The sequence below is a fragment of the Petaurus breviceps genome, unplaced genomic scaffold, assembly GCF_028583685.1.
Source record: "Petaurus breviceps papuanus isolate PSGF00001 unplaced genomic scaffold, PetGlider_PUasm1.0 90849, whole genome shotgun sequence".
Taxonomy (NCBI): domain Eukaryota; kingdom Metazoa; phylum Chordata; class Mammalia; order Diprotodontia; family Petauridae; genus Petaurus; species Petaurus breviceps.
Window position 1 is genome coordinate 25,980,535 of NW_027187361.1, and position 72,089 is coordinate 26,052,623.

Consider the following 72,089-nt stretch of genomic DNA (forward strand, 5'->3'; position numbering starts at 1 on the left):
TCTCCAAATCTACATCACCAGCTCCTCCCAGTTCAGGACTCTCTTTTCACATCAACAAGTCCATCCCACAGGTGGGATTAACAAGCTCTGGGTTTTAACACAATCAATTTGAAAAACCAAGCCAATACAGGGGAATCTTTAAATGCCTTACTATCACAAATATACATATTATTTGTTATATATCATTATGTTTATGTACCCTACTCAAAGATGCTGCACTTTAGGAGATAAGATATACACACATTAATCACATAATGACTACAGTCATTGCAATAGCCAAATTTGTGGTGCATAGCATACAGAGGAGCTCAGAATCTAGTGTAGGTTGAAACAGAATCTTATGTGAATCCTAAAAGAAATGAGAGGATTTCACAATTTTGAGAGCAGGTGGGAACCTCAGCAAGCCTAATCAATCCATACATGAAAAGAATCCCCACTCTAATATACCCAGTAGATGATCATCTAGCTTTTTCCCAGATGACTTACAAGGAGGGAAAGGCAATTTCACTTTTACACAGTTTTAATAGGCATGTTTTCATGACTTCAAGCTTAAATTTACCCCATTGTGACTTGCACCCCTGTTCCTGGTTCTATCCCCTGCAACCAAAAAGAGTAACTGTCATTTTTCTTCCATTTGACAGACAGCCTTTCAAATACTTGGAAACATCTCTCATTTCCTCCTCCACCCCTCCTTTCTCCCTTTCCTCCAGATTAAACATTTCCCTTTCTTCCAATCACTACTCACATGATAGGGGTCTTGGATCTTCATATCCTGATTGTCCACCTTTGGGAATTTTGCCCCTTATCTGTGTGCTTCTTGAACTCTGACACCTATTACAAATGAGGTATGATGAGGGCAGAGTTTAATAGCACTATCACTTCCTCATTTCCAGAAGTTGTAACTCTTTCAGGGCAACCCAACATTGTTTCATGGTTTGTAAGGGGCTAGTAAATCATACCACTTACACAAATAGACTGAGCTTATAATCCACCTAAACCCCAAGATGGTATTTCAGAAGAACTTCTGGCTACCCATGCTTCCCCTAACTTATGTTGATGTTTTTAGCCCAAGTGAAAGACTCAGGCTAACACCGATCCCTGTTGAATTTCACCTGATTAGATTCTGCCCCCTGAGTTAAGCTGTAGGGATCTTGTTGGATACTATCCTCTGGTATGTTAGAGCTCTCTCTCTCTCTCTCTCTCTCTCTCTCTCTCTCTGTCTCTGTCTCTCTCGTTTCTCTCTGTCTGTCTGTCTGTCTGTCTCTCTCTCTCTCTCTCTGTCTCATCTTTGTGACATCTGCCAATGTGATGGCTAGGGAGAAATGACATTCTCAGCAGTGAAGACAGCAAGAACAAAGGCAGGCAAGTGAGAAGTTTGGAGGACAACATAACACTGGCTTGCCGTAGAGGATTCGCGAGGGGAGAGAAGGGTTAATGGCAGAAAAATTTGGAAAGGGAGTACAGGAAATGTTCTAATTCATTAACCACCCTTTTTGACCAAGAGAGAAGGCCAAACTTTGAGTTGCCTAGAAATGTTAATGACCAAATGTGGATTGTAAAAACAGCAGGACATAAGATTACAGGGAGACTTGTATCATCGAGATAGCACAGCCCACCTTCTTCTGCAAGTGGAAAAAACCGAACGAACACGAAAAACAACAAAACTCGTCTCTAAATTCTACCTCCTGTTCTTCTAACCTTCATCAACAGATCCTCTCTTTTCCTAAAAGCACCTTCTCCATGGACCCCTCTAAAAACCCCCAAAAATAAAAATACATGACTAGACACACTTTTGGCAGACTAATGAAATTAGAATTAGGGATTGGTGATGAAGCTGGAGCCAAAATAAGTTGCACTAATTGCCTGAATCTGGATTAAAGCCAAAGAGTTAAACTATAAATGAACTGAAAACAGCAACATTTTCCATTAATGAATACTGAGCAAACATGTTTTCCTGAAAATATTGGATAAGAATTGGCCAGGCCATTTCAAGATCATAATATTCATTTTCATGAACATTATCTTTCACCATAAGGTTAATTTCAAAGATGGAAGTGCCCAGAACATAACCATGGATTGGACATCCTTCTATAAGCCATACTAATGTATGTTATGTGGGCATGGTGAAAAAGCGAGACAGTGTAGTTTAGTGGATAGAAAACCAAAAAGATCTGGGTTCAAACCCTTCCACTGATCCATACTGGTTGTGTGACATTAAGCAAATCACTTGACCTCTGAGTGTCCCCACCCAATTCTCTAAAATGAAAAGTCATAGAGCTGCCAACTTGCCTAGGGAGATCAAATATTCACTTTGAAGGTCAAAGGTTTTCACCACTGATCACTTTGACTTGATGAAGTCACAGGTCTGGACCCAAAACTAAACTAACACTAAGCCTAACCCTAAACACCCAAAGATCTGTGTTTATCTATCTACCCCTCTGTTGTGGGATACACTTGAACTCCTAGGCCCAATACAATTCCAACATCTAGAACTATTGTATAACTGCAGAAATTTAGACCCTCAGTAATCTCTCACAAGGTTTGTTTGGTCATTTTCTCAATACAACCGGACTGTAATAGGATTATGTTTCCTCTTCTGACTAGCAGGAGTATTTAGGTTATTAAAAAGAACTCACTTGCCTAAATCAGGCCTGTTTCTCCACATGAGTGAATTCCCCTTTAAGTCTCTCTAGGGAAAACAGAGCTTGTACCAACAGAAGAAATAAAATTTCCTTCCTGTTCTAAAATGGATGACTGAGAAGAAAAGGAAACTGTTTTCTTCCTTTTAAACATGCCCAGAGCAGCCAGAATCCCTGGTTGATATTTATTCAAAAGCTAAAGGAACGTTTTAGCTTTCATGGAAATTCTTTTTTTTTGGAGGGCAATTGGGGTTAAATAACTTGCCCAAGGTTACACGGCTAGTTTTTATGTGTGTGTGTTAAGTGTCTGAGGCAGGAATCGAACTCAGGTCCTCTCAACTCCAGGGTGGCACTTTACTCACTGCGCCACCTAGCTGCCCCTTTCATGGCAATTCTACAAAACAATTTAAAGCAGCAAATATTTTTATTATAGTGCATTCCTATACATATGACTCATTAAATAATTAAAAACCAAAATTATCACCTAATCACTTATCAATCATTCCAAGCAAACTGAATCTACTTTAGAGCAAGCAATATATGTCTGAAGACAAAAGTTCTAGGGTCCCTTCTTCTTTCCTCTGGAAGACAGCTAGGCCTTTTGGATGGAAAAGGGTTTCCCATCTGGTGGATCTTAAGGAGTCTTCCGGGAAAGCAGTTGGAAATGAATGTAGGGCCTCACCCCACCTTGAGGAATTGTCGCAGCAGCCAAGAGCTTGTGAAGTTCCTCATCATCTTGAAGGGCTAGCTGAATATGCCGAGGGGTGATCCGGACTCTTTTGTTTGCCTGAGCAACATTACCGGACAGCTCCAGTATCTCTGCTGTCAAATATTCCATCACGGCAGCCAGAAAGATGGGGGCTTCAGGACTGATCCTTTCAGCATAGTTTCCAGTCTTTAAATGCTTATGTATTCGACCTACTGGGAACTGCAAGCCAGCCCTGTAAGACTGAGATATCTTGGAAGATGAATTTTTCTTGATTTTTATTCTGCCCGATGTAGACATGTTCATTCAGCTGAGGAAAAATAAAAACCTCACTTATTCTTGTGACATTATAAATGATACTCCAGTATTTCTCTACACAAAGAATCACAGAGTTTCACAGTACATCATCAGATCATAGGACCACAACATCACAGAACTAGAAGGTACCTTGAGGGCCACTGAGTCCAGTGCTCTCATTTTGCAGATCAGGAAAACTGAGGCACAGAGAGGGTAAGTAACTCGACCAGGGTCATTTATCTAGTGTCTGAAATAAGATTTGAACTCAGATCTTCCTGATTTCAACTACAGTGCCTTATCCATTATACTATATTCCCTTCCTAGGTCGTCTAATCCAACCCATTTCTAAATGAGAACTTTATCATAGTGTCCCTGAAAAATGGCCATACATGTACCCCTAGAATAAAGGTCCTTAACCTTCAGTCCATGAAATTTTTTTAAAGTACAATTTGATAACTATATTTCAATATAGTTGTATTTCTTGGTAATCCTGTGTGATTTATTTTATGCATTTAAAAACATTATTCTGAGGTGTCCATAAGTTTCACCAGACTTCCAACGGGGTCCGTGATACAACAAAAGATTTAGAACTCCTATATTTGAAGATTTTCAAGGAAGGAGAACTTATTGCCCTCCTAGGGCAGAATATTCTCCTAAAAGGCAACTCTAGTCAGTAGGAGGCTAGTTGGTGCTGCCAGAAGACCGAGGATGAGCCCTGGAGTAAAGAAGTCTCATCTTCAGGAATTCAAATCTGCCCTTGGACACTTCCTAGCTGTGTGACCCTGTTTGCCTCAATTTCTTCATTTGTAAAATGAGCTGAAAAAGGAAATGGCAAACCACTCCAGTATCTTTGCCAAGAAAACTTTAAATGGGTCGTGAAGACATGACTGAAAACGACTGAACAAGTAGTCATTAGGAAGCATTTGGAAATCTCTCTACAACTTCCACTCCTTGTTCCTTGTACTGCTTACAAGTGGAGGAAACCTAATCCCTTTTCTTCAAAACAACCCTTTGTACAATTGAAAGCATTCTGGAAAACCCCTCCTCTCTTCACTTTTAAGTCATCAAAGGCATCCAACATTTCATTAGATACTTAGAGGTATCCAGTACCTCCAGAAAGAGGAATCAGAGGGGAATGGAGGCATAAGGAGTACAAAAATAACTTCTGCCTTCAAAATTCTTGCTGCATATTGGGAAGAGATGAAAAAGTCCATTCTAGAAAGCAATTTGGAGCTACACCCCTAGTCACCAAAGTCTACATACCCTTTGATCAAGGTTTACATGCCAAATAGATCAAAGAAAGAGAAATAGGGCCCAATGCACAAAAAATATTTATAGCTGTCCCTTTAATAGTAGCAAAAAACCCCTAGAAATTAAAGGAGAGTCTATCAATTAGAGGATGGCTACACAGATTATAAGAAAATAATGGAATACTTGTGTATGGCGAGATGAAAAGAACAGTTTTGGAGAAAGTTGGGAAGACGTCTAACAACTGATGCAAACTGAAGTTAGTAGAACCAGAACATTTTGTGCATCATAAAGACAAACAACTTTGAAAGATATAGGAGCTATAATCCATATAATGACCAACCATGATACCAGAGGGGCCCGTGATGAAGCATGTTACCCACCTCCTAACAGAGAGGTGTTAGACTCAAAACGCAGAATGAAATACAAATTTTGGGTCACGATCAATTTGTGAATTTGTTTTGCTTGACTGTACACATTTATTACAAGGGTTTTGTTTTTCTTCTTCAGTTGTAGGGTAAGGTAGGGAGGAGAGATGATAAGTTGCTAGTAAATAATTAAATTTTAAAAAGAAAAAGGAACAAATTGAGTTTGGGGAGAATGCTGACAAAATGAATGGAGGAAAAGTCTTCCTAAAAGATGTGAGCTGCAATTATTTAGATGCTTCCTAACCACCCTTCTTTTGAAGGCTAAAGATAGTTTCTCTCCTTAAGTATAAACTCTATCTTACCCTGGAATACAAATTCTTCCAAGTTTCTCCAGAAGGTTTTTCTGTCTTCTCCAAATACTATATTGTCTATCAGTTAGCCTGCCATCACCTTTCCTTAAAGAAACATAACACAGTCACTTAATAAAGGTTTAATAATTGACCGAGACATAAGTACCTCCTTCCCACTGACATATTGTAGCTATAACTCCCGTATTCTGAGAAGCCATGCAGAATCACCCAAAAGGCTTCATTGCTTCTTGACCCTAAAGTCTTAGTTAGGAAGCTTAACAATCACATTAATTAATAGCACCAGTCATTATAGCTCAGGCTTTTGAACCCAAGGGGAGAAAGTATGGCTCTCACCATGAGTTTGCCCATGGTTGACTAAGACTGCTTTTACTCCTGATATTCCCCTTCCCTATGAAGATAACAAAGGACTTTTCTTTCACAGGATTCTCAAAAGCATTACTTTGGGGGCTTGGAAAGTTCTGGTTATCACTGGAACAGAAACACTGTCCATTTAGAAGCTGTGTATACACTTCAGCCTAAATATTTTCAGTGACCCACACACAGGGAAAATTGGTTCTCATACCAACAAAGAAACAGTCCTTACCTGTAATAATCTACTTCGACAACAAAAACAAATAAATTAAGAAATAAATATCACCTCCAATGTAAGAAATCCTGAATCTGTCTCTGATGTTTCCCCATTTTAATGGCTTTGCTCTAGTGCGGACATGAGGGGCACTCTTCTCCTAGGATGAGTATTGATGACACCTGGCTTATTCAGTTCCACAAAGATTGATCTCAGGTATAAGTAATTGTTTCTGAGCCATAAAAAGCTAAACAAAGTAAGTGGGATGCTTATTCCAAGATCAAGTTTGTTGGCTATCCCAATAAAAAGTATATTTCCAGGTCAAGATTTTGCAGAGTTCTGTCTACAAAAATATAGGGGATGGATATAAATGGAATAGGTTAACCCAAATTTAGTTTCTTGGGTTGCTTCTCTTCCCCTCACATTTTCTACCTCTGGACCCCAGACCCTCAGATGTTTATGATTTTCCTTCCCCCTACATTTTCTATATTTGGATTCCACCCCCTCAAATACTTATAGTCCTAACCTTAATAAAGCAATCTCAGTATTTCATTTTAAAGTGTTCTCATATTGATCTTTTTTCAAAGAAACTCAAAATATTTCACTCTGCTCTTTTGGAATGTGATATTCTTTCATGCTTCCCTAGGACTAAAAAAAGGTTGCTATTTTTCATTCTTCTATTCCATCAGTAGCTGCACCTTCTATCTTTTAGAAAGCAATGGTCAGGAAACCTGCATGCCTTCTCTTAGTTGAGAAAGTTCTTAAAAGGCAGATTTAGAAAGAGTTTACTCTGACTTTAATTTATATTCAGAGGCTGATTAAGTCCTGCTTAATGGTGTATTGGTGTATTCTTCCCTATCCCCTTTCTTCTCTCATGGAGAAAACCAAATATATTTTGTAGTTATCGAGTCACCCTAGACTCCTGGCTCCATTCAGCACTCAGAAAGTGTTAGTGTGTGCCCTCTGTGCTCACTTAGCCTTCTAATACATTTAATGTGATAAACTATTGATTCACATAAATCCAGCGTATCAATTACATTTTACATGAGGTTCATGTACATAGATTTTCAAAAAGAGAAAGGAATTTTTTTTCTGTTTCAGAAACAATACACATAGTTGAGTAAGAGAAGAGAGCTAAGCCTGAGAGTTCAGAACCGCACATTTAATAGAAAGGAGAGTTTATTGGGCTATTGTAATGAATACCCTGAAAGAGGTATAGCCACTTTAGGAAGATTCTGCTGGTAAATGAAAGCTAGTGTAACCCCAGAAGTAAGTGAACAGAAATAAGGTGCCAGTTTTATTCTGCTCTCAGAAGGCAAAGTGTACAATTTTTGAAAGAAAGTCATCACCCATGAAAGGAGTGAGTTTCTTGGGAACACTGCCCATGTGAAAGGGGCTGGGGACGGAGTTCCTCAGACATGGATAGCAATGTCTCCAGACTAAGGGGTCACTGACAGTATAGCCTGCCTTGCCAGGACCTGATGATTATACATAGAAAACCGAGATTGAACATCGTTGAGGAAAAAAGCTCATATACCAACGTGTCTGTAATAGAATTTTTGTGATGTTAAAAAAAAAGAACAAAAACAAATGCCTAGAAACAAAGTGGGAGCAATTTGTTGGGGAATGGCTGAAAAAAACTGTAGCATACAAAAATGATGGAATATTATACTACTATAAGAAATGATGAACATGAAGAATACTGAAAAACTTGGGAAGAAATGAATGAAATAATACAGTAAAACAAACAGAACCAAGAGAATAACATACAAAATGACCACAATAATGTAAAGGGAGAGAATATCAAAAGATGTGAGAACTTAGGACAATGTATTGGTCAGTCTCGATTCCAGAAGACTGATTATGAAATACATTTCTCTATATTCAGGAGAGAAGTGGCAGACAATAAGGGGAAGTATTATACACTCGACATTATTAGTTTATTGGTCTTTTTTGCTTAAATGTACTTCTTTGCTACAAGGGAGAGTTCTACACTGGAAGGCAGCAGTATGATATTGGGAGGGGAAAGCATCAACGAAAGGTGTTCAGTTTTATTTTCAATATTGACTGTGGTTCTCAGTTCTGGAGTTTTAGAAATCCAGAATATTTCTACTATTACCTCAGCAAATATTCCAAACAGAATTAAATGCATTAATTTCACTTTATTTTATTCGTTTACTCAGCATTTATTAGATACATATGGTGTGTTATGATGTTTCTTGCACATAATCTCATAACAGCTTGATTTCCTTTAATCATTCATTCAGAATTTGTTAGACGCCCCTGGCGTGCCTTAGCACTTTTTTGTTGTTGTTCAGTGGTTTCAGTCGTCGCTGACTCTTCATGACCCCACTTGGCGTTTTCCTGGCAAAGATGCTGGACTGGTTTGTCCTTTCATTCTCCAGTTCATTTTACAGATGAGGAAATTGAGGCAAACAAGGTTTAAGTAATTTGCCCAGGTCACATGGCTAGTAAGTGTTTGAGGCTGGATTTGAACTCAGATCTTCCTGACCCCAAGTCTAGTGCTCTACCCTCTGTAGTACTTAGCTGCCCTAGTCCTGTAGGGAATAGAAAACAAATGACATGGCTTGGTTCTTCAGTTGGGGGCAACAATAAGCTTGGATACTAAATCACAGCAAGCAACAATCTAGACATAAAGGCAGATACTGTAAGCTGTCTGGGACAGCAAGGGATAATTCACTTGTCAGGTTTATGGAATAGGGAAGAATTTGTGTACAAAAAAGCGATAGAGAACATCACAAAATGCAAAATGGATAACTTTGATTACATTAAACTGAAAAGTTTTTGTATGAATAAAGCCAATGTAACCAAGATTAGGAGAAGTGAAAAATTGGGAAAGAATTTTTACAGTCAGTGTCTCTGACAAAGGCCTCATTTCTAAAATATACAGAGAACTAAGTCAAATGTATAAGGATACAAGTCATTCCCCAGTTGATAAATCGTCAAAGAATATGAACAGGCAGTTTTCAGAGGAAGAAATTAAAGATATCCATAAGCATATGAAAAGATGCTCTAAAATACTATTGATTAGAAAAATGCAAATCAAAACAACTCTGAGGTACCACATCTCACCGGCCAGATTGGCTGAGATGACAAAATACCAGTAGGAAAATGACAAATGCTGGAGAGGATGTGGAAAAATTGGAAAACTAATGCATTGTTGATGGAATTGTGAACTGATCCAGCCTTTCTGGAGAGCAATTTGGAACTATTCCCAAAGGGCTTTTGACCCAGCAATACCATTTCTAGAGCTGTATCCCAAAGAGATCATACAAATGGGAAAAGGACTCCTATGTACAAAAATATTTATAGCATCTCTTTTTGTGGTGGAAAAGAATTGGTAATCAAAGGGATGCCCATCAATTGGGGAATGGTGAAACAAGTTGTGGGATATGAATGTAATGGAATACTATTGTTCTATAAGAAATGAGGATCAGACTGACTTCATAATAACCTGGAGAGACTTATACCAACTGATGCTGAGTGAGGAGAGCAGAACCAGAACTTTGTACACAGTTACAGACACATCGCATCTGTGATGACTGACTTGGATAGACTGGGCTCTTATGCAAGGACAACTCCAAAAGATCCATGATCTGAAGGGATGTCACCCACATCCAGAGAAAAGAGCTACAGAGTCTGCATGCAGATGGAGGCAAACTCCTTGCTCTCCCTTTTTTGTGTTTTGTTCCTTCTTCCTCGTTGTTTAGTCCATTGGTTATAACTCTTCCTTACAACTTAACTAATGTTTAATGTGAAGGTATAAGTAGAGCCTATAGTGGATCACATGCTGCCATGGAGGAGGGAGTGGGGCACAGCAGGAGGGGGAGAAAATTTGAAACTCAAGGGATTGTGGCATTGAATGTTATAAACTAAAAGTAAATAAATTTTTAAAAAACACACAGAAAATCACAGCAAGCAAAGCTATTTCTAATCCAGTGATTTTAGCTTTGCAAATCACTTTTATCCTAGTTGGCCTTCCCCATAACCCTGTAAGGTGGATGCTATTATCATGTCCATTTTATGGATGGGGAAACAGGATCATAGAGGCAAGGGCACAGAGACAGCAAACATGAGAGGCCAGATTCAAAATTAGGTCTTCCTATACCCTAAGTCTAACACTTTATTTCTACTACAACAGGCTGCTTCTCCTAAATAACTACACTACAGTACAGTAATACCTTGACTTATTATATTCTCAGGAAACAAAGTTGGGATTTTTACTAAGTTGGACCCAGCACTGACAAAGCCGGAGGTTTTGGTCTCCTTAGCAATGAGCCGACATCTAGGGTTACAGTCTCAGGATTCATATGACCCATTTTCCCGGGAGTGAGAGTGATGTCCGTGGATATGTGCATGACCATATGAAGCTTCTCTGTCACTGGGCAGCAGGTTTCAAAGAATGCTTTACAGAAATAATACAGGGTCATAGGATCATGGATCATATGTAGCCAGAAAAGACCTCCATGGTCATTTAGCTTAATTCTTAATTCTTATAGATGGGGAAACTGAGGCCTAGAAGTCACACAGCTAGTAAATGACAGAATGTGGATTCTCTGATTGCAAATCTCTTTCCTTTGCACATCACTTCCTGTTGCTTGCCATTAGAATCAATGACTTTTACAATGTTAACTGGCATAAGTCCCCTGCCAACGTAGGCTGTGATGGCTGAGGAGTGTAAGACTGCCTCAGCTAGGGTGACCCTACAGTTATATGACAGAGGGAGAATTCACATCTTTGGACCTCCTGCATCACTTCTGCTTTTGGCAGTCACATTTCTAATGACAAGGGTATATCAATGGAACGCATCCTCTGTTAATAGACACACTGTGAGAGTAAAGATACTGACAGTTCTATAATAGTACTTTAAGATTAACAAATAACTCTCTATATAGTCATTCTATTGGATCCTCCCAACAGCCCCACGAGGTGATAGAATATATGTGGGTATCATTTCCCCCATTTCATAGACAGAAGCATTGAGGCATAGAGAAGTCAATGACTTACCAAAGATTCCCAAACTAATAACAAGTAGAACTGGGATACAAAGCCAACTCTCCTAAATCTAGTTGCAGTATCCTTTCTCATATATCACAGATTTCTCTTAGCACATCAGGAAGTATGAGTGGTCTTTGAAATTTAAAAATTTTGTAGCTAGTTTTAAACATATTAATTTTCATCTGTTTCAATTAACTTACAGAAATAAAAATAACATGATGAAAACCAAATTATGAATTCTTCTCAACTAAAATATACCTAAACATACAAGTATCAGTGCCAACTTACTGATGAGTATGTGTGTATGTGTGTGTAATGCATATTTTCATAAGTATAGTATATGTGCATACTGAACTCAGTTCTGTTTTTTAATATTGCATTACTTCATATAAAGCTTTTCATTCTAAAAATATATCTCATTGTTTATAATATGGTATATTATATATTAATATAATATAATAAATGCAATGTAATATAATATAGCTAATATAATATAAAATAAATATAATATAATTAATATAATATAGCATAGTATAACATAACATAACATAATATAATAAATACATTGATATAACATGGTTTTTCAGTTTTTCTCCAGTCAATGGACTTTTAGGTTGTTTCTAGTTTGCTGTTACACAGTGTATTGCTGTAAACACATTGCATGTGCAGTTTTTTTTTATTTTGAATTATCTTATTGGGAGTCTCTCCTATAAAGAGACCACGTGGTAAGGAGATTAACATTGATAATAATAATATCTAACATTTATATAGCCCCTACTATGTGACTAAGTGCTTTACAATTTTTATCTCACTGGATTCTTACAACAACCCTGGAAGGTAAGTAGTATTATTATCCCATTTTACAGTTGAAGAAGCTGAGGCAGACAGAGACCAAGTGACATGCCCAGGGTCACACTGCTAGGAAATGTTATGGGTTAAATTTGACCACAGGTCCTGACACTAGGCCAAGCCCTTTCTATCCCCTTCTCCACCTAACTTCCTGGCCTCTGGGCAAGGAAGAACTGCATTTGAGTATCATCTCTCAAACATACAGTGTGAATTGGGAGAAATCATTTAACCTCTCAGAAAGCTGTCTAAGACAATAAATAACTGTGCCAAAGATGTTGACCTTTATCAGTGGAGGTAATTTATCCTCCTGGGAGTTTCTCATACCAAAAAATCATGGGTCCAGTTCCTATTCCTACATAGCAAGATTGCTGGATCAAAAGACAGGGACATTTTTGCCACTTTTATTGTTCTTGCTAGATTGCTTTCTAGGAATATTGCCTAAATTTTCAGTGCTATCTGCAACGTATAAATGTTCCTATTTCTCCACAATTTCACTTACATCATTTTTATTTTTTGTTAATTTCACAGATAAAGTGGTATTTCATTGTTGTTGTTAATAGGCATTTATTACTGAGGTTGGACGTCTTTCCCTGTGTTCTGCCCATGTTATCCATGGACCATCTTTCAGCCTGAGCTCTGTACTGCCTTGTAGATTTATACCTGCTCTCTGCAAATTCTTAGATCATAAGATTTAGATGTGAGATGACTATATACAGCATCCAGTTCAAACTCTTTGTTTTACAAAGGGGTTTGCAAAGATGTTTGACATCTCTGAAGCCCAGAGAGAGGGATGTCAGACTTTAATAGGAGATGTTTAGCATGCAGGATGAGTCTTTCCCAATCTCTTTTTCTTTTTCTATTGTCTTGCCTCCAGAGCCCACTTGGCTGAGCCTGTAAGGGCTGGGTCACTTGGCTCCCTGTTTAATGTGTAGCCATGAGGTTTGGTCTAGATTCAGGTCTAGGGAGTCTGGACTCTGGTGATAGGGTGCTTCCTTTTCTCATTCAATTTTAATTAAAGTAAATTAGATTATGGCTTACAAATCTTAGGGGTTCCCCCCAAAGGGAAAAGTGATAGAAAGACCCTCAGTGTACAATATTAAATGAACATAGGGTAGGTGATTTGTTCCTATACCCACAAGAAAAACTAAATATGAAATGAAAACAAAAACCCTCACAAGAGCACATTAAAAGCATAGGATTCATTTGTTAGCAGGATTCAGGAATCACTTAGAACTATAGTTACAAACTGCCGTCTCATGCCTCCCCCAGTACACAAAACAGTTTTGTTCATCAGACGTTGACCTTTTGTATCAGCTCTACACTATTACTGCCCTCCACATCCAAAACTCCAACTATTTCCACTGTCAGCATCTTTATCAGCCACTTTCACAGCCAACTGTTCCTTTGGCTATTTGGCTACCATTCCCACGAATGCAGCCTGCTGAATATGAAGGCTTCCTCCTAGACATGTCTAGCTCAAGGTGGTTACCTTGCTTGGTTACCTGCTCAGGAAAGGAGACATCAAAGAAACAGCCCGAACCCAAGTTCAGGCTTCCTTAGGTGGGACATGTGTTCAAGGTGATATATAGGGCTTTGGGACACAAGCGTTCCTTTCACTAACCTGATTCTCAAGATTCAGCCCTAGACTTGATCTGTTTCATAACTGGAATGGAAGAGAGAGGAAGAATGGTGATTTAATTCTTTTTGTAAATCCAATGAATCATCAGTCTCCAGTTCAGCAACCACTTGGGGAGTTCTTAGTCATGGTAGATGGCGAGCCCTTTAGTACTGATTGAAGCCAGTCCCAAAGCTCCCAAGAAATTGGCCAGAATCAGAAAAGACAGTTCTCTAATCAATAATGATTTAGAGTATATTTTTCATATGTCTATAAACTGTGTGGACTTCTTTATTTAAAAGATGACTGTTTATATCCTTTGAACATTTAACAACTGCAGAATGATTGTCAATCTTGTATTTTACAAAGTTCTTGACATAGTTGATATATAAGACCTTTATCTGAGAAACTGTCTAATGTTTTTCAAATTTTCTGTTTGCTTTCTCATCTTAGCTATATCCATACAAAATCTTTTTAATTTAATTGTAATCAAAATGACCATTTCACACATCACTTGTTCTCTATCTCATTTTTTCACAAATTGTTTGCCTGTCCATAAGTCTGATAAGTACTATGTTCTGTTTTTTTTCAATTTTCTTATAATATCTCTCTTTATATCTAAATCATATACTCATTTTGACCTTATCTTGGCAAATGGTATAAGATATTGCCTAATTTCTGCCACACTGCTTTCCAGTATTCCCAACAATTTTTACCAAATAATAAAATTATTACTCCCAAATCTTAAGACTTTACCACTGGTCAATTCTAATTCCTTCTAACTTTTATGTCTATACATGCAGATGCACAGAAATACATACATGCATATACACATATCACTAATCCAAATGGCGTTTGGTTTAATATGTGATCTAAGTATGTCTCTAAATCAATTTTTCCCATGTGATTATCCAGCTAACACAACAGCATCTAGTATAATTAAATGAGTCCTTTTTCTTGTGTTAATAGCAAGAGGTTTATTTGTTGTTTTTTTTTTCCATTTTGGGTATATTTGGCTCTATTATATTTGTTTCTCTAATTGTATGTTTGTTTCTATGTTTTTTTTGGGGGGTGGGGTCCACTAAGTACAGCCTTGATTGAATTTTATGATTAAATCATCGTGATATAATTGGGAAACCTTCCTTGGTTCATATCATTAACGTTGAGGACTTTTCTTTTAAATGGTTTATATGTAGCTTGGTGGTTATATTTTATTGTCATTATCAACCAGATTTTTAGTTTGTTTTTTTCTACCTATTTATTACTGGCATATGAGCATATAAATGATATTTGAAAGTTTACCAACAAATATTAATATATAGATATGGATATGGTTATAGATATATATCCAGTAGCACTTTTCTACTGGGAGAAGAAGACTAGGAAGGGGATCTACCCTTGTTTTAAGTAATCACCTAGTCTAAGATCATTCTTTGTGAAATAAAAGAAAAAGAAGAAAACCAAACTATTTCTCTCCTCCAAACATGACCTTTTAATTCCAGAGGACATATACATCAGATACAAACTAGAAAATCCAGATAAAATAAATTATGATTGGAAATGACTCCTTTCTCTCCCCCCACGAAACCTCCTGTGTTGCCTTCCAACCTTCCAGTCCTCCTGCATGGGGGCCATCTGTAAGCATCAGGAAGAAGCAGCAGTTAAGGCTCTTGCTTGTCTTGGATACCAGCTCAGGGAGGAGGTTAGGTTTGACCCCTCCCTCTGTAATGGTGACAGCTGTACTTGGTGTCTTCGGCTCTCCATCATTGCCCACTGCCATCTGGGTTGTGGCTGGGCTTGATCTTAGACAGCTTCACATTTTTCCATTTAATTTCAATAGAAACCTTGCCAGTCAGTTCCAAGAGCTCCAAAGTGAAGAACTCCAGCGCGTCTCCCAGTTAAATACAAGCCCTTACCCCCATTCTGTCAGCATACAGGCCTCTCTTCAGATATTGATGGATGAAGTTTATGGGAAACTGCAAGTGTGTCCTTTGGAACTTGAACATCTTAAGGGTTACAGTCCATCTGTTGATTATCTTCCTTGTTAGAATTACCTTTTATTTTAATCCATTTGAAGTAAATGAGAGAAAGAAGAAAGAATTAGTCTAAGTCATATAAAAAGAAACTCAAAAAGTGATTTTAAACAGAAAAAGGGATCTAGATTTCAGGCTTACCAAGCCATCTTACTCTACTATTAAAGAAAATGATATATTACTTATTTGAAATCCCTGATAACCTTTAAAACCTCAAATACTTCCTAGTGTATGTTTAAATTTTGCTTTGCATAGCTTAAATAGAAAGTAGCACAAGTGAGAATTCAGTATCTTTTGTTTGTACTGAAGGGCCCAAGGATCTGACCTACAGCCTCATAGGACAATCTGTCCTTTTTCACCAGGGAAGAAAAAGTTGACTGTTGCAAGTCAACTCCCTGGAATCTCTTTGGAAGTAGGAATGCAGCTTTATACTTATTTTTAGGTTACCTATAATGTAAGACAACAGAAAACAACTAAAGTAGGCACTCAATAAAAAAACTGGTTGGCAGATTGAAACTATGCCTACAGGGATGGTATTATGAAAATTAGGCCACAATTAGCTTTGTGGATATTGTTTGATTCCAGTCTTAGGAGCACCACATGTTCAAATTCAATATTTCATGGGGCGGCTAGGTGGCACAGTGAGTAAAGCACTGGCCCAGGAGTCAGGAGGACCAAGTTCAGTTCCGGCCTCAGACACTTAACACCCACACAAAAATACTAGCCGTGTAACCTTGGGTAAGTTATTTAAACCCAATTGCCCTCCAAAAAGAAAAAAAAATTCAATATTTCTTCAGAGAGACAGATGCAAGAATGATAAAGACTAAGGGAATTTAGAAATGGGGAATTTGTTTAAACTGAAAATAGACAGCCAAATCTGACAGTTACTTTAAACTTTTCAGTAAACAGCTGCTTCATTTCTACTGCTCAAGAGAGTCCAGGTGACCTGGCCTCGAAAGTTTTCTTCTTAGTAATTGCTTAGATATGACTTAATAATTAATGCCAGAGTTCAGGACTGCAGAATTCTCCAATGTACTTTGCTTCAGACACCATCACAGTATCATCATACCTACCACTTCTGTTGTTTGATCATTTTAGTAATTTTCTAAGCCTGAAATTAGACTTTGTGCTGGAAAAGTACTCACCAGGTAATTTATTTAGAAGACTTCTTAGTCTAATCTGAACCTGCAGAGGATGGGATACAGTTGGAGGATAGGAAATGAACACTGGTGTGCGAAAAGTCCATTGGTTTTGGACTCAGAAAACCTGGTTTCAAATCCTGGCTTTATCATTTAATCCCTGTATGAATTTTACTAAAGTTCCTCATCTATAAAATAAGGGGTTTGGATTAAATTATGTCTGAGGTCCCTTCTAGTTCTAAATTTATGCTTTTAAACAACTCAGGCATCATCTGAGAATTATAGAGTAATTGGGGATCTTTCACGTATTCGCTCAGAATTCAGGCAAACACATAAATCACTTCTACCTTATATGATTCCAACTTAATTGGGCAGTGATGGCAGAATCCTGGCTTGCAACTCCCTTTACAATTCTAAATTAAACATTAATTCTTCTCTTAAGACAATGTCTTAAAACCTTTTGCCTTCAAAACTGTCATTCTTGGGCTAGCTGGTTAGGGAATGAATTTGACTGTTTTTACACTGAAGAAGTACACATGGCTCAGCAATATCTATACTATGCTTATGATACTATAGGGCATGGAATCCCTGCCAACAACACTTTAGATAAATGGGTAGTTTCCAATAATTAAACCACCATGTTACCTCGAATGGGAAAGTATGCATCAAAAGGAAGGTAGGGTTACCGTATCACATCAACTGCTTTAATAAAGTTTTTGGCAGCTGATTTTAGAGACGGTATACACATCAGAGCTGCTTTCTATGTGGCCAGCTGCTACAGAATGTTCTTTGCAGTGTGCCTAAGCAAAAGTCAAATTTCTAGAGTTATTAGGGACCAGAGAGACAGTGTTCTTGGACTTAACCATAAAAAATGTTCATATTTGCATTTGCATTCAGGTGTTGCTTTATGTTTTATTAAATCAATCTAGCAACAACTTTGGATCATCATACTCTGGGAAGGTAAGGAGAAAAAAAATAGGGACTCAATAAGAGAGTACTGATGGGGTGTTTGGGTTCCTGTGCTTGCACCCTAGTTCACATCCAGTTCCAAAATCACATTTCTCCCCAACCTCAAATCTCCCTAGTTTTCAAACACTGTCGCAGGCACTTTCTCTCCAGCTCAAGGGCAGCATGCCCTAGCAAAACATTTATCTCTCTTCCTGCTACAGTAGCCAGCTGCACCTATAGAATTTACTACTTTGAACCAGCAGTGTACTGGGTCATAAAGATATTTTACTACTCACTGACCTATCACATGTATCCTAAATTTAGCCATATGTATGTATACTCCCTTAAGTTTATCTTGTCTAACAAGACATTGATGGGGACAGCCTAGGTATCTCTCAGTCAGCCTTGATTGCTAGTTGATTCAGTGACCTTTCGGGCCTAAAACCACACTTCCCTGTAGCCCCCTCCTACTCCAGGCTATTTCTCAGTGACCTTTGGATATAATCCCTGCACAGTAGATACTGAAATTACATGTTCCTTTAAGAACTGGCCACTCCTTAACCACTCCCTAATCCCGCCCTGACTCACCTAGTTAGCATATTTAGCAGCCTTTTACTAAAGTTCATCCTATATAAATGCAAAGCCAAGCATGAACAGCTTTCCAGAGGACTGCTGCTGTGAATAGCTTTCCAGGTTCTGATTACACAGTATAGTGAACTCTCTATTTATTCAGTTAACAAACGAAGACAAAACATTCACAGAAATCAAAGTACAGCATTCACAATGTTATGGCATAACAACTTATCACTGAAATGGCCACATAGTTTTCAGCAAAGTGGTCACATAGTTTTAAGCAAAAGATCACATTCATTTAGTCAGAACTCAATCATTTAGTAAGTCCTTAATTCAATCATCCTTAAGGAGGCAACCCTCTTTAATTGATACAAAGTATTTCAAAGGTCAAGGTTCTCCACCCCTAGGTCACATTGTCTTAATCTCTTCAATCAAAAAGGCTTCTTTTTTCTTAATTGTAGAAGTCCTTAACTCAAATCATCTAAATGTAAAGGTCAGAGTTCTCCACCCCTAGCCCACAGTAAATCATGATCTTCTCAGTTTGCATTTAATACCCAAGGAGAGATCTTTTCATCTTGTCTTGAGGCAGGCTCTCAGCTTCCATGATTCCTCTTCCATGGTCCTAGCTCCTGCCTGAATCTACCCAACTGTCACCTGAGTCCAAAGGCAGACAGCTCTCAGCTCCTTGTGTAGTTCCTACTCCATATTGAAGGTCACAGTGCCTAGTCTACCTCAAGTCCTTCACATTTTCTGTTCCCGGGAAGACAGAGCTTAACAAAGTCACAATAACATTTATGCAAATTGCCAGTATTCTCATCAATTCACTTCTGCCTGAGAAATCAACATAGATCTAACAACAAGGTCTGAGACAAAGTAACATCAAAACAGACAGACAAAGTACCAGCACCACAGTCATGCTTCCTCCCAGTTCTCAATCCTGACAGTTCCAGCTGGCTCTCAAAAGTTTTCAGCAGCTCTCAGAAAAAGTTCTGCCACCTCAAGTTCTGTTCTCAAAATCTTCTCTCTTCTCATTTCATCTCAATTCTCTTCTCATTTCTTCTCAGTTCTCAGTTCTCTTCTCAATCCTTAGCTCCTCAGCCTCCATGCTCTCTGCTCCCAGAAGTTCTGGCTCTCTTGCTTGGTCTTTACTTTATATAAGGTATTAGCTCCTCCCTGTTCCAGCCCCTTCCTGTTACATCAGCAAGCCCATCCCACTATGGAGTTCATAAATTCTGGGTCTTAATAATTGACACAATCATGAACTTGGAACAAGGTGCTAAATACCTGTTTGATTGCAAATACAAGGGGCAGGGAAGATCTTCAAATTCCCATTACCATTACAATACACTTTAATTGTACCCCTCTAAGGTTCCAGGTTCCTTAAGAACTCTTGCCTACTGAAAAGCATAACAATAAACTTTTGCCACTTTAACTTGAAGAATACTTGAGTCCAGGAATTCATTCCAGGTGCCCTTGCCCTGGGAACTCTAGTCTCTGGATTCCTGTATCCTTGTGGGTTTTTCTCTCAAAATTTCTGGCCCCTCTTCAGTACCATCCTGAATCTTCTAGCCTTTGCCACAAACATACTAATTTACCAACTATCAAAGAAAGTTAATTTTGCTGCAGTAACAGCAGGGGATAAATAGTAACAGTACAAGTCTAGTATAAAGATGTTTTAAGGCTTTGTAAGAAAAACAATTATGTTAACAAAGTATTCTTAGCTTCTCAGAAAAACCACATATTACCATACTTTCACAGAGTCCCACAGCATCTTTCACCTTTATGAAGGTGAGTGAGGGAAGTAGACAGGCAAAGATCTGTTGCTAAATTTCCAAAAGCTAAAAGAATTCATACTTTGTAATTGTATTCTTGAAGTTTCCTTTTTTGCTGTTGGGTTTTTGGAATGCTCTTAAAAATGAGTAAATTATTTATATCAACATTTAAAAATTTAGATTCTCTGGGTTTTTTTCCTCTTGTGGATATGAAAAACTTGCCAAACTGTTTACCTTACTGTGATACAGAGTACTGGACTTGAAGTCAGAGGTCCTGGGTTCAAATTATGATTCTACTTAATAGTGGCATGGGGAAAGCATTTTCATTTAACCTCTCTGGAGCTGAGACCTGGGTATGAATCTCACTGCAAAGCCTATTATGACCGTTAGCAAGTCAGCTAACCACTCAGAGGCTCCATGTTTAATCTTTTCCATCTTTAAAATTTTGGTAATATTTTCAGTCCCTTCTTCATGGGATTGTTGTGAAGAAAGTGCTTGTAAACCTTAAAGCATCATGGAAAAATGAGCTGTGATCATTTCTTCTTTCCTTTTACCTTCTGATGCCCTTTCCCATTAGATGTCAGTTCCCTAGTAATTTTCTAGATTAAAATCTAGGAAGATCTAGTTTCTCTTAAAATCAGTCCTAAGGTGACATATAATGGATCTTTAAATAGAAACAAACCATTACAGCAAAATTTAGGGTTGCCAATTTTCTTCTTATCCTATCTCTGAAATCCTTCTATACTCTGTCCAGATTCAGTGTGGCATGTTTTGGGAAGGCGCTTTTGCAAATCGTACTCTTTACTCACAAATCATGTAGTAGGTACAAATCCTAATGCAAAGCATTCACTTAAGACACAGAATAATTTAAATGATAAGAGAGAATCAAAAAGTGGGGGATATTTTCTCCCTTCATGCAGTATTATATTCTTCCTGAAGCTGTGGATGGACAAAAAGTATTAAAGACAGCATTTATGAGGGAATAAGAAAACTATCCCTCCTGTTGTGGGAGGGATAGAGCAAGGTAAGTATTTCCTCTGATCCTTTCAAGCTCATTCTCAGAGGCTGGGAGTAGAGCAGTAACTAGCAGTTATGGTGGCTTGACCAATCGGGGCTAAACAAATCCTCCTATAAACCCTTGGGGATGATGGAAGACCCCAAGATGTATCAGGCACGGTGCTAATGGGGAAAAGAACATGAGATAACTATGTATCTACAAGATACACACACATATTAGATGAAGCAAACCAGTGAGAAAAGAGATAGTACTCATAAACTTATCAATAAGATCAGAGAATTACAGATTCAGAGCTGCAAGGGGATATGGTTAAGTTACTTGCCCAAGGTCACACCAGGTAGTAAGTAGCATTTATTTGGTTAGTATAGAAAAAAGTAGTTGCAAAAGGGAGAGAGTCTGAGTGGGAGGAGGGTGGGTCTTTGAAGGTATAGATGCTGCAAATAAATAATTTGTTCTAAGGATCCTTGGACTTACTCATTATGAAGCATTTCTTAGCATTCTTACTTCCTTCTACCTGCCTTTGACAAGGGTTCTGTCAGTGCTCACACTGTACAGTGTGACTACAAAACCAATCTTGAGTTTCAGTACCCCAATAGAAACTTCTAAAAGGTGGATTTCCTTATTAAAAAACTCTCCAGGGTCACCCTCACAAAATGTGAAGGTTTCTTGATGATTAGGCTGCCTCTATGGCCAAAAGTAGATATTGGGAAGGTATTATCAATGTGGTAATAGCTAGAGTTATCTTAGTGTGTTAGAAGCCAAAGTTTTCTATTCTAGGATCAGAGACCACATCCCCAGACTAAATAACTGCTGTTGCAATCATATAATTTTATAAGCAAGGGTAATTACACTGTAGATCAAATAAGTAAGGCTAAATAAGACCAAATGGGGCATTTCATATCAGTTAATATGTTGTTATATTATTAATAGATAATAAGCATTTATTAAGCTCCTACTGTGTTGCAGGAACTTGCTAGAGACACAAAGAAAGTTAATAAACAAACAAAAGAGTTACTGCCTCTTCATCTCCTTTTCCCAGAATTCCCTAACTCCCTTTAAAGCACAGTTCAGGGGCCATCTCTTATATGAAGCCCTTCCTGATCAGCCCTCTAATTACCTCCTTTCTGAAATGACTGTATATATTTCTTGCTTACAAAACATAGTTCAAGAAGACAAAATAAGATAGAATCAAAACAGAGATTCAAGTGAGGTCTCATGCCTTTATACTATGATCACTTTCTTTGAGAAAGGAATTGTTAGGTACTGGGCATGGAGAGCACTAAATAACATAAAATAAATAAAATAGATTCTATTTGGACAGATAAGAAAAGACTTATTATTGAAGTGGGGGTTATTTCTGAACTACAGCCTATGTAGAGTCACATCAGACTACTGTCAAGGCTAAGATTGAAAATAGTAAAAAAGCAAGAAAGAATGGTGATGAAATAAAAGATATTGTATCAATTGTGAACCATTTAAACAAACTGACAGTCAAAAATAGAAAATGGACAACATATATGACAATTATTATGACTAATTGTAGTATTTTTATAAAGAAGTTTAACTAATATAAACGAATTGCCACAACATGGAGACCCAAAAAACTCACAAAGCACCAGTCAGCAAACATCTGACTTAACTTGCCAGATGGAGAGAGATGGCTGCCAAAGGCAACATCAGGTTAGAAGGGAAACATGTCTGCAAAACCTTACAAAGAAGGATGATTGATGATTATTTGCAGTAAAGCATAGAATGAGAGAAGCATTGGAGGGTACAACCAGTTTAAAGAAAACTTGGCAAGACATTCAACTTGGCAAAGCCATCCTAAGGGCTTCTGAGAACAGAAATGTAAGTACTTTAACAAGTAGAAGAAAAATGGAAAAGAATTGTAAAATTTATTACAATCAATTCTTTTTTTTTCCCATTAAGGACAATGAATCCACTATACTTAAATCCTAAAACTACAGTCTTAGATGTGTTTGTAGGGGAAATAGAAGTGGCCCTGAAGTTAACAAAGACTGGGAAAGCAGCCATATTGGACCAAGTACATATAAAGGACAGTGGAGTTAGAGGGGACGCAAGTGTGGGAATAACTGAGGGATTCTCAACATAAAGAATATGAAAGAGGGGAAGATGTCAAAAGCATGCCAAAAATTAAAAAAAAAAAACCTACTGATCATTATGCCTACATATATATATGCATGTGTATATAGTGTATATGGTATATGTGTAGACATGTGTATATACATATACATATATAAGTATATACACATACATAGACACACATATGCATATATATACATAAACACACACACACATATATATACACACACACACACAAGATACACAAATCAAAGGTATCCATGTTGATGGTATTAGTAAAGAGCAAATAAGTTTTTACAGGTTATATTCAGCAATGGACAACTTTATCACTTTACAATTTACTGAAAGATGTAGAGAATATACAATTTCACTGTATTGACAGATGGTTGATTATGAAAGCTATTTGATTTAGTAAATCAAAATGTTACATTAAAGGCTCTTCTCCCATAAGGTACCAGAAGCTAGAGATGGCTCAATGGATACAGCACTAAGCCTGGAGCCAGGAAGACCTAAATTCAAATCCAGCTCAGACATTCACTAGCTGTGTGACCCTGGGCATATCACTTAACCCCTGTTAGCCTTAATCCACTGGAGAAGGAAATGGCAAACACTTCTGTATCTTTACCAAGAAAACCTCATGGACAGTATGTTCAAATCCCATCTTTGCCCTTTCCTGGGCCATGGTGCTAAATAGTTTTTAATTATTTATTTTAAATTATGGAATAAAACAAGTATTTTCATAACATAGCATAATAAAAAGATGATTTCATATGAAACTGTAAATCTATTATGTACAACTTGCTATTCCTTTTAAATATATAATAAAGTTATGAAAATTTCTTTTTTCCTTCCCTCCCCCCAAGATGGCTACCATTAGACACAAATATATATAAATATATGTATGTATATATGTATACACACATATGCACACATACATATATTCATACATATATGTAAAATCATTCTATAAATACTTCTATTTATCAGTTCTTTCTCTAGATGCAGTATCTTCCTTCATATGTCCTTTGTAGTTAATTTGGGTTTTTATAAGTCAAACTGACTTTAAATACTTTTCTTCTTAGAAATAGCATTAAAAAAATCTAACTGACTGAAAGATCAGCAGGAAATCTGATGATGAAGGTAAGGTAAACTGCATTCATTGCAATTGTTATAGCAGTGTTTAACACTAATGGTTTTGAAATCAGTGGTTTCCATGTAAATGTTAGGCTGCAGAATTGTATATAGGGCTAGTTTATTATCTAAGCGCTTTGAAACTGAGACTGTTGATCTTAGCCCATTGTTTTACTGATTCATGAGCTGAAATTTCCTGTATATATCTTAATCGTACAGGGTTGTTTGCTATTTTGTCTCCCCAACTAGAGTGTAAGCTCCTTAAAGGCAGGAATTATTTTTTTCCACTTTCTTTGTATTCCTAGCACTTAGCACATTGTCTGACACTTAGAGGACTCTTAGATACTTGTTGACTGACTGACAACATACATTAGGATGGACAAACTAGAGAGTTTTTTCATCATATGTCTATTTAGGACAAAGACCACAAATTTACGAGTCAGACCCAGAATTGAACAGCAAAAGATCATGTTGGATTGCCTTCAAGAAATTTCAAAACTCCTTTAATTACCCCAAGATTTCCATGAATGCAAAGGCCATCTTTTTTTTTTTTTTTTTTTTTTTTTTTTTTTTTGGGGGAATATTGGTAATAAATATTCATATCAAGAAAAAACTTTTTTTTTTTTTTTTTTTTTTGGGGGGGGGGGGTAGTTAAGTGTCTGAGGCCAGAACCGAGGTCCTCCTGACTCCAGGGCCGCCCCCAAAGGCCACCTTTTTAATATTACTATTCTATTAGTACTGCTGTATTACAGTAAACGTGGAACATAATAATCCCTGAAGAACCAAAGCTGAGTATCACACAGAGGGCAATGGAAAGGTATGGTGATTGTGAACAGAGAGCCATCAAGAACTGGGCTGATTACATCGTGAAGGATGACAGAGAGATGACAAGAGTGCTCCAATGAATGCTTTACATGATAGCAAATGTATAACCTATATCAGAGTGCTTACCAATTCAGGGATGAGGGGGATGCAGAGAGAGAAGTTGGTAACTCAAACTTTAAAAAAAAAAAAAGGGTAAAATTGTTTTTACACCTAATTGGAAGGAATGTTATATATAAAAATGAGCATTCCAATTGTATCTTAGAGATGTTAGGTGAGATTCAGGAAGGACTCCACCTCGGGGTGGACTTCTTGTGGAGAATTTATAGAAAGACAAGAGATGAACAGGAGGGCAGTTACGGACGGCCTGCAAACTGCGCTGTTGGAAGTAAACTAAACCAATGGTCCCCCAGATCCTTGCATACGAACACACATTGTATATTGCGCATCCGCTGCTTCGGTTACAAACAGTTACTGTGACAAACTGGGGTTGATACATTTGTATCGAATGGAGTCCGCGGCGCTCCGCCCCAGCACGCACACGGAGGCCTTTCCCTAGATTTTGCTCCGCTGTGCCAGTCACAAAGGAGACGTCCGAGGGAGAGACTGGCATAAAGCCGTCACGGTGCCGCTCTGGAGAGGGCGCGGATTCAGAGTCACGAGTGTGTGGTGCTGGGCAGGTCACTATGAGAGCACTGAATCAGTGCCCCGGGCTGCTCGGATGAAAGCCTTAAAGCATGACCTGGACGCCAGCTGTCACGAAAGGGGGTCACAGGCTACGCTCGGGTTTGGGAGCGGCCCCTCTCCCTAGGATCGTCCCCCGCGGGGGAGGGTTTCTCTGGACCGCACGTCGGGACCAGGGGTCGCGTCCCCAGCACCTGAGGGCGGGTGCATTGGCACTCGCGCCCCCGACCCCAAACCCGGCGCCTTGTAATCCTGTGCCCCCGGTTTGCGGAACGCCCTGCAGGGTGCCGAGCGCGGGCTGACCAGCAGGGCAGGGCCAAGTCGCTGCCCTCCGGGAGTTTACACTCTGGCGGAGAAGCGCGCACAGACAGCGCCCCCTGCCGGCGCTTCGAGGGAATGGAGCGATTCTTAGGGATCCTGATCATTCTACTTAAATCCATTGATAACTGGATTTGTTCTCTTCCTCCCGGGGAAACCCGGCCCAACTGACTGGGGGCGGCGGGAAAACGGCGTAAGCGACGCCCCGCCTGCTCAGGTGACCCCAGGGCTCTTTGGAGGGGCGCTTCAGCCCTTATAAGGAAATCCCGCAGCTTGGGGGCAGGGCAACAGCCGGAAACGCAAGGCACCGACTCTGCGCATAACCTAAAAGCGAAACCACGCCCTCCCGGAATTCTGCGCATGAACCAAATGCTGACACCGCCCTACCGGATGTTCTGCGCAGGACCTAAAAAAACAAACCCCACCTCTCCGGCGCAGTGTGCGCATGCTCCCAAGATGCTTCCGTAAGGAGCGCAGCTGCTGGGGGCGTGATGTCAGCCCGAGATGGGAGGGGTTGGCCTTGCGCCTGCGCGGTCACCACCGAGCGCTGAGAGCAACCTGGGATTGAGGAACAGAGAGCTCTGGCCTCCCTGAGGGTCTTGGCGACGAGATGCAGGTGAGGGGAAGGCGGGAGGAAGAGCAGCCGACCGCCCCGACCCCGGATCCCCCGGGGGCGGAGGTTTGACCTGGACTCCCGGCGGGCGCGCGGCTGGGCGTGCGGCCTGGAGGCCTTGGGGGAGGGGCGGGCGGCGCAGGCGCAGTGCGCCGGTGTGTAGCCGCCGCGCTTGCTGGCAGCTCCGGCTTCAGTGTCATTGTTACCGCTGTTCTTCCGAGAGGTGGCCGGGGGCGCAGCCTCGGATCCGCGCTCCAGGTGCGGCCCTGGGTAAGTCACCTGACCTCTGCCTCAGGTGCCCCATCTGGGACCCTCCTCTGTGTGACCCTGGCCGAGTCATCTGACCTCTAAGGCCGGCTCTCTATGTGAGGTCCTGGAAGTTAAAAAACTTTTAGTAATTATTTCGGTGTAATTGGCTTCACTTGTATTCCTTTGACTTATACTGTATTTTAAAGTGTTATTCTGAGAAGGTGCACCCTGCTGTCCAGAGGGCCCATCACACAGAAAAAGGTGAAAAGACTCCCTTTTTTGGAGGGCAGGTGGGGTGAAGGGACTTGCCCAAGGTCACACGGACCTCAAGTGTCCATTCGCAGCGCCACTGAGCCGCCCCTGACACTCTTTAAGCAGAGAAGGTGCTGACCACAGTCAGTAGACTTAGTTCTCTCTCTTATAACGTTGAACTCACAGAACCAGACCGACATTTGGGTTAAAAACTTATTGCCCAAACAGGGGTGGGGCCCTCTAGGTCCTTGAGGGAGGTCCCTTGGCTCCAGACCGCACAGGACACATCCCCCTAATAAAAGGACTCAGTCCTCCAAGGACCTAGAACGCCACGCGTTCCCCGCCCCCGCCCTGGACCCTTTGCCTTAAATGTCACATTGTATATTACCTGTGTCCCATTTGGAAACAGTGTATCACTGTCAGCTACAAGGAGGCTGAAGCTTGGAAACAACAAGCAGTCGATGACAAACAACATCAGCAAGAGCAGCAGCCAGCATGCTCAATGATTGCAGAGCCTGCGGGTGTCTGCAAACCGCCTGCATTCTGGTGCAGAGGACTCAGACCATACGGAGTGAAAAGACAGCGAGAGTGCCCGTGAGGGGGGTGCGGGGGGGGGGGGGGCGGCAGGAAGGAAGCCCTGCTGTGAGAGATGGCCGCGCTGTGCTTGGAGGCTCCAGCTGAAGCACTGGACAGAGACTTCATTCTGTCCTCGCAGCAGCCCTGGGAGGCAGGTCATGTGAACATCTCCATTTTATACATAGGGAATGGAGGCAGGCAGTAGTCAAGGGACTCGCCCAGTGTCTTCCTGCCAGTGCCTGAGCCCGGCTCTGTTCCACCACCTAACTGCTGGGCTGGCTGCCTTAGAGAAGATTCTGTCCTTTTGGAAAACAGCAACAAAGGGGGTTAATGACATTGGACCAAGAGAGAGTACCATGCAGGGGGAGCTATCATCAGAGCCAGAAAGACCTGGGTTCAAGCCCCATCTCTGACACTGAAGGGCATGACTTCTCAGTATGCCCCCTGGCAACTCTTAAAAAAAACTCAGAAAGTCTCCTGACCTGCCTGGGCAGAAAGAGTTTACTCCTCTGGGAGTTACTAATGTTCATGAGATCGCAGTCCGGATCCTGCCCCTGTCTTTTATACCTAGAGCTAGAAGGGATTTCTTGAGAGGATGTCTAATCCATCATCTTTGCAGATGACCAAAATGATACTTCAGAGGTCGTCACAGAGAAGTGACAGAAGTAGGCTTTGAACTTCGGTCCTCCAACCACACATCGGGGGTTTTGCCACAGGATCCAGTTTTTCTTGCAGTTTATTAACTGAAGGTGGTGTGTAAGGCTGAGCATGGTCAGAACCCGATGGATCCCTGGTTTTTTGTTGTCTCATCGCTGGATTCACGTTTGTTGAACACTACACAAGAGTTACTGTTGTAGGAATTGGAAGGGACGCATCATGTACGTTTAATCAACAAGCATTTAAGAGCCTGCTCTTCCCCATTGTTTTAAGGATGTAGATATAAAAAAAAAAGTCAAATTTCTATTTTCAAGACAATTACTCAGACAAGTACATACGAAGTAGTAGGAGGGAAAGTCTGCCCCCCCCATGACGGGGGCCCCTGAGCTCGTGCTTCACAGGAATCACATGACGGGGGAATGCATTCTGGGTGGCCTGGAGATGGGCATGGCAGCATCCATCAGGCCATGACGCTGAAATGGAGAGGGATGTGTGTGTGGGGCAATGTGATTGTGGAGAACTTTCAATGTCACAGTGAGGGCTTTGTGTTTTATCTCAGCAGACATGGGTTTGTTTGTTTTTTTTGAGTGTGCAGGATATGGCGTGTTAAATTGAGCTGCCCTGTAGGAGAGAACTTGGAGGGAAGGTAGAGTGGAAGCAGACGGACCAATTAGGAAACTATTGTAGTAGTTTGGGCCAGGTGTGATGATGCTCTGAACTGAGGTAGACGTGGTGTGAGGGAAAAGAAAGACGCATGTGTGGGGGATTGCTGGGATAGGAATGGGTACCTGTCAGTTTGGGATATGGGGGTTGAGGAAGAGGGAGAAGTCAGACATGATTCCAAGCTTGTGAACCTGTGCTTGGGAGGTGAGCTGGTACCTGGAGAGAAATGGAGAAGTTTGGAGGATGGGGTGTGGGGAAGTGAGCTGCTTTCTGGTTTGAGCTCACTATGAGGCATCCAGGTGGAGATGTCCAACAGGCAGTTGGTAACGCTGGACTAGATGCAGGAGACTCAGCTCTGTTGTTGTTCAGTCATTTTTGTGATTGCGTTTGAGGGTTTCTTGTCAGCGATACTAGAGTGGTTCACCATTTCCTTCTCTAGCTTATTTTACAGATGAGGAAACTGAGGCAAATAGGGATAAGTGACTTGCCTTAGTAGTGTCTGAGGTGGAATTTGAAGTCATGAAGGTGAGTCTTCCTGATTCCAAGCCTAGTACTTTATGCTCTGTGCCATCTAGCTGCCAGGTACCCCAGTAATACTCCTGAAAAATAGATCTGAACATATCATACCCCTGTACAATAAACTCTGTTGCCTCCTTTTTAGGGTCAGAAATAAGTTTCTGTTTGGCCTTTGTAGTTCTTTGCAAACTCGGCATTTAAAGCCTTTCCAGGTACTTTTGTAGCCTTTTGTACATAGCGTGTTTCCCCGATAATAAGACACTGTCTTATTAAATTTTTTGGACAGAAAAACACCAGAGGGCTTATTTTCAGGGGAGGGCTTATTTTAATGAACATTGACAGCAATTTTAATAAACAGGTAAATGTGAACAAAAAATGTACCTTTATTCAATAAGCAAATCACTGGGGAAGAACAGGATGACGAGCTCACTGCTGCAGCTCTGATTGGATGCAGCTTGGAGTGCGGCGTGTGTTTCACGGGGGGGAGAGAGGGGGACGGTGCATACAGAGGGTACTGTAATGTAGCGTGCAGCGCAGGGGATCACCTTCACTACAGTAGCAATCTCAATAGGGCTTATTTTCGGGGGAGGGCTTATTTTAGAGGAATCTTACACAGTAAGGGGAGGGCTTATTTTCGGGATAGGTCTTATTATGGGGGAAACACGGTAGTTCCTCTTACTATACTCTATGGTCCAGCTAAACTGATCTTCTTTCTGTGTCTCATACTCAACATTATATTAGCTCTCCCTCTGCCTTTTCCTGGGCTTTCTCTCAAAACTAGAATGTGTTTTTCCCATTCACCGCAGCCTCCTAGCATCCCTACTTTCCTTCAAAGCTTCCCTCAAGTGTCATCTTTTTCACTGTGTACCCCACCTCCCCCGCGACCTCCAAGTACCTCCCCCTTAAGGCATTACTCAGTATTCGTTTTTTATACACTCACTTATTCACGTCTTTGTTTTCTGTCATATTCACAGTAGCTTATAAAGTCCTTGAGCGGAGGAACTATTCTCTTTCTGTCTTTGTAACCTTATCCCTAGCAGCTAGCACAGTGTTAGCAAGCAGTTTATGCTTAATAAATGCTGGTCGATTGATTAAATAAACAAATGTATTGAGAACACTTTGGGCATCTGTATAAATTTGGAGTACCAACTTTGAATTTAGGGGTCTGTTTGTATGGGAATGATTACTTAAAATTCCTGATCCCCCCCAAACAAAAGAAAGGAGGAAAAAAAAACAATAAAACGTTTAAAAAATACACAGAGGGAGTAGAGAGAAGTTTAGAATGTTTGTCGAGTTGATGTAAAAAAAATTTTTTTTAATTACATGGACTTCCAGGGACATTTCTGGCTAAATTTCTACAAAAATTCAATGTTATTAAAATGTGCCCTATAAATTGAGGCTATTTTGCATGATCTTTCTAAACAGTCAACCTTATAAGCATTCTTACAAAGAACATAAAGTCAGATTGTAAATCAGTATCTGTCCTAGGACATCTTTGACATCCCTTGCCCTGAGACCACCCTCTAGACTTCCAGAGAGAATCATTCCTGTTTGCATCTCAGAATTGGCAATTTCTTTAAAACCTAGATTTTCTAACTGTTGGTACATCTTTACTCTCATATCTTTTTTGGCTTCCATGCTTTGCATATAACATGTATACACTTGAATTAAAATCTTAATTCTTTTAGTCTTAAACTGAAGATCAGGTTTGAGTTAGAGAATCATGAAGTGATTCTTGTACAGTCCCACCAGATTAGACCACACCCTTCCAACCATGACTATCTACTATTTACCATTCACTAAGTAAATGTCAGGAGAGGAAAAGAGAGAGTAATAGTGAAACAAGAGAAGGGTTAGAAGCAGAAGCACTGAGAGGCCTTACAGACTCATCTAGGAGTTTGAGGAGTAGAAAAAGGCTTAACCAAGAAAAATCAGTTGCCAGTCTGCCATCGCCTATTGGAAGCCATTTCTGCCTCCTGGTCTCTACTTTGGGAATTACAACACTGGGCTTTTGTTGAACTTGATTTCCCTAAAGTCATCCTTGGTCTTACTATTTTAGGACCCCAATGCAGACACGGAGTGGAATGACATCCTTCGCAAGAAGGGCATATTGCCCCCAAAGGAAAGCTTGGATGATCTGGAGAAGAAGAGGGAAGAAGAAGTAGAGAAGCACATCCTCCAGCAATCGATAGGTGAGTTCAGTTCGTTTTCTCCATTGTTCTTTCTTTATCTAAGTTGGTGCCATTTGTTACAGTGGGAAAAGTCTTAGAGGCTTTGGTTATAGTGCTTCTTTTGCCTCCGATCACCTCGATGGCCATGGATAGTTCATGTTGGCCTCTCTGGTTCTTGGTTTGCTCATTTGCAAACATGGGATGGGAACTGCTTGCACTAAATAATCTCTAATATCCCTTACATTAAAAAAAAAATTATGGGGCGGCCAGGTAGCACAGCGAGTAAGAGCACCGGCTCCAGTGTTGAGAAGACCTGGAGATCGAATCCCGGGCTCAGACACTTAGCACCCACCCAGAAACACCTGGCCGTGTAACCTTGAGCAAGTTACTTAACCCCGATTGCTTAAAAAAAATTATTACTATGAACTTGACAAACATCTCTGCATACCAAGAAGGACAGAAAAGAGATTCTACATGAAGCTATGAATTTTTATTATAAATGACTTGCATATTTTTAAAGTCTATACCATGTTTCCCCGATAATAAGACCTATCCCGAAAATAAGCCCTCCCCTTACTGTGTAAGATTCCTCTAAAATAAGCCCTCCCCCGAAAATAAGCCCTATTGAGATTGCTACAGTAGTGAAGGTGATCCCCTGTGCTACACGCTACATTATGGTACCCTCTGTATGCACCGTCCCCCCCCCCCCATGAAACGCACACCGCGCTCCGAGCTTCATCCAATCAGAGCTGCAGCAGTGAGCGCGTCATCCTGTTCTTCCCCAGTGATTTGCTTATTGAATAAAGGTACATTTTTTTGTTCACATTTACCTGTCTATTAAAATTGCTGTCAATGTTCATTAAAATAAGCCCTCCCCTGAAAATAAGCCCTCTGGTGTTTTTCTGTCCAAAAAAAATAATAAGACAGTGTCTTATTATTGGGGAAACACGGTAATAAATTCTTGTCCTGTCTCATTCTGAGCTTCTTCTTCTTCTGTGCATTTAAAAAAACATATCAGTGACATTCTTCTTTTTCTCTTTTGTGTTTGGACCTGACTAACACTAACTCAATGCTCCCAATTTAAAAACAATGACAAAAATACCTCCTCCCTCATGCAGATAAGCCACAGTCAAGATAAAACATCCATTTGTGAGCATGTCTGGAGATGTGCGTCTCATTGCGCATCTTTGGGCCTCCTTCCAGGAGGCGGGGTGGGGTGGGCGTCGTCACTCCTTCGGAATCACAACTGATAATGAACGTCGGTGAGAGTTTGGGGGTTTTCTTTGTCGTGTTGTTAGCGTCATATCCATTATTCTCCTGATGCAGCTTGTTTCTCTCCTTATCGTTTCACAAAAGTCCCCCCTGGTTTCATACCACTTGTAAGCCATTGCCCAGCTGATGGGTACCCGTTTTGTTTCCAGTTTTTTGCTGTAACAAAAGGTGCTACCGAGAATATTCTTTACACGTGTGAATCCTTTTCTTCTTTCTTTTTTCTCTTTTGGGGATAGGCTTGGGAGTGGTGGGTAGCCAGGTGAACAGAGCAGTGAGTAGCTAGAGTGCTGCTTGGGGTCAAGAAGACCTGTGTTTAAATGCAGCCTCAGACATTACCTAGCTGGGTAACCCCAGACAAGTCATTGGAGCGCTGCCTGCCTCAGTTTCTTCATCTGTGAAATGCAGACAGTATCACCTGCTTCCCAGGGTCATTATTAGGATAAAATCAGACAATGTATATGAGTACTTTCCAAACCTTAGTGAGCTATGTGAAGGCCAGTTATTATTGTAGAGATATTTCTGGGCTTGCGGATATGCCATTCAGTGACTTTTTGGGCAGTTTCAGACGGCTTTCTAGCATGGCTGGACCATTTCAGCATTCCACCAGCAATACGTTAGTGTGCCTTCTTTCCACACACCTTGACTCCCTCACATCTTTGATTCTGCGACTCCTTTTGCAGATGAACACGTTGATGCAGCTTATGAGTTTAGATGGTGATTTTAAGAAACAGTCCATCGAAGTCTGTTTGCTTTTGGTTGGTTTTTCATTGGCATTTTTTGGTGGAAGAATTTCTAATGCATTTGCTTGTGGTATGTGTAAGCCATTTGATTGATTGGTTGATCAGTCAGTTGAAACCCAGAAAGATAAGTGACCTGAACAGGCTCACAAAGCTAGTAAGTATCACAATCAAGAATGAGACCCAAGTCCAATCCTCTGACCACTATGGCATGCTTCCTCTTTTAAGATAACTATATTTTAAAAAATTGATTGCCCATTCTTGTGAAAGTCACCAGGTGATTTCTTAGACTCCTTATAGATCTGTAACTTTGAAATTTGAGACTCGTTATTCCTAGATTTTTTGAGTTGAATCAGGAAGACTAAATTTCATTCTGGACACTCCTTACTAATATTTTCCTTTAAGTCTAATTCATCAAATATAGTGTCGCTTATGTTCAAGGCACTGGAGATTGAAAAGCAAACATCTACACAAGCAAGTAAATACAAAGTAATTTTAGAAGGAAGACAGGGACAGGTCTCATAACTGGAGGGATTTGGGGACTGAGGGGGCCTGGTGTAAGAGAAGGAAACTGAGCTGTATTTGAAGGAGGCCAGGGATTCTATCAAGTATAATTGAAAGAGGTGTGCATTCCCGATGTGGGGGGGCCTAGTCAAAGGAGGTCAAATAGAATTCATGTACGGGGTATATCTAGCAGACCAGTTTGACCTGAATAGAGCACCTGAGTGGTAAGATAGTAAGATAAAATATGATTAGAAAAAGAGATGGAGGGAGTGGTTTAAGTATCAGACTAAGGATTTGGTATTTTATTCTAGAAGCTCTAGGGGGCCATTAAAAAATTTAATAGTGAACAATCATAATTACCCATCATGGCCCCAGAAAATAGATGGAAAACGTGCTTCTCTCCTTTCTGTGGAGAGGGGGCTGGATGAGCGGATTAAGAATGGGACTTATTCTGTCTGATAGGGTCACTGCCATTTGGTTTTGCTTAGCTGTTTGTCTTTGTTAGGAGGGGAGGCTCGTTTGATAATGGTGGGGGTGGGTGGGTGATGAGGATTAGATCCCTAAATGATAGCGGCGTAAAAAATGTAGAATATTTAAGCAGGGAGCCATTGAAGATGCTTGGGGTGGGGCATTGCATGGTCAAGTCTGTGTTTTAGGAATATCAGTTTGGCAGCTGTGTGGAGGACATGTTGTAGAGGGGAGACACTGGAGACGTGGACATGAGGTAGAAAGCTTTTGTAGTAGCCTAGGCCAAATGTAACTAGGTCCTGACCTGACCTCTAATAGACGCTGCATAAGGGGAGAAGGGGTGTGGGTAGATGCAGGAGACACAGTGGAGCATTGGCAAGAACCGGCAGCTGTTTGGTTATGGGGGTTGAGGGAGAAGGAGGAGTCAAAGATCCCTTTAAGGTCGTAAACCTGAGTGATTGGTGTCCTCAGCAGAAATAGAAAGTTTGTGTCATGGAGGTGGAGTGGGATAACTTCTGTTTTGAGACATTCAGGATGTCCATGGAACATCCAGGGGGAGCTCTGCGTTCTGCAAGCATTTTGTACGGTGGGATCATCAGTCATTTCAACTCTGTTCAGTCTTTTCAGGTTCAGAATTAATTATTTAATTTAATTTTTGGCTTTTTAGGGGAGAAGGGGAATAGTCAGAGGTGCTAATTAAAGTGAGTGAGTGCCTTGCTTTGAGGAAGAACGGGAGAAGAAAAATATATTGCAAAGTAGCATTGTTTTCCATTCTTGGCGCAGATAATTTTATCTGTTGCTAATATGATTCATTTCAGTGAAAACATATGAAGACATGACTTTGGAAGAGCTAGAAGAAAACGAAGATGAGTTTAATGAGGAGGATGAGCGTGCCATTGAAATGTACAGGTTCGATCCATGGGAACCATTTGGTCTTTGTACAGTGATGAAGCATGTGTCCTTTGAGAAAGTAACTTGCTGGATGAGATAACATTTGGAAGGATTTGTAATTAAATTACTCTACAGTTTGCTCTCTTTTTTGTGAGACAAGTAAAACCAGACTCCTTGGACACACTTAATGAAAAATTATGCATAAAACCAGTTCCAATATAAGATTGCTTTGTTAGCCATACAGTAGAGTCCCATCTTACATGGAGGCTAGGTCTGAAAAGGGTGGGGAACCTGTGGCCTTGAGGCCACTTGTGGCCCTCCACGTTCTCAAGTGTGGCCCTTTGTCTGAATCCAAACTTAATAAAAGGATTGTTCTGTGAAGTTTGGATTCAGCCAAAGGGCTGCACTTGAGGACCTAGAGGACCACATGTGACCTTGAGCCCAAAGTCAAGAAGTTACTAGTGGTGAAATTTTTGTGTAGTCAAAATGACCCTGAGCACAAAGTCCCTTAAATTGGCCATGAGGTACAGTAGCTAAGGGAGGTCGGCAGTCTGGAGCCGTGTCTTCAGCACAAGAATTGCCGGAGGGCCTGATGCAGGGCTGGACTGGGTTTGGGTGGTAGAGAGGGACAGTGGGGTCCACTGGAGGGTCTTAATTCTGGAGAGAGTCATGTCTCCCATCTTAGTCACCGTGTAATGCCTGCTCATCGAGTGGAGTGGGGAGAACTCTGCGCTATTTGACGTGAACTCTTACCACCTTGGGTGGTTACTTGTACTATTTAAATGATTGGGGATTTTTGTTTGTTTTTTACTGAGCATATATAAATGAATTTGAGTAAGTTAAATTTGAGTGTGGTGAATTTCATGTGTTTTTGTCTTCCCTCTTCTATGTTACAGGCAACAGAGGCTTGCACAATGGAAAGCGACTCAACTAAAGAACAAATTTGGAGAAGTTTTGGAGATATCAGGGAAAGATTATGTTGAAGAAGTTACCAAAGCTGGCAAAGGCTTGTGGGTAATCTTGCACCTTTACAAACAAGGGTAAGTCAGTCTCCTGCTTTCTTAAAGGTATTTCTTTGCTTTTGAAGCTGTAGGTCGGCATGTTAGATTTCATTGATAAGTAGCTTAGCTAAGATTTTTTTTTTTAATAATTTTGAGATTTTAATGTGCTAACCCAGTCCTGCACAGCCTGTGGCACACGGGCCACTTGTGGCATGCCAAAGGATTTTGGGTGGCCCATGACAGGTTCTGCAGGCCTATGCTAACCACTCTTGCTCTACTAGCCGTATGAATTGTGTAAACCTTTAGGTTATGAAAAATAGGAAGTTCTTTTTGAAGTACATGTTTATTTAAAAATAGGTTTCAGGGGCAGTTAGGTGGCACAATGAATAGAGCACCAGCCCTGGAGTCAGGACCTGACTTCAAATCTGGCCTCAGACACTTAACAATTAACTAGCCATGGGACCTTGGGCAAGTAACTTAATCCCAGTTGCCCTCCAAAAAGCAAAAAAAAACCAAAAATTAAAAATGGGTTTCATGTTTCTTATATTTATGACCCAGCAATTTTTCTCCTACTGGCTAAAATTAAGAACTTTTCTTTTATTGAAAAATTTGATTCCTGATTTGTTTGCTTGTGTTGAGAAACTGAGGAATCCAATAGAATCCAAGAATCAACTTATTAGTCATTGTGAATGCCTTGGTTCCCTACTATTTTTTATAGTAATTGACATATTAATTCTGAACTATTTCTGCCATTTTCAATACCTCTACATGGTGTCCCATGTACAGTAGATTTTCTTCCAGAAGTAATCATGAAATCGTATTAACAGCAGAAAATATTTGCTCACACACCACATAACTTCTAGATTCTGAATGTTTTACCAGGTTTCAATTAAAAAGGAAAGGGATAAGTACCTTTTACATTAAAATTATGTTAATTTGCCTATGTTATTTATCACATAAAATAAAATTTGATCTTGTGTATAAACTGCTTCCCTAGTTTATTGTTTCAGTATGTAGGTTTGTTTTTTGTAAGAGCTTCTTTTTATTTTTCTATGTTAATCTATTAAATCTGCTTCCTGGAAAATATGTAGTAGGAAAAGCAATCTTAAAAATTGAATTGTGAGAAGGAAAATAATTTTAAATTGGCCTTAGCCAAGCACAGAACTCAAGCTAGGGTTGGGAGAATGAAAATACTTTCTTTGCTTTGTCCACATTGTAGCATTGACCTCTTTTGGTGATTTTCTATTTTACAGAATCCCTCTGTGTACACTTATAAACCAGCACTTTAGTGGACTTGCAAGAAAATTTCCTGATGTGAAATTTATCAAGTCTATTTCAACAACTTGCATACCCAACTATCCTGATAGGAATCTTCCCACAGTGTTTGTCTACCTTGAGGGTGATATCAAGGCCCAGTTTATTGGTCCTCTAGTATTTGGTGGCATGAACCTGACAAAGGATGGTAAGTAGTTATCATCTGAAAGGAGAGAAATCCCATGCAAAACCCATAAGACTTTGGGCCCCACAGTTAGGATACAATAGTGTAGCTCAGTTTATATTTGTTTTAACAAATTTTTGAGAGGCAAGAAGCAAATGTATTTTGATCAGTGATCAGAAAAAAAAATACTTTCCCATTAATGGCTGATTTATTTTATTTGTCTTTGGTCAGCCATTGACCTAGGGTGCTTGTGATTTTTCAAAGGCTGCTAAAAGATCAGCTGTCATCAAACCCTTGATTTTTTTTTTTATTTGTTTACATAAGAATTTTTAGTGGTAGATAATCAACAAGAATTTATGAAGGACCTGCTGAGCTAGGCACTGTGTTAGCTATAGGGCCTAGACCTATGATTTCATTGGTAGAGGGACTTCACAGGTGAGGAAACATAAAAATACCATTGCACATTGAACCTTATCTGCAATGTGAAGATCTTAGAAAAATACCTAGATATAGAGACAGAGGGAAACTATTCCTGCCTTCAAGGAGCTTATGTTCTATCAGGGGAGACAACATGTACATAAATAAATATATATAAAACACATAAAGAGATGCAACATAATCTTGGAGAAGTAGAGACCATAAACTGGGAGAATCAGGACAAGAGGGACTTGAGCTTGTCAGATTTGAAGGGAAACTGGGAATTCTCTTTTCTTTTCTTCATTTTTCAAATGCTTTATTAACTTCTGATTTACATCATTAATTTCTGCCAGATTTTGAGTTGCAAATTTTTTCCCCGTTTTTCCCCTACCCACCGCCCCAAAATAGGAGTCCCACAGGATATCCCCTCCTCCAATCTGCTCTCTCCCATCTTTTCCCATACCCCTTTAGACTTTTCCAGGAGGGAATGGTGGATCTCTGTGCCCCAGTGCCTGTATATCTTCTTTCCCAATTATATGTAAGATAGTATTAATAAGAGTATATATGTATATATGATTTTAAACATTTGATTTTAAAACTTTGAATTCTAGATTCATTCCCTTCCTCCCTTGTCACCCACCCTTACTGGGAAGATAAGCAGTATAGGATGTACATGTGTGGCTAATGCAAAACAATAACACAGTAGATATATTGTAAAAGACTGACTATATTTCCCTCCCTCCTATCCTACCTCCCACTTGTTCTGTTCTCTACTTTGATCCCTTTCCTTTTCAAAAGTGAGTGCTTCCAACTTCCCTCTCCCCCAGCCTGACCTCCCTTCCATCATCCCACCTCTCATCCCCTTCCCCCTCTACTCTCCTGTAGGGTGAGATACCCTATTTAGTGTGTATTTCATTCTCTCTCTGAGCCAAATTCAGTGAGAATAAGGTTGACCCATTCCCTTTTGCTTTCCTATTCTTCCCCTCCATTGTAACCCTTTACCCTTGCCTCTTCTTTATGAGATAGTTTACCCCATTCTGTCTCTCTCCATCTCCTCTCATTATATTCCTCTCTCACCTCTTAATTTCCCCTTTTAAGTATCATCCATTCCCATTAAATTGGTCCTGTGCCCTAAGTATACCTGTAAACATATATATATACACATTCACACATGTATCATATGCCCATGTACCCTCTGATATAGACATATATATATTTCTGTTCCCTTCAACTGTTTTCATACTGAGAAAAGTTTCATCAGTTACAATTATTGTTTTTCCATGTAGGAATGTTAATAGTTCAGCTTTGATCAGTGGCTTATGATTTCTTTTCCCCTCTTTACCTTCTTAAGCTTCTCTTGCTTCTTGTATCTGGATGTCAAATTTTCTATTCAACTCTGTTTTTTTCCATTAAGAATGCTTGAAAGTCCTTTGTTCTACTGAATTACCATATTTTTCCCTGAAAGATGATATTCAGTTTTGCTGGGTTTTTAATTCTTGGTTTTAATCCCAGCTCCTTTGACCTCTGGAATATCATATTCCAAGCCTTTTGATCCCTCAGTGTAGAAGCTGCCAGGTCCTGTGTTATCCTGATTGTGTTTCCACAATATTCAAATTGTTTCTTCCTGGCTGCTTGTAATATTCTCTCCTTGATTTGGAAATTCCAGAACCTGGCTATAATATTCCTAGGAGTTTTCTTTTGGGGATCTTTTTCAGGAGATGATGGGTAAATTCTTTCAACCTCTATTTTGCCCTCTGGTTCTAAAAAACAGAGCAGTTTTTCTTGAAAACTTCCTGGAGGATGATTTCTAGGTTCTTACTTTGATCATGGCTTTCAGGTAGTCCAATAATTTTTAAATTATCTCTCCTGGATCTATTTTCCAGGTCAGTGGTTTTTCCCATAAGATATTTCACATTGCCTTCTATTCTTTCATTTGTTTGGATCTGTTTAATACCATCTTGATTTCTCTTAAAGTCACTAGCTTCCCTTTGCTCCAGTCTAAATCTGAGGGAACAATTCTCCTCATTGAGCTTTTGAGATTCTTTTTCCATCTGGCAAATTCAGCTTTTTAAGGCATTCTTCTCCTCATTGCCTTTTTGACCCTCTTTTGCCAATTGAGTCAGTCTGTTTTTTAAGGTGTTAATTTTCCTCAGTCAGGCTGTTGACTGTCATTTTGTAATTTTCTTGCATTGTTCTCATTTCTCTTCCCAATTTTTCCTCCACTTCTCTTATCTGCTTCTTAAGGCCCTCTATGGCCTGTAACCAGCTTGTATTTATTTTCCTTTGAAGCTTTTGGTGCAGGAGTTCTGACTTTACTGTCTTCCTCATGTTCCATGCTTTTTTTTTTTAATGCTTTATTAACTTCTGATTTACATCATTCGTTTCCGCCAGATTTTGAGTTGCAAATTTTCTCTCCGTTTTTCCCCTACCCACCACCCCAAAATAGCAGTCCCACAGGATATCCCCTCCTCCAGTCTGCTCTCTCCCATATTTTCTCCCATACCCCTTTCAACTTTTCCAGTGGATCTCTATGCCCCAGTGCCTGTATATCTTATTTCCCAATTACATGTAAGATGATATTAATAATAGTATACACACACACATATACATACATATATATATGTGTGTATATATATATATATATATATATATATATATTTGAATATTTGATTTTAAAACTTTCAATTCCAGATTCATTCCCTTCCTTCCTTGTCACCCACCCTTACTGGGAAGATAAGCAGTTCAGTATAGGTCCTACATGTGTGGCTAATGCAAAACAATAACATAGTAGATATAATATAAAAGACTGACTATATTTCCCTCCCACTTGTTCTATTCTCTACTTTGATCCTGTCCCTTTTCAAAAGTGGGTGCTTCCAACTTCCCTCCCCCCACAGCCTGCCCTCCCTTCCATCATCCCCCCTCTCCAAAGGTGCATCATCTCAGCAGCTTCTCGCCTCGGGAGCAAAAGCTGATGCACTCCCACCTACTGGGTCCCAAAGTTCACACTGCACTGACCTCTCACTTTGTCCTTCGCATCTATGTGTTGATAAATCTGGAACCAGCCACAGCTGCTACTGATCTGGAGTCTCTCAGGCCTGTGGCTGGTCAGCCCTGCCCTGGGGCTAAAGCCTCGGTGTGGGGCTGGGCTTGGCTCCTAGAGCGCTGTGCTGGCCGATTCCTGCCGGCCTGTCGGGCTGTCCTCAGCGGGAGGTTAGCTTCTCTGTGTCATTTTACGGGTTCTGCAGCTCCAAAGTTTGTTCAGTGTCCCCTTTTACATGGATTGGGGAGGGTGGAAGCTGGAGCCGTGAGGAGGTCATGTTTCTACTCCACCATCTTGACTCCACCTCTGGAAATTGGGAATTCTAAGAGGCAGAGGTAGAAGGGAAGCATTGTAGGCATGGAGATGGGAGATACACTGTCTTGTGTGAAGGACAGCAAGGAGACTAGTGTGCTTAGACCACAGAGTCCATGGAAAAGAATAATGCATAATCAAGCTGGAAAGGTGGGATGAGGCCAGATCGTGAAGTGATAAGTGATCATAGGTAGCACTTTAGTACTTTTAGGTTTGCACAGCATTATTACACAGGTGATTTCATTTGCTCTTCAAAACAGCCATAGGAGGTAGTTGCTGTGTCCATTTTACAAATGAGGAAACTGAGGCAGACAGAAGTGAGATGATCTCTCAGGGTCACACAGCTCATTTGCTGCCTAACTGCCACCTAGCTCTTTGGCTTTAATCGTGAAAGAGAGGGGCTCATAATTGATCCTCTAGGCAATAGGAAGGCAGCAAAGTTGCTTGGTGAGGGAAATGACATGACTCGGACCTTTGGTGTCTGTCTGGAGAATGGGATGTAGTGTGGAGAGGACTGAGGCAAGGAGACCACTTAGACTGGAAGCATTGAGTGCTGATGCTGAGGTGTGAATGGAAGGAAAGGACTATATAGGAAAGAGGTTATGGAATTAGAAATGAGATTTGGCCACTGATGAGCTGGGTGGGCTGAGTGACAGAAGAACGGTGCTTCCTTTTATAGAAACAGAGAAGTTGAGAAGAGGTTGGGGAAGGGCACGGGGGAAGATGAATCCTGGTTTGGACATGTTGAGCTTGACATGCCATTAGGACAACTGATTTCAGATGTCCACTAGGAAGTTGGTTACAGAACTGTCGCTCAGGAGAGGCTAGGGCTGGATATATCGGTGTGGGTGTTGTCTATATAGATCAGGGGCGGGGAACCTGCAGCCTCAAGGCCGAACGTGGCCCTCTAGGTCCTCAAGTGTGGCCTTTTGAATCCAAACTATGAGGTTTCAGTCAAATGGCTGAGGATCCCCACCCTTGGCATAGATGATAAGCTCACTTTTGGGGGAGACCAAAGTGAGAAAAACTGAGGGGTGGGGGTTGAGAGAGAAGTGGGGAGACAAAGAGACAAGAACACTAGATTTTTGTCACATTCTAATTCTGACAAAATCCTGCCAGATGTTATTCTTAATGCTAACAATCGTACGTGAACTTTTACTGAATCCATATTGATATTTTTACATATATGAGGACTGAGATAGGTACTGGACCTATGATTTCATTGGTACAGAGAATCCCTCTGCCCCCACTGCAAATTAGCTTCTCCTCTGCAACTTACAGTCTTCGAGAGTTGCCTGGATACTGGAAGTTTGAGTGACTTGCTCCAGGTCAGAAAGACAGTATATATCAGAGGCAGGGTTTGAACCCAGACCTCCTGGCTTTGAAGTAAGTTCTCTATGCACTGTGGCAGGCTGCCTTTTTATAGACTGTGTTATTTATTTAATAGCACCAGAACTATAAAGATTGAAGACTATATATGCATTTTATTTTTCCTGTTTTTAGCATGAAGAAGAAGAGATTTGTGATAGTATTAAAAGTCTTAATTTCAAATATGGTAGAATTGGGGGGTTGCTGAATTTTAGTAGGTGAGGTTTCTTGAATGGGATCATTAATGTCTTAGAGACATGGTTGATCTTTCATACTGTTTCTAATTAAAATAGGTATGAATGTAGCAAGGTATCTATTCTGTCAAAAAACTGTTGAGTCCAGTACAGATCTTTTAGCTATGCATGAATTAATAGCTGTAGCAGCCTTTTATGAAATCTTTCCTAAAAACCAATAGGGAGGAAGTAAGGGAAATGGCTTCCAAGAGCTAAGGCTCGAAGCGGCTCCTCCTCCAAGGAACCCCAGAACATCTATCATCTATGATTTCAGCCCATACCTGAACAAGAAAATACTTTCAGAAACATCCTGGAGAAGTGCTCATCCAGCTTTTGCTTGAAGGCCTCGAGTGAGAAGGAACTAACAGCTAGATTATAATGAATATGTGTTTGAATATTGCAGAATTCCTTTAGTGTGAGTTCTAAAATGACAACAGGTTGCATTTAATGCAAGCAAGAATTTAATTAATGTGACAAGGGAGCTAACCAATGTTATTAAATGCCACTAAAACATCATTCTGTACTTGCCTATCATTGAGTGTAGTTGTGATGTGCCATTGCATACCATAATCAATAGTTTTTTGTTAATTTTTCAAAAAGGAGCCCTTAATAAAATGGACAAAAGGAAAAATACTTCAGATGGCAACACTGCCAACACAAAAAAGAAGAGACTTTTTATTACATTAGAACAAAAATTTGATGTAATCGAACGGCATGAACGCGGTCATAGTAACTCTAAAATTGGAAGAGATATAGGAATGCCTGAATCTCCAGTACGGAATATTATAAAACATGCAGGTGAAATTTAAAAAAAGGCAAAGTTGCATCAACTTTTTGTGGTTTGCAAATAACCACGAGAAACAGAAGTATTACAATGATAGAAATGGAGCGTCTGTTAGCGGTATGGACTGAAGATTGCAATCAAAAATGCATTCCTCTTACCAGAGCAGCCATTCAGACAAAAGCTTCAAGTTTATTGAAGGCAGTAAAAGAAAATGGAAATGAAATGGATAGTGAAGAAACTTTTGCTGCAAGTGTTGGCTGGTTTAATCGCTTTAAAAATCGACTTCAATTGCATAATGCTAAAATTACCAGAGAGGCAGCCAGCGCAGATAAGGGCACCCCAGTGTGGAAGCACATTTTGCCACACTCTACAAATAGTAATTTTGAGGGTTTTCCCCCTCAAAAACAGACTGTTATAGAAGAAATAACAAACATTGGAAGAAAGCTTGGTTTTGATGAACTGGAAAATGGCAATGTCCGAGAATTGCTCGTTTCACACTCTGAAGAATTGGCTGGTAATGATCTTAATGTACAACAACAACAAGAATTTGAAGAAGCCAACAGTGATACCAAAGAATCAGATAATGTGCAAATGAAGGATTTCACTATCAAGGAATTTGAAGATATTTTTCGAGCTGTAGAAGTCATGAAGCAAAAAGTTATGAATGCTGATCCTAACGTCAGTCGAAGTATACAAATTCGCCAAGATGTGGATAAAGCTCTCTGTACCTACTAGCATATGTATGAAGACTTAAAGAAAAAGACAGTTCAGCCTACTCTACTAAAATATATTAAACAAGAATAAAGACATTTTTGTCATATCATTGTAGGCTTATCTTTACATATAATAAGTAATTTTTAAATTTTGCTTTCTATTATTCCTTTGTAATAAACTCAGATCAGAAAAAAAACAAAACAAAAAAAACCCAATAGGTAAAGAATCACAGATTTTAAATGAAGATTTGTGTAGTGTGACATCATTTTATTCTAAGAGATCTGATTCAAACTCCCATAATTACCTGGATATCTAGAACTGAACTATAGAGATTAAAAAATGCGTAGTCATATAGTATCAAACTTTATTAATAGTACTTTATTAGTGCATCACCATATTAATTCAGTTTAAAGAGTAACTGAACCAAAATCCAGACTATTTTGTTCCAGTTGTATGTGTAGAAACATAGAATAGATTCTGCCTGGATTTTTCCTTCTACAGTAGAAAAAATAAATCCTTTAGTTTTGCTTCAGGAAGGCCCACCACCACATGGAGAGCTCAATCTAATTATAAATTTCAGCAAAAAAAAAAAAATAGTAGCTGTAGCTTCAACAACCAATTTCTCTGTTTTTTAATTGTTTTTTAGTAACCAGGGCACATGTATTGATTCAAGCTGGTAATCATGGAATTTAGTCATCTTTATGATAAATTTTTATTTTTCCCTTTGATGCCTAGTTCAGTGAATTACTTGAAATCAAGAAAATAGGAAGCTTGATAACTTTTTTCTAATTGGAATTAGATTTAAAGATTGCCAGCACGACTGAGGAAACTAATTCTATTGTTGTGTAGAATATCTGGGTTTTTCTGTCCCAGAGAAGTTATTCAATCTAAGACATTATTGAGCCTAGAGAAAAATAAAGTTATTTTATCTTTTTATTTCCATGTAGATTGGAATTGGAATTATTATTTTTTCCTTATTAAAAGTTGTGATTTTTAAAAATATGTGCCTTTTAGCTTAGGCTGGCTGTGGTTTCCATGTGAGAAACTTTTTACAAATTTGAATGAACTATCTCAGGAAGAAAATAAATTCATTTGTTTCTTCTCTCCCTACCCCCAACCCCTCTTTATCTTACAGAACTGGAGTGGAAACTTTCTGAATCTGGAGCCATCAGAACTGATCTAGAGGAAAATCCTAAGAAACAGATTGAAGATAAATTAATGTCCTCAGTCAGGTGCTCTCTCCCAACAAAGGAAGAAAGTGATTCAGAAGATGACTAATTTCCTTATTTTTTTATTCGTTTCCTGAACTTTCTTAGGATGGTGAATATATCTAGAATTTTTTAAACTGAAAAAAACAGAAATAAAATCTTTTTATTAGAAAAAAACATGTTTTTTTTAACCTTTCAAAAATTAACCTCAAAATTGATCACTGTTCAGAAATAATGGATGCTGGTTGTCTTATTACATCCTTAAGAACAATGACACATAGTACCTGAGGTTTTTAAAAATAAATGACAAATTAATATATTGTGGCAAATAGTTTCAATTTATTGGTCACATTTTATAGCAAATATAACTAAGTATGCATTTATTTCCATGTAACTATGCTATAAAATGAATTTGGGGTATTTTTTTCACTTTGGGAATAAATTACACAGAACATTTTATCCATTGGATTTTGTGAACACACTGGGTCAATTTATTTCTTTTATTGTTTGTAACTAGTTACCCCAAAGATTTGACCTATATAAGAATAGATGACACTTTCTTCCAGACTGAGGTAATATTTACAGCTTATTGTGGAAGTTTTGTTGCAGACACGTTGGTTAAATACAGTTTTCTATCTTTGTGGCTATCCGTGCTCTTGCTTTTACATGCTCAGAACGATATTGCTGGGATTTTTTTTACCCTAGACGTTCACCGAATTCATGCTGCCCTCAGCATTTAACAGATTTAAATGGAAACAAGAAATCGAACAAGGAGGCTTCTTCAGTGTATGGTTGTACCCATGATAACTAAAGATTAGAAAAAGAGTTCCTTTTTCATTCAGCCCTTAAAAGTATAATTATTATTACTAGTTTGGACCTTAAGGAAATCAGGTAATGGACTCGGAATTTTTTCCTGTTTATATCAGAAAGTTTATTTTATTCACTTGAATGAGTAATATTTCATTAGAAGAGTTACAAGCAGTTATGACATTTTCTTTGTAAAACTGTATGTCAGTGAGAGAAGCCTTTGTATGTTTTTTATATTAACAAGTGCACACTTCATGAATGTGTATTTTTATAGCATAATAGATTTAAAACTAGAAGATGCCAGCCCTCCCCACCCTCCAGCCCACCCCCTTTTGTACAGATAAGATAGGTACAGAGAGGGAAGGTCACCATGCAGGTGGTGGGTGGCAGAAAAACTAGAACTCCTTCTGTATCAGAGTATTTGGGTAAGGACACATCGGCAGCTAGGAATTGTGGGATAGAAGTCAGGGATGTTAGCAGAGAACATACTCAGAAACGAAATCAGGTCAGTTTGTGTGGTGACAGAATCAGCGGACAATCCGCTTGCTCCCTTTCTCTGTATGATGTCAGCTGAATTGGAGGAGAAGCCGTGGATATTGAGCAGACTGGAACATTTCTGGGAGGCCGTGGACAAGAGAAAACATGGATGGGGTTGTGATCATCATCTCTGAAGAGAGTAGCGACCTCTCCAAGGATCAGAGAGTCCTTGAAGTGTGGAAGAAGTACATTGTAAAGGCTTTGTAAAAAAATGAGATCTTAATCGTCGATTAAAACGAACATTGTATTATTTCTTTATGCCTGGCTTATCCGTTGAGAGAAAGGGTTTCTTTTTTTTTTTTGGTTTGTCTTTTAGTAGATGACATTTAAAAGGAACGCTGTGGGAAGAAGGAAGGTGAAAAGTTTGAATCCTATTTTTCTTGAGTGTTATAATTAAATTTTACTTCAAAGAAAAGAGTGGGCTGCAGTCTGAAGAGGGAACAGCATCCACAGGGATAGAAACAATTGGCTGCATTGTGCTCCTGGAACCCACAGAGTGTCATTCTTCCTGCTTGCTATGCTACTTAGAATTTAGATAAGTGTGAAACTGCGTCTCAGTCTCCCCTCTGTTGCCTTTCTTGCCAATTACCCTGCACATCTGAGGCTCTAATAAAAATCAGGTCCCAATAGATCTTTGATCAGTAAGATCAGTTTGACCAAATTTAAGCTCAAAATTTATCATGCACCAGAAATAATGGATGCTGGATATTTTATTGCATCTTTAAGAACAATTGTACATAGTACCTGAGGTTTTTAAAATTAAATGACAAATTAATATGTTGTGGCAAATAATTTCAACTTATTTCTCACATGTTTTATAGCAAATATAACTCCATATGCTTTTATTCATGCAGTGTTCCATTAAGGGGGATTAAATTTGAGTAACTCAGCCATTTACTAATACTACTTTTAAACTAGCTCATTCAGATGTCATGTTTCTGTCTTTAAAAAAATACCTGTTTTAGATCACTTCCTATAGCTTCATTCTCCATCAGGAGCATATTCTTTGCTATTTACATTATCTCCATTTAACGTAGCATATTATACTTCAATGATGTTCAGAGAACCGGCCACCATCTAACTAAACAGATGCCTTTCAGAAATTATTTTGAGGTGACAGAGAAGCACATAGTAACATTCAGTATTACTTTTAGGCTGTCTTCTGGTGGTCTGTGGAAAGGGTTTAATGGCAAAGGTGGAGGAAATGATTATAAAGTTAGCAGGAAAGGTTGGTTCAGACCTTTGGGACTAGAGATAAGTGGGAAAGATTTTAAATCTTTTTATACTTGAAAGTTACTTTTATCTTGAATTTCTTATAACAACCCTGTGAGACTTGGTTTTAACTTTATTTTATAGAGGAGCCATAAAAAGTTTCCAAATTCCAACAGAGTTTCAGCTAAATTAGAAGTCACTGTGTCCAAATCCCAGTTCCTCTACCAGCCACAGAGGATGCAATACAGACAGGACTATCCCAACAGGAAGCATTTCAGGACAGTAGTCCTAGACATAAAAGGTCATGGAAAAAGTAATGAAGGGTTATTTCTAAAAACAAGTCACATTTTAAAAAGTGGTTAAACTTATAACTAGCTACTTTAACATTTAGCTCATTGCAGATAGAGAGCTGGCAGCAGAACCAGAAATACCTGGGTTCAAGGTCTGCTTCTGACATGCTGGCAATGTGGCCCTGGGCAAGTCACTTAGCCTCTAAGCAATCAAGGTGGTTTTCCTTAGGACTACAAAGTTGTAGAGAAGGTGTTACCCTACATGGAGTGAGTTTCCTCATCATGAAATTGTCTCTACCTGTGAAATCACAGTGCCAGTGCCATTCTCTAATTCACTTACATAATCTCATTAAAAAAGAAAGTGCTTTATAAGTATGCTAGACTAAGTATATTTGAACTGTATGCCTTTGAAAATATTTTTCTTGCAAAGTGATTTTGGACTGCTGAAGGGGACTGTTGCACAGAAAAGTAATGACCTTTCTGACCATCAACATGAGTTCTTGTTTATATTCCACGGCAGGAAAATTTGCCTCTTAATCACACATTCTAGTGGAGGTGGTTTTAAGACGTGTCCAATCATATTTTGTTCTTTTAAAAGATCAAAAATTACTTCTTCGGTGAAACCTTATTGCACTTTCCACTATGCAATGAAATTTAGTAAAATTAGTGGAAAAAAAAAGATCAAAGAGAGCTTTATTACTGAAGCATCCAGAGGACCACCTGTTGACGCAGATCGTGCCAGGTAGTGGGCCCTGAAATGTGTATTATGAGCTTTTAGCACATAGCATCTGACTGAAATTTCGGATATTATACCAGAACTGATTCATCTGTAGATAGTTGCTTGAGGGCCTAGAGGTTGTGCCATCCAAGGTCACATAGCCAGCATGGGTCAGAGGTAGGACTAGTCCCCCGTCCCATATTCCATGTCGGTCTTCACTTGGGTGCAGTACGTTTTTTTCTGTTGATACTCCCCTTACTCAGAATTGGACATTGTCTTTGGGCTCAGTAGTGCATTATTTTGAATATTCTCAATGGTGGAAAATCTTCGTCCTTTCAGGATGGATTTGATTTTTGGAAACAACTTGAAGTCCTCAGGTATGGTGAACAAGATCGGGTGATAAAGCTGAACAATTCCATTTTTATCAAAAACAAGATGTATGTTAAGGAATAAGATGATTTTTATGAGAACTCTTTAACTGGGTCCAAAGGCAAATCTAGTTCTAGACCCAGTTCTGCAGATGTTTTGAAGAATACTAGCATTTAAATATTGGTGCCCAATGTGGCTACAGACCCACCCCCATATGAGGTTGCCTCTGTTTCTTCAACAGTGCAATGGGGAAGATAATAATAGCATCTCCTTCCCAGGGTTTTTTATGAGATAATGTGTGTAAAGCACTTAGCAGAGTGCCTGGCCTAGCGTGTAGGAGGAGCTTAATAAATGTTCCCCCACTTTCATGGAATATTTGGGGTTCCTTTGATGACATCCTTAAACTAGTCACCAGAGAACAGTACTACTCAGCTCTGGTGCCCAGTTTGAGGCTTTGTACTTCCCTTGGGGGGTTACATATTGTAGATAAAAAGCATTATATAACAAATCTTTCAAAAATTACTCCTATAATGAAAACTTATAAACATATATATATATATATAAAATATAAAATAATATAAAGGAGCCTTAACAAGAATCCTAAAAATACAAAGCACCTTATTATTCCAGGAAAGAAGATGGTTCCACATCACCTCCCCTGGGCCCAGTTGGGCATATTTGAACATGAGGCCATTAGACATCCCATTTCCTGGTGGGCAGGAGAAGAGAAGAGATCTGAAAAGCTAGGCCTCTACTTTCTGTGGAGAGGTCCATTCTTTCTCTCTCTCTTCCTCTCCTCATATATATGTATGTATCTATCTATATATAAATGACAGAAGGAAACAAGCATTTATTATTTATCTCATTTAATCTTTGCAACAATCTGTGAGGTAGGTTCTATTATCCTTATATTGTAGGTAAGGAAACTGAGGTAGACAAAGGTTAAGTGACATGACCAAGATCACATAGCTAGTAAGTGTCAGAAGCTAGATTTGAACCCAGGTCTTCCTGACTCCAGGCCCGTTGTACCAACCTAGCTGCCTCTGTGTCTAGGTATAGGTATAAATATAAATTTATAAAAGCAATGCAATGACACCTCTCAGTTCTCCCCCCCCCCCAACACACACCCTTGGCAATATTATAGTTGGTAACTGGTACTTTCTTTCTATTTGATGGAAAGGAGGCAATAGAATACTCACACTTTTCGAAATGACTCCCTTAGTGGCAGAGCTTAGAATGTATTTTTTTTTTGCCCTGGTCTTGGAAGCTGAGGATGACTTTGGGCACTAATAGGAAGACATGGGACCTGCAATTATGTGACGATGTAATTGGAAGGTGCCGGTCCAGGGCATCTATCTCCCAGGCTTTCTGGAGTTTTGGTGCCTTTGCTTATACTCTCTTCTGGCTGGCAATGAGAAAGCCATAATCTCTTGGCCTATGTTTTTACCTGTCCTCTAGAGGGCAGTCATAAAGGAGTCACAAGGCCCATTTTGGTTTCTGTCATGGCTTTGCTAATTCAAGGTGTGCAGGTTTTGCTTTTTAGGTTTTTTTCCCTTTTCTTCCTATGAGGATATTAAAGTCCAGCCACCTCACCTTCAGAATATGCCCAGCAGGGCATAGGAGAGGTAATTTGGTAACATCTAATTTATCTTCTAATTAAGGCTCCTGTTTTCATTATAGGAATAATTTTTGATACATTAATATGTTTATTACTGAGTTACTCTTTTCTCTGATAGTACATGTGTTTGTAGTCACTATCAAACACCTTCCTGTAGCAAAGGGTTGGCTTTCAAAAATTCTATGTCCAGAGCCTAAATATCCCAAGAGTCCTGGCGACCCCCCCCCCCCCCCCCCCCCCCCCACACACACACAGATTGGGGATGTAGCAGGCTCATTAATAGCTGGGGATTCGAGAAGTCGGCTCCACTTCTTTTAGTAGGCTCATTGACAGCAGCCTACTCAGAGCTGACCCAGGGAATTAATTGCTCCATGAAGTGACTTCTTAGATACAAAGGAGAACAGAATAGAAAAAAACCACCAACAACAAAAAGCTCTGAGGCTTCTAAGAACTCACTGTCTCCTTTTTCTGAGCCTAATGTTCTTGTCGCGTTGGTTGCTTGTTCTTACAAATGGATCAGTCATTTGACTTCTGAAGCCTTAAGCTCCAGATACGCCCTGCCTTTTCCACACATCTAACTAGGATTCAGTACGTTTCAATTATTCTGTTCCTATACTTTCCTTCACCTCTATACAGTAAACTGGCTGAGTTCTCTGCCAGGTTTGGTTTGTACAAGCCTTTTTAATTTTATAGAATCAAAATTGTCTATTTTATCTCCTCTGATACTCTCTGTCCCTTGTCTGGTTACAAACTCCTCTCCTATCCATAGGTCATAAAGGTCATTTCTTGTTCATCTAATTTACTTATAATGTGACCTTCTATGTCTTAAGACAGGTAGATAGCATCTTTCCTGTCTGCTGTGCCCTATTGTTGACTTATAATGAGTCTTCATTCTCCTAAAAAAAAACACCATATCTTATTGACTTCCCTCGTGAATCTTGTTTTGAAGAAAATAATTTAGTTTTGGGAGTGGTAGTGAGTTTCCCGTTACTGGAGATCTTCAAATGTGGGAGATGTTATAGGGTCTTTTTGCTCAGGGCTTTTTTCTGGATGCCCTTTGAGATCCCTTCCAACTCTGTGATTCTATGACCAGAGAAGTTTTTAATCCGACTTTGGATTTTGTTAGTACTATTGAGTTTCAGCATCCTAATTATGAAAGAATGAATCTCTGGCATTCTGCAATATACTTCCATTTGCAATAAATTGCATGGTACAAATTCTTGAAACTAGATACAATGGAAGAAAACCTGAACTCAAGTCCATTCACTGATGTGTAGTACCTGTTTGATTTCAAGCAAGTCACTTAAAATCCTTCAGGACCTTAGTTTCTTCATCTTTAAATGAACAGGTAAGACCAGATAACCTCTGGGTATCCTGTTATCCATTGACCAACCTGTTCCAGTATTGAAAAGGTAAGATTTTGGGAAGTGAATCTTGTCAGATTTGGGGGAAGTGTTGTTTTCGGGGACTGTTGTATTACTTAAACAACAGCAACACCCGAGAATACTATCTTCAAAATAGCAGCAAATGAGAATAACCTGCAAGAGCTAATGAAGGCAGAGGAAGAGCATCCTGCTTATAATTGTCTTTGTTATGATTTGATGTGTGTAACATTAAAAGTCCTGGTATTTGCATGAAAATTATTAAGCTTATTATTATTTTGAATAAGTTCATGAAATTAGCATTTTCATACTTACATCCTTATGTAGACTTTTTTCTTCATCCTTTCTTAGTTGGTTCACACTTAAAGACATTAAGAAATATTGCATTTTTCATATGTATCATGGAGATCACATTTCTTGCCTACACAGTGGGCGGGGAACTGGTAGGACAGAGGAAGAGAAACTGGAATTCAAAATTTAAAAAAAGAATGTTAAAAATGAATGTTTTAAACAAATATTGCATTCTCTGGCTCATTATTTTATATATATTGGAAACCTTCCAAGGAGTCCTCCTCATGGAATGAATATTTTCGTAGATCTGTTGTCAATCGCTTTTCTAACTTCCACAAAAAGTTATGTATGATCTTATATTAAGTTCTCCTGATTAATTAAATAATTAATGTTAATTGATGTTCTCATTGTTTCTGAGTCCAGTATTCTACTCACTATGCCATGGATGCTATATGAAATAGTGGATGAGTCAATCTTGAAACCAGGAAGACATGGGTTGAATTCCTACCTGTAACAACTACTAGTGTGTGACCCTGAGTGAGTAATTTAACCTTTCAGTGAGTCCACCAGGCGATTCTCAGACTTGAGAGCTCCAATCCCAGTCTCTATCCCCCTAATAATGTCAGTACTGGATATGCTATGTTTCAGTGCTATGAGATCAGATTTCACTACAAGTCCTATTTATTGGTTCAAAATCTAAATTACAAACAAGAGATTACAGTGGAAATGAAAAAAGAAGACGCAACAGCATGGAGTAGTGGATTGGATTGTCTCTAGCAACATTGGGAATTCAAAATAATATTTTTTTTAAATTCACTTTTTAGAAGGCCCAAGGGATGAGATGAAAATATTCATGGTCAAGAAGAAGATGTGTATCATAGTATATGAAACGCATTCTGCTTTTTGTTACATTTGGATGATCACGAGAGAGAAATACTATCAGATGGTCAGAGGAAACAAAGCAGATCAAGTCTTCTGAACTTGAGAGAATGGAGCCCTTTGGATTTCCTTTTAATATTTTCTTAATTTGTCTCAGCACAGCCTGGTTACAGTCTGCCAAGTTATATACTTGGCAACTCAAAACTCCTTACGAGAATGAACTTTTGCAGTTAGTGAATACATTTTTATGTTCTCCAAACAGTAAACAAATGACTCAGGGAAAAAATCTGTATTGAAAGGGAATCCTGACTCATGTCCAATATGCTCCTACTGATTTTAGAGCTTATAGCTTATGCCAAAGCAACCCAGTTCCTCCGACAATTTCCCCAGTATTGGCTTACATTCATCAACTTCCATATTTATGTATTCCCCACTGTTTAATACATACATACATGGACACATACATGCATATGTATGTCTATGAATGTACATCTTTTAACAGAATTGATAATAGTGTGACATATAGTTCTGACCATTTACCATTTTCTAGAAAGCTAGTTGAATGGTCATTGCTGATCCATATAGGAAGTGAATTTTAAATTATACTTGTTGCATCTAAGGCTTTTTTTTTTTGTATTGCAATGACAATGGAAAAGATTTGGTTAACACTAAATTGCTCTTAATTCCTTACACAAATTGGTTGGAGATTCTCCATAGGAATTTGCCTACCATAATGGTGCCTGACATATAATTAGTTTGGGGGTTTTTAGGGGATTGTTTCACTTTTCAGAGAGACCAAACATAAAGAGGAAGTTTTTTGAAGGCAACCTTGTAATATTGTTATTAATTTTAGTCATGTCTGACTCTTCATAACCTGCATTTGGGGTCTTCTTGGCAAAGATGCTGGAGTGGTTTGCCATTTCCTTCTCCAACTCATTTTACAGATGAGGAAACTGAAGCAAACAGGGTTAAGTCACTTGCCCAGGGTCACATGCTAAGAAGTATCAAAGGCTGGATTAGAACTCAAGTCTTTCTGACTCCAGGCCCAGTGCTCTATTAGCTGCATTATCTTTCTACAAAGTCAGTTTTTAGACCAAGGTTTGTTGGTAGAAGCTTGTGTGTGTGTGTGTGTGTGTGTGTGTGTGTGTGTGTGTATTTTTCATGCTTACATATTGTATTTAGAGACACCCACTAAAGCTATGAAGGGGAATCAGGTATTTTTAGGTCCTTTCCTATCCTAATACAGCATAGTTATATTAACTATGTTAAACACAATAGACCAACTAAATAAGTTCATAGAAAACTCAGTGTGTACCTAAAATAGACATCAAATATATGAGAATTTGTAAATGACAATGTGATCTACATAAAAAGAACATTAGCTTAAGAGTCAGGAGACGAGTTTAAATTCTGGTTCTATTGTTAACATATTGTGTGACCTTGGCAAATCATTTATCTGGGATACAACTTGTATAAAAACAGGAGATTGGACTAAATGTTGTCTAAGTTCTCCTCCTGTTCTAATGATCTACAACGATTGTTTGGTGTCTTATGAGTATTATCACCTACCGAGGTCCTGACAGAAACCAGGTTAGAGCTAGAGAAAATCATGCACTGAACCTAAAATGCATCAATATTGTTGTTTTTCAGCTGTTCAGTTGTGTTTGACTCTTTGTGACCCCATTTGGGGTTTTCTTGGCAGAGATTCTAGACTGGTTTGCCATTTCCTTCTCCAGCTCATTTTATAGACGACATATTTGTTACTAGATGAAGGCAGAAGTTGTAGTCAAATGGAAAAATGGCTCTCAGGCTCTGCTCAGGGAGGCAAATAAAGAAGTACATGGAATTGGTTTTATTTGTGCTAGAAGGAAACAAGTGCCATCATTTCATGGGACACTTAGTCATCTTGTCTTGCAGTGTTTAAAATGAATGACCACCATAAAAATACTTGGAATCTGAGCCAATATCTGCCCAGGGATGAAGCACTAGAGTGACTACATAAATCTTGACAAAATCCTATAAACCAGAGACTCTTAACCTTTTTCTGTGTGTGTGTCACAGGTCTCTTGGCAGTAGGATAAAGCCTATGGACCTTCTCTCAGAATAATGTTTTTAATTTTAAAGGAAAGACTAAGTTTCAGTTAGAGGTATTTTTCTCCAACCATGAGCACTTGAAATCTGTTTGTAGACCCTATGTTAAGAACTGCTGGTCTAAGCCAACCAAACATATACCTTTATACTTGGTTACTTACTCAGATGAGTACAGGGTAAGATAATGCAAAATGTTTTGGAAAATATTTATGATTAGGAAATGAGTTGAAGTTTGTACATGACTCAGAAGGTTGAATCTGTATATCATGACTTTTCTAAAAGTAAGTTAGAAGGTGTTGAATGAGACCAGGACCAACCAATATCACAGAAATTAAATTAGCTACATTTTAAGGTATGAAATAATTTGTAATAAATGTTGGAATCATGAATTGGCTATGTACAGTTAAAATACTTGGTTAGAGGAAGGGTTGAAATGTACAACAAATTAGAAAAAAAAGATAAGAAAATGTTGCATTCAGTTGCAATAGTTCTAACCTAGTCAATTAAAACAGGCTAATTCTGAAAATGGGAAATGGATAAAAATAAAGATTTTGAATCTAATTGTAATTTCTTGAATAAATTTGACCTGTGTAAAAAAGCAAAAGCACAAAACTGGTGATCAGTAGGCATTAATGAACACCAACTATGTGTAAGACATGGTGATAGTGATTGAAGCGGAGGAAGTATGGGTAAAGAGTGTTTGATCAGACAAGGAAAGATGTAGGAAGAAGATAAAGCTGGAATCATATTATGACAGAAGAGTTTAGACTTGATGCAGCAGACAATGGACAGCTAATTAAGAGACATGAATACAAATGTTTTAGAAAAATTTTGAGTCATAAAGCACTTAGGATAAACTGGAAGTGGGGAGAGATGGGAGTCAAAGAGACTCATCTGGAAGGTACCGTAGGACTTCATATGTGATATGATAGAGGCATAGACTAAAGTACAAGAAATGGTCATAGTGAGCAACTAACAACATGAGATTCATTTTGAAGTATTAGGTGAGCTTTGTGATAATGGGTAAAGGGGGAACAAAGATAGGGCCCAAGGCATGGAGCCCGGGTCACTGGGAGATTTGTCACGTGACAAATGGCAAATGTGTAAGAAGGAGCAGATTTTATAGGCTAATATATAAATCCCCTTTAGGAAATGCTAAGTTTGAGCTAATAGTGACACAGTCAATGCAGATGGCTTACATGCATCAAGAAATGAATTAGGGACAAGTAATTTTGTGCAGTCTTGCTACAGCTTGTTTTTCTGCACAAAAATGACCTCAGCCAGAAAAAACCCTTGATCTCCTTACCAAATAAAAAAAATTTTAGCAGTCTTCTTACTTACTGTTCCTTCTCTTATTGCTATTGCTAGAGTTTCTAATACACTATTGAATAATACTGGTGACAGTGGGCATCCTTGTTTCACACCTGATCTTACTGGGAAGGTTTATAGTTTATCCCCATTATAAATAATGCTTGTTGATGGTTTTAGATAAATGCTTTTTATTAATTTAAGGGAAAAAAGCCATTTATACTAATACTTTTTAAAAATAGAAATGAGTATTGCACTTTATAAAAAGCTTTTTATGCATCTAGTGATATAACAATATGATTTTTTAAACTTTTACTATTGATGTAGTCAATTATGTTAATAGTTTTGGTATAAATCCCACTTGATCATAATGTATAATTTTTGTAATCTTTTGTTGTAATCTTTTAGTTAGTATTTCATTAAGGATTTTCCCATCCATATTCAGCAATGAAATTGGTCAATAATTTTCTTTCTCTGTTTTTACTCTTTCTGGTTTAGGTATCAGAATCATATTGGTTTCATAAAAGGAGTTTGGTAGTTTCCTTTCCTTACCTATTATTGCAAATAATTTATCTAATATTGGAATTAGTGGATCTTTAAATGTTTCATAAAATTACCTTGTAAATCCATCTGCTTCTATTGCTTTTTTTCTTAGGAAGCTCATTTGTGGCCTGTTCAATTTCTTTTTCTAAAATAGACCTACTTAGATATTCTACTTCTTCTGCTGCTAATCTAGGCAACTTATATTTTTGTAAATATTCTTTCATTTCATTTAACTTATTAAAGTTATTGGCATATAATTGGGCAAACTTCTTTAGTCACCCTTTTCTTTTTTGATACTAGTAATTGGTTTTCTTTTTTAAAAATCAAATTAACTGGGGTGGCTAGATGGCACAGTGAATAGAGCACCAGCCCTGGAGTCAGGAGGACCTGAGGTAAAATCCGGCCTCAGACACTTAACACAAAAACTAGTCCTGTGACCTTGGGCAAATCATTTAACCCCCATTGCCCTCCAAAAAGCAAAAAAAAAATTTAAAAATCAAATTAAACAATTGTTTATTTATTTTATGTTTTTTTTCATAAAACCAACTCCTAGTTGTATTTATTAATTCAATTTTTTACTGTCAATTTTATTAGTCTCACCTTTAATTTTTAGGATTTCCAATTTAGTGTTTTATTGGGGATTTTTAATTTGTTCTCTTTCTAGCTTTTTAAAAATTGCATACTCAATTCATTAGTCTGCTCCTTCTCTATTTTATTGATGTAAGCATTTAGAGATACAATTTTTCCTCTAATCACTGCTTTTGCTGTATCCCATAGGTTTTAATATATTGTCTCCTTATTGTAATTCTCTTTAATGAAATTATTTATTGTTTCTATGATTGGTTCTTTCACCTACTCAATCTTTAAGATTAGGTTGTTTAATCTCCAAAATTTTTTAAATCTATGTTTCCATGGTCCCTTATTAAATATAATTTTTGTTGCATTGTGATCTGAAAATGATACTTTTAATATTTCTGCTTTTCTGCCTTCAACTATACATTTTTTTTAAACTAATATATGGTCAGTCTTTGTAAAGGTATCATGAACTGCTGAGAAAAAGGTATATTCACTTCTATTTCCATTGAATTTTCTCCAGATATCTATCATATCTAGCTTATCTAAAAATCCATTTACTTCCTTAATTTCTTTCTTTCTTTTCATTAGATTTATCTAGTTCTGAGAGGGGAAGATTAAAGTCCCCTACTATTATAATACTATTATCTCTCTATACCTGTTATCCATTTAACTTTTTCTTTTCAAAACTTAGATGCTATAGCATTTGGTGCATATAGGTTCAGTATTGATATTGTTTCATTGTCTATGGTACCTCTTAAGAAAATAGTTACCCTGTTTATCTCTTTTAATTAAATCTATTTTAGTCATAACTGTCTCTGAGATCTTAATTGCTACCCCTGCCTTTTTTGCATGAGCTGAAGCATAACAAATTCTACTCCAACCCTCCATTTTAACTCTGTGTATCTCTCATTCTTAAATGCGTTTCTTGTAAGCAACATATTGTTTTAAGAAGGAAAAGAAAAAGAAAGAAAGGACAAGAAGGTAAGCAGAAAATTGGGGGAAAATTTTTATAGGTAGTTTCTCAGGTAAAGGTCTCATATCTAAAATATGTAAAAAAAAACCATTGTCAAATCTATATGAATACGAGTCATTCCCCAATTGATAAAAATAATGGTCAAAGGATTAGCAACAGGCAGTTTTCCAATAAAGAAATAAAAACAATTTATAGTCATGTGAAAAAATGCTTTAAATCATTATTGATTAGAGAAATGCAAATTAAAACAACTTTGAAATATCATTTTACACCTATCAGACTGGCTAAAATAATTGAAGGGAAATGTGAAAAATGTTGGAGGGGAAATGGAAAAATTGGGACACTAATTCATTGGAACTGTGAACTGATCTAACTATTTTGGAGAGCAATATGGAATTAAACCCAAAGAGTTATTAAACTACCTTTACCTTTGACTCAGCAATACCTCTACTAGGTTTATTTCCAAAGATGATTAGGGGAAAGGGTAAAGAACCTAGATATTCTAAAATATTTATGGCAGCTCTCTTTGTGGTATCAAATAACTGGAAATTGCAGGGATGCCCATCAGTTGGGGAATGGCTGAACAAGTTGTGGTATATGATTGTGATGGAGTACTACTGTGCTATAAGAAATGATGAGCTCAAATGATCTCAGAAAAATGTGGATAGACTTGCCTGAAATAAATGAAGAATGAAATAAGCAGAACCAAGAGAATGTTGTATACAGTAACAGCAATATTGTCTTATGCAGGATTTTGAGTGAATAAGTTATTTTGACTGTTAGAAATATTCCAATTAACTATAAAGGACATATGAAAAAAGACACTTTCTGCATCCAGAAAAAGAACCAATAAATAGAAGTATGTATAGAATAATTATATATATATGTATATATGTGTATGTATATATATATACCTATTGTGTCTAATGGTGGCCATATCTTGGTGGGGTGGTAGTGGTGGAAGCAAGGAAAAAAAGAAATTTACATGATAACTCTGTTGTATATTTAAATGGAATACAAGTTATATATAGTAGAGTTGCAGTTTCATGTGCATCCATCTTTTTAAAATTATACCATCTTATAGAAATGCTTTTTTTATTCCATAAATTAAAAATAAAATAAATTTTTTAAATGTAGTGATCAAGAGTAATGAGTTCAGAGTACATTTGTCAAATCTCATGACTGAAGATAATGAACAGTATAATTTCAGAAAACACCAAAAAGTAGCTGAGCAAAAATAAGCCTGCAGAGAACTTGTAGTAAGACCCAACTAAGCCAGTTCATTTCCAAAAACAGTAGAGATGAAAGCAGGGCAACAGCCAGACATGACATGAAGTGGATGTGCCAACAATGTTTTTTTCAAAGAAAAGCAAAGTTTATTAAAGATTCAACATAATGGTTAGTCTCTTAAAGAGCCCGAGTATCTGTGATGCTTGTATTGACCAGCAGGCCAGAATAATGTGACACAGAGTGAGTCTGTGCTAGATTTAATTCTCGGCCCAACATTTTTTTTAGTACTCTAATCTCATTATTAAAAGAGTACAAATGTGGCGATTCTATTATTATTTCAGCAATAAGTATACTAAAAGAGTAAGTGAAACTGATACCCCAGAAGATGGGAAGAACAATTGTACCAGATCTAATCCACAATCAGAAGAAGTCTGTGTTGGAGATGTCAAATTTACTTATTTATTTGTTTGTTTGTTTATTTATTCGCTTTTTTTCGAGGGGGAAAGGCCGGGCAATCGGGGTTAAGTGACTTGCCCAAGGTCACATGGCTAATAAGTGTTAAGTATCTAAGGGCAAATTTGAACTCAGGTCCTCCTTGACTCCAGGTCTGGTACTCTATTCACTGCGCCATCTAGCCACCCTGAGATGGCAAATTTAAAGGCTCAAAAGGAAAAAAGAAATTCAAAAGAATGGTAAAGATTATGGATGGCATCCCCAAACAAAAAGAAGAAAGGATCCAAGTCATGCATTATTACTTATTAAATGCACACCACATGCCAGGGCCTGTGCTTGGCCCTGGAGGAAAGGTGAAGGGCAATCATCTCTCAAGGAGATCACAGTCCAATGTTTCTGCTTTTACGTTTCCAAAAAGGAAGGTGGATAGGGGGGTGATTATACTTATTAAGTGAGCAAACGATTAGAATCTTCAAGAGCATGTACCGAGGGTGCTCTTGATGAAAATGTGAATAGGAGAGAGGGGTCGCTATTTTCACAGTCATCTTTGTAATCACACAACTAACTGAGAAACAGAGCACATAAAAACAGTGCTGACTACAAAAGAATTGGACTCAGTAAAGCAAAATGTAGTGGTAAAGCTTCTTCCATTTTTCACAAGTATATGTTAAGTTTATGTAAGAAAAGTTTATAGTCCCAACTATAAAATTACATTGTTTTTAATGCTCCATTGTAATAGTATCAAGCAAGGGATAAAATGAAAACATTTGCTCACCAAAAATGTTTACCAGCGTCCTGAAGGGTGTCCCGTAGAGGCGATGACCTCACTGATGTCACGGTCTTTGTGAGAATGAAGGACAAACATCAAGCAACAACCCATGCAGAGTCCATATGGAAGAAGGCTTGTGCTGAACCCTGCATGCAGCCTCTTCGTTGAAATTCTGGGTGCCATGTTTTAGGATCAACATTAACAAGTCAGAACGTAGCTAGAGTCGGATGACCAAGATGGGGAGGGAACTTGAGATTGTACTGTTACAAAAGGATAGAGTGAAAGAACTGAGTGTGTTTAGTTAAGAGAAGGGTTGTGTATGGTGGGGTGGGGAGAGACAGGATGGGGATATAATTGTTGTCTGTAGGTATTTAAGTGCTGGGCCTGGAGCCAGGAAGACTGGCCTTAGACATTGACTAGCTGTGTGACCCTGGGTAAGTCACTTAGCCCTGTTTGTCTCAGTTTCCTCATCTGTAAAATAAGTTGGAGAAAGAAATGGCAAACACTCCAGTATCTCTGCCAACAAAACCACAAATGGGGTCACAAAGAGTCAGACACGACTGAAAACAACTGAACAGCAACATTTGTGGCACTTTCTTACCAAAGAAAGATTAGAATTGTTCTGCTTAGCTTCATAGAACAGATCTTTTTTTTTTTTTGCTTTTTGGAGGGTGGAGGGTAGGGCAGTTGGAATTAAGTGACTTGCCCAAGATCACACTGCTAGCAGCTGTTAAGTGTCTAAGGCTGGATCCAAACTTAGGTCCTGCTGAGTCCAGGGCCAGTGCTCTATTCACTGTGCCACCTAGCTGCCCCCATAGAACAGATCTAGAATAATGGATGGAAGTTGCAGGGAGATTTAGTATTGATATAAGGAAAATCATGCGTTATAACAAGCAGTGCTTTACAATAGTGGAATGAAAGTCCATGGAGGTTTGGGGGTGATTTTGTGAGGGGGCAGCATAATGGGTTCATCTTCCTCAAAGGATTCAAAGCTGAGTCTGAGGGATTCAGACTTCTTAAAGATTCAGAGGAGATGTTTTAAAGATGTCCATGTAAGACTGGATGACTTCCAAGGTCTGCTCCAATGCTGAGATCCTGTGGAAGTTTGAGATCCACGGCCACTCCAAAGGGACCAGCTTAGCAGCTCACGTCGGGAAATCTAAGTGCGTGAAGAATGAATTTTACCCAGATTATGGCCTGGAATGTGATGAGCAGCCCATTGGCTTTGCCCACTAACATGTTGTAACAGCAAGCACCCCAAGTGCGTCCTCAGGGTTTGCTGCCCATACAGGTTCTTGGATCTGCTTTATTAAAGGAAAGGAACCCAAAATGGCTTAACAAGCATACTTTAATCAGTCAGACATATATCGTTTACCTTGTTCAGGAGAAAAGGTCAGCACCCTGAACCTCAAAGTATACAGGCATAATTATCAAGACAGAAACATCAAGTAGACAGATTTCCAAATTGTCCAACCATTACATCCATACCCAGTCAACATCTGGGTTTCCACATTCTGGGTTTTTCAAAGCCGGGAGACTCTCAACAACGGCTTCCCAGAATTCAGATCAAATCACAGAACACTTCTCAAAGTGAGTCCCCAAAACAAAGCTACACATCAGGGCTTATATAGCCTTCTCTTGGCTCAGAGAATGTAACAACCTTATTGACTCACTGGCCAATCAAGAAGTATCTACTGAAAAACAAGCCTCCCGCCCCAGGCTCCAGGTGCACTTTAGCCTAGGGGCAGGGAAGATCTTTAAAATTTACATTCTTATTACACATGTCTATGAGGGTCAACAGGGATAAGTGAAAGGAACATTAATTTTCGTAGACTCCAGTTCTGATCTTGGCTCTTCTGCTTAATAACTGTGTAACCTTGAACAGATCACATGCCCTCTCCAGGTCTGTTTTCGAATTTGTAAAATGAAGAGGCCGGTCTGGATTCTTTATACCGTCTTCCCTTTCAAACCTTGTGATCACATGATGCATGTACCGGATAGCCACAGAAAATAGAGGGTGAGCAGCGCCCCAAATCCAACAGGCAAAGGTCAGGTTGGATTGAACTGGACAAACTGTGCTACCCTTTAATGGTCCTAAGATGCTCCCTGCTACACAAGGCCAGCATTAGCAGTGGTAATGGCACCATTACTGGTACCATGTTAGCAATGGTACCACATACCTGGAAATGATAAAATGCCACAATCTCCAAACAATCAAAATTATGGGGCAATGAAAAGATGCATGGGGGGGGGTCTGTATATTATCACTGATGACTCACAGATATGAAGGGGCATCTTGGATATGTATGTTTGGAAAAGGAGGGTCAGTCACATAGCAAGATGAAGAGATAACCAAGGGGCGGCTAGGTGGCGCAGTGAATCAAGCACTGGCCCTGGAGTCAGGAAGACCTGAGTTCAAATCAGGCCTCAGACACTTAACATGAGCCTTGTGACCTTGGACAAGTCACTTAACCCCAATTGCCTTGCCTTTCCCCTCCCCCCCCAAAAGAGAGAGAGAACTGAAAAATAATAATAAAGCATACAGACAGACAGCCAGAGTGTTTTGCTAGTATCCATAGCCCAAGCCTCAAGCGCTAATTGTTTGGGTTTTGATGGCTCAGAGTGAGTGTAAATAGCAATTGTTGCTGTTCTGGCCAGAAACTTTGAGGGTCTTTCCCTCCCACACTGATTTCTCTTGTGAAGGCAAAGTAGGCCATTTTCTGCCCCTTTTCTTACTTAGTCTTAATCACCGAATGGGCAATGCCTCAGATAAACTGAGACCTGGGAAAGACCTTAAATTAAAAAGGCCATCTCCCACTGGCTCCTGAGCCCCTGCCAGTCATTCTGACCTATGTCACCCCAGTGCATCTAGAAGAGATTAGTGAGGCTGATGACTTTGCACAGTCCTGCCTCACTTAAATCCAATTCACTTGCAAGTCAAGACATCACCTCCCTCATGTCATTGGTCCTGTCTAAGAGCAAAGGATGAACAATGAACAGCAGAAGGACTTAGAGACCTTCACTGCATTAGGGATGTGGTGTGTAGCTGCAAAGGGACTTTGGAGACCATCACATCCAACGCTTGCATTTTGGAGATGAGGAAGCTGGAGGCTTCTATCCTAGAGAGGTGAAGTCACTTGCTAATGGTCCCACTCTTAAGTGTCAGAGGTAAGATTTGAACCCAGATGATCTTCCTGCTGCCAAATTTGACCCTTTGAACACTTGGCTGCCACATCTCCTCTCTGTCTTCTATGGAGATGTTTTGGAAATTAATTAATTTAATTAGTTGATCACAGTTGGAAGGGATCTCAGTGGCCATCTAGGTCAATCTGTACCTGAAAGGAATCCTTACTCTAATAGAGCTGATGAGGGGGTGTCCAACCTCTGTGCAAAGATCTCCAGGGAGAGGTAACTCACCTCTTCTTTAGCCAGCCTGTTCTAGTCTGACACAGCTCTAATTGTTCAGAAGTTTCTCCTGACATTGCACCTACCCCTTGCTCTAAATTCTCTTTAGGGACAAAGAAAATGAGCCTCGTCCCTCCCCGGGACTTCTCCAGACTAAACATGTCCAGGTCTTCAACTGATCTTTATATGACATTGGACCTAAAGCCCTCAACATCCCAGTTACCTCCTGTTTTACACACTCTCCAGTATTTTAAACCATGAACCCTTTGTGCCTTTAGAATTTCTTACAAGCCCTCCTGGGCTCATTTTTGGTGAGACATTTTATTCCATTCCTCTGAATCTTCTGAGATCTACTTTCCCAATATCTAGGGAACATGCCAGACTATGCCCTGATTTTCCCTCCTCCATCAAAAATTCGAGGACGGAGTGGTCATTTCCATCCAGAGGGTTACACAGTAAGTACCAAAGGCAGGATCTGAACTTTCGTCTTCCTGACTCTGAGTCCAGCACTTTCCAATTCCTCTCTGTAAAGGAGAATCTGATCTAGAGGCAACTTCCCCTTGTGACTGCTCCACATGTGGAGGATGACATGATCAGGAAGTTATTAGCTGCTCTGCTTGTGGCCGGCGAGAAGCCTGGATAATTGCAACCTCCCATGGCTGTTATTATATCTCGCCTCTGAGCCAGTCTCTGTTTTTCAGATTCCTCATGGCTTTTTTTCTTTCCAGCCAGGTAATCTAAATATACTCCAATGACCAAATCATTTTAGTTTGTCCTTCCTGTGACATTTATTCAAATATCCTCTGTCATGCTTTCCCTCTCTGGTCCTTGTTTTCCATCACATAAGTTGAGTTTCTTCACATACTAGGCTGCCCTCCCCCCCTTCCCCAGCTCTGTTTCTTTTGAGTAAGAGGTTTTCATCCAGAGTATCATCATGACCTTCCTTCCATTAAGACTCAATGATACCTGTGAGGTCAAATTGCATTAGGATGTCAATAGTTCCTTTGGTTTGTTGCCTAAACTGTGGATATCTTGTGTATAGGTATTGAAAGTCAAGAGTTTTACTACTGAATCTTTTCTATTTTAAAATTATCATTATTATTTATTTTTGGAGGCATTTGGGGTTAAGTGACTTGCCCAGGGTCACACAGACAGTAATTTTCTGAAGCCGACGTTGAGCTGAGGACCTCCTGACTCCAGGGTCAGTTCTCTATTTACTGCCTCACCTAGCTGCCCCCTCTTTTTAATGTTTGACATGAATTGTACATATAGAATGAGAAGTCAGTTTGTGATTTGTTCCAGTGGGGGGTTCAGAGTGTTTTTGCAAAATCCTTGCGAGTTATAATCAGTATTAGTATCCTAATTTTAGATGAGAAAACTGAATATCAAAGGTTAATTGCCAGGCTAATTTCTTTAGGGAGTTTAGAAGCCAGGACTTGATGCTAGAAGATTTTAGTTTAAGTCCAGTGGTCTTTTCCCTCTGCCATACTGACACCAATAAATTCTATTCTCTGTTCCTGATTCCAGTGAGGCTATATGTGCTCTAATGTTTGAAGTACAGGCTCTGATTTCAATATATCGTAATGCTCTCTTCATTCCTTTCTAGTCCTTTCATTGTAGGAGAGCCAAGATCCTATCTTACTGTATTAGCAGCACCTAGAATAGTGCTTTGCACACTGTAAGAGTTTAATAAATATGGATGATAATTTATTGCTCTCACTCATATGTTACTTATCAATCAATAAACATTTTTAATTGCCTAATGGGTACTATTTGGCCTTATACAACCTTATATTTTTTCTAATGATTTTATTTATATCAATCTGGTCTCAGCTAGATTATGAGTTTCTTGAAGGCCAGGGACCCCTTTCCTGTCTCCCTACAGTGCCTAGCATAGGAATGGGTTAGTAAATATCCATTGAAGACACTGATTGATTCTTCAAGAAAATCTTCCAGGGCATGGGGAATGGTGAGGGAGGAGAGAAGAGTGGGTTGTCTCGGTAAGTAATAAAGTCCCCATCAAAATGACCAGTTGTTGGGGGTTATTAAAGCAGGAGTCTGTTCCACAGATCTGGGCTAACTTCTTTTTTTGAGGTCCATTCTTCCAAGCAACTATGATTTAGCGGACTTCATATTAAAAACCAGACTTATGGCCTAAAAACTCATCAATGATTTAGAGGACAAATGTTCTTCTACTGGTTAAAAATAGAAGCAATGGAAAAAAATTGACAGAATACAATGAATGGAATTAAAATGTAATTAAATTTATTTTAAGTGTGTGCCTTCAGGCAATTTTATTAAAAAGTGTTATACGACTATGGTTTGTTTTATGCCTCTAAAGAAATCTTCAATTTATTCTTGCTCTGATTTTAATGAATTTTTATCATAATATATTATTGTCAATTTCCAGTTGTCTTGGGATTTGAAAGTATAGTAACACACACACACACACACACACACAAACCCAATATTATTTGACTTTATGTAAATACCAGACAAAGATAAGATCCACACAATTCATCTGAAAAACAGAATTTTAATTCAATGTTTTTCCATTACTTGGTGGTACTCTGATTTATTTGTTTACAAAAATTGGTGGTATTTGTATAACCTACTATGATTGCTTTCAAAATTGTGCTGCCCCCACAAAGCAGTGTTAAAGCCAGGAGCTGAAAAGGTAGAAAACAAAGAGGCTGAGACTGGGATGGGACCTGTAATTCTTTGTATTCATATTTATGTCCCTCCCTCCCTCTTCTGGAAGTTTTTTAACCTGTCTTCCATGTGAAAGCTCCTCAGATGTTTAGAAATAGACTCCTGTTTCTCCCCAGTGTTCCAATGTAGTTTGTAGCAAAAGAAGCGATTACTTGTTCATCAGTCCTTCCAGAGATATTATAGTGAAGATTCAGCTTCTCAGGAATTTACTTTAAAACCAAGGACAAAACCTTGACATGGCCTTTGAATATAGGCATTGATAGTTTTAAAGAAAGTAGTCAGAGATTGTGCTATGTTTAATCCACTCTAGTTTAGCCACTAGGTGGTGTAGACAAGTCAAATAAAATCCTTTCTTTTCCTTTCCCATTTCCTTGTCCTTGTCCTTCCTTTCCCTTCTGTTCCCTTCCCTTTTCCTCCCTTCCTTTCCCTTCTCCTCCCTCCCTCCCTCCCTCCCTCCCTCCCTTCCTTCCTTCCTTCCTTCCTTCCTTCCTTCCTTCCTTCCTTCCTTCCTTCCTTCCTTCCTTCCTTCCTTCCTTCCTTCCTTCCTTCCATTTCATTATCTTAGGGAGCCATGGCAAAGCTCTGCTTCTAGGAATTTCCATTAGGGTTTGCCTTTTAATTTTAGACTTACTATTATTATGACCAGCAAGGAGCCAAATTTACTGGCTGAGTTTTTACCTCATCTCAGTGACTCAGCTCACTTTCTGGTAGAAGCATTAATCAGATGGAGAAAAGGTAACAGCAAGACAACAGAGAAAAAAACAAGGAGCTTGGATAATTGAACACATATTAGTTACGGAATTTTCACAATAGCCATGAAACTTGACACTGAAAGAAAATTCTGTAAATAGGAAAGTATTAAATAAAAGAATGCACGCTTGCATTAGGCTATTGTCTTTGAAAAGCACTTCTAAGTTTTAATTTTAAAAACCTATAGTTGCTGTCCCAGGTTATTTATGAACCCAAAGGAAATATGTGTGGGCTTAATAAGTGGCTTTGTAAGTTATATTAAATTGGAAGGATGTTTAAAGCTCTATTTTAATTATAAATAGTAATCAAGCAACCTGTGAAATATTTGGTGATTTGTTTTTTAAAAAGTAGGAATCGATAGCATATAATATTAATGTTTTGGGAGTAATAAAAACCATTGCTTATGTAATGATTTAAGATTTGTAAAGCACTTCTAAAGTATTATCTCATTTTATTCTCACAACAAACCTGGGAAGTGGGTACTATTATTCTTCCCATGTTACAGTTGAGGAGACTGAGGCTTAGTGACTTGTGCAGTGTCACATAGTGTAATGTAATGCCAAGGAAAGGCAACTTCCCAAGGTTCAGAATACCAGCATAGCTGCTCTCCATTTTATTCAGTGACAAACTAAGAACAGAGAAGGTCAAAACATGACATCATTCCAAATACAGCATTTACTAAGTGTGATTAAATAATCTCCAAGGACCACCCCCACCCCAGGACCTTCCAATCATTCAATCAATTACAAAGTCCCTGTTCTAAATACCACTCCACCCCTAGGCTGTACCTTCATTTAGTTCACCACAAAGCCCCTCTTCTCAAATGGAGATTAGTTTCCAAACATAAGTAAAGTACATTCATTTGTTCACCCACAGAACACAAAAGGTCAAAAGTTCCCCACCCCTGGATCACAATTGAATCTACCCCAGAGTGACAACAAGTTTAAGCACAGCACTTAATACCCAAATGGAGGTCTTTTCTTCATCTTGATATGAGGCAAGTTCTCAGCAATCTTAGTTCCTGGGGAGACAAGGCTTAGCAAGGCCACAAGATACATTGCCAGTCTCTTCATTAATTCATCCTCTGTCTGTAGAACAGTCCTAGAACTCCTGAAAACATTAGCAAAACCCTCTCCCAGGATTTCTGTAAACATACAACAAGAAAATCCTTCTTCAGGGCTTCTGAACCAACAGAAAGGTTCCCAGACCCCTGCAACAACAGCACTGTCCTTCACCAGTGGACAGTATTCACTCTGTCTGCAGGACAGTCTCAGGGCTTCTTAACCAAAAGCCAGGTTCCAGGACTTCTTCAACAACAGGACAGTCTTTCACCAGTGGACAAATCTGGCAAAACAACATCAAAACAGACAGACAAAGTACCAGCAAAACAGCCATGTCTCCTCAGTCCTTGGCAGCTCAGGGGGCAGGTCTCAAAAGTCCAGGGCGATTCAAAGATTCAAAGTGGCACTCAACAATGCTCAGTCTCTCTCTCTCCACGAGGTGCTGCTTCCAAAAAAGTTCTTCTGCCTCTCTCTTGTGTCTCCAAATCTACGTCACCAGCTCCTCCCAGTTCAGGACTTTCTTTTCACATCAACAAGTCCATCCCACAGGTGGGATTAACAAGCTCTGGGTTTTAACACAATCAATTTGAAAACCAAGCCAATACAGGGGAATCTTTAATTGCCATTACTATCACACATAGCTAGTGAGTGTCTGAGGCAGGATTTGGCCTCAGGTCTTCCTAACTCCAAGGCCAGTGTGATCAATGGTGTGATCCTCAAATCCAGTATTCCTCTGTAAGTTGATTCTCTTTGATTTCTGACTTCTAAGAGCTGGGTCCCTTGGCCCTCGTAAAGCTCAACTGCCCAGATTCTTTACCCTTTTGGACTAATTTTTCTTCCTTGTCCTTGTTCCCTCCTTTTCCTTTTCATATTCCCCAAGGCGCAGGCTTAAGCCTTTGATTACCTTTGTAGTATACTGAGCATGACAAATTCTGTCAGATATCTTTTAGTGAACTACATTAGGAAAAGATGAAATAACAGTGAATTTCCTTTCATCCTTTTGGCAGAAAAAAATATTGCTTTTCTGTGCATTGATTAAACTACAAGTCAGTTGACAAGCATTTATTAAGCACATGCTCTCTGCCAGGTGGGTAGTTAAGTGACTCAGTGAATCTCAGTGAATCAGGAAGATCTGAATTCAAACCTGGCCTCAGATTTTTTTTAAACTAACCGTGTGACCTTGGGCAAGTCACTTAACCCTGCCTGCCTCAGTTTCCTTATCTGTAAAATAAGCTGGAGAAGGAAATGGCAAACCACTCCAGTATCTTTGCCAAGAAAACCCCAAATGGGATCAGGAAGAGTCGGACATGACTGAATGGCAAGCCAAGCACTACAAAAAGCCCTGGCATTCAAAGAAAGGGGAAAGACAGCTGTTTTTGTATCGTGCTTTTTAATTTTAAAAAGTGCTTTTATATGCACAGTCTATTTTGATCTCCATAACAAATTGTGTTATTCCCATTTTACAGATGAAGAGAGCTTGGGAGATGTTTTTATAATGACACATATGGGAAATGGCAGAGCTTGGCCTTGGTCTGTGATTTTATCCAATGGTGGAGCATGAGAATCAGCAGGAACTAGTTTGTTGTAAGGTTTTTTTCTCCAGATGTTTCCAACAGAGCTCCTCAAAGATTTTTTTGTCCCTTTTGTTCATACTCGCTAATCACAGTTGTTGTTCAGCCATGACCCCATTTGGGGTTTTCTTGGCAAAGATTCTAGAGTGTTTTTTGCCATTTCCTTCTTTAGCTCATTTTACAGATGGGGAAACTGAGGCAAACAGTTAAGTGACTTGTCCGGGGTCACACAGCTAGGA

At 39.1% G+C, this 72,089-nt stretch overlaps 1 protein-coding gene across 1 annotated transcript; it reads left to right on the forward strand.

Moving 5' to 3' along the window:
• The first annotated feature begins 26,685 nt into the window (after positions 1 to 26,685).
• Positions 26,686 to 46,482, forward strand: PDCL3 (phosducin like 3). Its single transcript, XM_069073019.1, has 6 exons — positions 26,686 to 26,834; positions 31,804 to 31,936; positions 35,715 to 35,805; positions 36,684 to 36,827; positions 38,042 to 38,250; positions 46,233 to 46,482. The coding sequence occupies exons 1-6, from the start codon at positions 26,829 to 26,831 to the stop codon at positions 46,373 to 46,375; spliced, it is 726 nt and encodes a 241-aa protein (XP_068929120.1). The 5' UTR covers positions 26,686 to 26,828; the 3' UTR covers positions 46,376 to 46,482.
• Positions 46,483 to 72,089: the final 25,607 nt, after the last annotated feature.

Excerpts from the sequence above, each read along its gene's own strand:
- PDCL3 (XM_069073019.1), top strand. Across the intron at positions 31,937-35,714 it reads CATCCTCCAGCAATCGATAG|TGAAAACATATGAAGACATG; the intron begins GTGAGTTCAGTT and ends GATTCATTTCAG. Across the intron at positions 35,806-36,683 it reads CGTGCCATTGAAATGTACAG|GCAACAGAGGCTTGCACAAT; the intron begins GTTCGATCCATG and ends TCTATGTTACAG.